Source organism: Ornithodoros turicata, unplaced genomic scaffold (genome assembly GCF_037126465.1).
Source record: "Ornithodoros turicata isolate Travis unplaced genomic scaffold, ASM3712646v1 Chromosome20, whole genome shotgun sequence".
NCBI classification, from domain to species: domain Eukaryota; kingdom Metazoa; phylum Arthropoda; class Arachnida; order Ixodida; family Argasidae; genus Ornithodoros; species Ornithodoros turicata.
This window is the reverse complement of record NW_026999334.1, coordinates 796,714-868,802: the sequence shown is the minus strand read 5'-3', so window position 1 is coordinate 868,802 and position 72,089 is coordinate 796,714. Positions and strand designations below refer to the sequence as shown.

The 72,089-nt window shown below is 43.1% G+C and overlaps 1 protein-coding gene, 4 long non-coding RNA genes and 1 pseudogene across 5 annotated transcripts; 5 read left to right on the top strand and 1 right to left on the bottom strand.

The window, feature by feature from the left end:
- Window positions 1-22,475: 22,475 nt before the first annotated feature.
- Window positions 22,476-23,780, bottom strand: LOC135373049 (uncharacterized). Its single transcript, XM_064606358.1, has one exon. The coding sequence runs from the start codon at window positions 23,778-23,780 to the stop codon at window positions 22,476-22,478; it is 1,305 nt and encodes a 434-aa protein (XP_064462428.1).
- Window positions 23,781-26,686: 2,906 nt separating this feature from the next.
- On the top strand, window positions 26,687-28,688 carry LOC135373040 (uncharacterized). Its single transcript, XR_010416240.1, has 4 exons — window positions 26,687-26,760; window positions 26,895-27,027; window positions 27,540-27,617; window positions 27,725-28,688. It is a non-coding gene; the product is annotated as an uncharacterized LOC135373040 (long non-coding RNA).
- Window positions 28,689-32,130: 3,442 nt separating this feature from the next.
- LOC135373076 (uncharacterized) lies at window positions 32,131-34,063 on the top strand. The gene is made up of 3 exons (XR_010416263.1): window positions 32,131-32,386; window positions 32,488-32,613; window positions 33,030-34,063. It is a non-coding gene; the product is annotated as an uncharacterized LOC135373076 (long non-coding RNA).
- Window positions 34,064-50,875: 16,812 nt separating this feature from the next.
- Window positions 50,876-53,339, top strand: LOC135373060 (uncharacterized; annotated as a pseudogene).
- Window positions 53,340-56,317: 2,978 nt separating this feature from the next.
- Window positions 56,318-57,906, top strand: LOC135373068 (uncharacterized). Its single transcript, XR_010416257.1, has 3 exons — window positions 56,318-56,508; window positions 56,638-56,674; window positions 57,351-57,906. It is a non-coding gene; the product is annotated as an uncharacterized LOC135373068 (long non-coding RNA).
- Window positions 57,907-66,806: 8,900 nt separating this feature from the next.
- Window positions 66,807-68,401, top strand: LOC135373067 (uncharacterized). The gene is made up of 3 exons (XR_010416256.1): window positions 66,807-67,003; window positions 67,133-67,169; window positions 67,851-68,401. It is a non-coding gene; the product is annotated as an uncharacterized LOC135373067 (long non-coding RNA).
- The last annotated feature ends 3,688 nt before the right edge of the window (window positions 68,402-72,089 follow it).

The window sequence follows — 72,089 nt, the reverse complement described above, 5'->3', positions numbered from 1 at the left end:
CCCGAACTCACACTACGCCGTACTCACACCGAGAAAATCTGCCGAGCGCAAGAGTGCAATCCCAAGAAGCATCGCTATTTCCGGAAGCACGGAGGAAGGCGAAAGCGGCAAGTAGCCAGTAGCCGGGCAAGTAGCAGCAGACAGTCATCGTCAGCATGGCATTCGATCGGTGCCGCTCGCCAGGTGCCTCTCGCTACGGTCGCGCAGCCTACGAGCCACAACAAGCACAGATCTCTAGGTAGCGCATGCTAGTATCCATCAGATCCACCAGTGCAGTGCAGTTTCGTGTTCGATAATGCCTCCGCCCAGGGCACTGCCAGTGTAGAGCGCCACGCACCACTGTGGTTTCGGGGCAATTCCGGAGCAAGTTTATCGAGGACGCTATAAGATGGCGGCCGGTTTCTTCACACTCGCGCTCCCTATCCGCGATCCAACCTTTTACAATCGAGATCAGTGGGCTCACCAGTCCTTCTAGCCCACCATAGCTGTGCCTACAGGGCACGTCGCACGTCACAGCAAACGTCAAGGCGCACGTGACCTTAAAGATGGCGGCGCCCGCGATCGGCGGCCAAACCGTTTGTAAACAATGCGGTTGTTGTTTCTGGACGACGTTTTAGATGTTTTTCGATCACGGTAATTATGTTTATCCGATAATCTCGCAATAAAACGCGCAGTTTTACACATAAAGCCTCGTATTGTTGACAACTTCCAAAGATGTGATGACGACCGCGCGTTAAGACTTACCGAGCCGATGCGATGTACTTAAACTAAGGTGAAATGGGCTACCATGTTGCGGAAGAAGCACCACATAGCTTACGCTGGCAAAATACGGTCATCTCTCGGTGTTATGACGGCGAAAATATGTCGGTAAGCGGCAAAACGACATGTAAACAAAGTCACATGACCTCAAAATGACGTTTTCTAAGACGTGCGACCAGGACAAGATGGCAGTTTTGCCAAAAGCACCGGCTGGAGGTTGGTTACAACAATGGCGGGTTTGTGTCACCCCTGTGGGTGACACAAAGCCGCCATTGTTGTAACTAACGGGGAGTGTCACTGGAATAGCAAAGCAGCAAGATTACATAATGTGAATTGGAATGATTTACGGGCTTGGCGCCCCCGGGGAAGAGGTGGTACCTCACAGCACAAGCTCGCCAAGAATTCTTTGGGGCTCTGACTTTCTTTCTTTTTAATGTAATGGCCTGCTTCCTGGAGATGTGGATTACAGTTTTGAAGCCAGTGCAAGGAAGCTTCCCAGGCCGCAGGATCCTGGTGAATATTGTTCTTCAATGTACACCGGCAATACCCACTATTCCCGCTGTTGTTGTCATGTCAGCATTTCTTCATTTGCAATAAGGTGTTTGGTGTTGGCTGGTGGACTTGCGAATCTTGCTGCACTATATCTGGAGTTTTGCTTCCCGAATTGTGTTTGTGCTTCGGGCACAAGTCGAGCCCATATCATGCGCGCTTCCAAGGTGTCACACAAGACATTCTGCCATATCTGGAGTATCTTTCCACAAGTGAGTGTCATTATTCACTAACATTCCCTAACACCTTTATTGGAGACATAGAAATAATTAAATCATTATTTCTATTCATAGGCGATGGGAATTGTTGAGGTGCCATAGGTCGTACTTCTGTCAATATTATAGATTTCCCCACCATGACCCCATACTTTTGCGACAGTGGTTTCAAAATGTATCTGAGCAGTCTTTTCACCCTTCTCAGAATCAAATGATATGTCCCAAACACTTCAAGCTCTCATGCTTTTACTTTAGCCACAATAAGAAATGGCTGAAGCAAGGTGCTATCCCCACTATTTTCTCCTGGAAACAGGACAGCAGCACGGTAGTATATTCATTTCATTTTGTGATGCAGAGAGTTACACACTTTCGGGGTATTGGCAGCGTTTGCAACTGGTCGGGGGTCCATGATGTTCATTCTACACTTGTCCATGAAACATGCAGGAATGACACTCGAACAAGATGTGGTACATTACAATTTATTTCATATGCAAAAAAGTGGTATGGCCTTTGAATAACAGGACAGATGAAAGCAATCTTGGAGCAAGAATGAGGTCGTGTACACACACGATGCCTGTCAAGAAAATAATTACTTACATTTGTTTTCTTACTTACATAATTACATCTTGTCACCTGTGGCAGGAGTAGGAAGTAATAATCAGGGTTTTTATTATAGTACAAGTAAGTAACAGTTCCAGAAAAGTACCAGTGTCAGAGATATGCAATAGCTATGACTCAGGTGTAACTAACGTGCAAGTTCAAAATCAATACCTCAATTTCGAGCATTATACAGTCAATGCTCTTTCAGTCAAACGTCACATTAGCTGAAACTTTTATGGTCAACTCAAACACACCATGGTGCACAGGGATATTCACTCTGTTGTAGAGTGCAGTCCACTAGTCGAATTACTGCATTGCTCAAACAAGGAGTGCTGGATACTGGCTGTTGCAGTTACTAAATGTTTACTGTAGCACACAGTAAAGTGCACCTTAGAAAGACTATCCTTGACTTTGTTGACCAAGAGCGAGTCAGCAGCGAGTCAGCCTCGAGCAAGAGAGAAACTGATGTTCTGAGGCTGAGCTGTTCTGAGGTCTCTGTCAAGAGCGAGGGAGGCTCCGCCTCCAAATGGCGCGCCAATAGGAGGACTCGGGAGGTGGAGCGCTGCGGCTTCTGCTTTTGCCTAATAGATGGCGCATCGGTAACGCTCGGTATACGGCTCTGGCTCGGCTCGTGATATGTGAGCCGCTGTCGTCTGCTTCTTCCGGTAGAGCTAAGACCCTGGCCTGAAGCCTCTGCTCTCGCGTAAGAGATGGCGCAACATTGGCGCTCGGTAAGGGTATGGAGGGCTAGAAGGACTGGTGTGCTGTTCGGTGGTTGCCACTGATCTAGAGGTGTGCGCCGAAGCGCCGCCGCCGGTGGTCGGGACCTCGCCGCATGGAGGAAGGAAACACAGGAGCGGCCCTTCCAACTTTTTGCCATTGGGACGGGCGTGCCAGCTTCGCACTGCATTCTGGGATGCTCCTGTCTACCATGTGACCGCTCACGTGACCCCAAGAGCATGCGCAGGCCAGCTCCCAAAGCAGACGACGGGAGCCGTGATTGTCTTCCAGTTCAGATATCTGCATTGTGACGAACGCCGCGCGTCCAGCTATATTTGTGTGTGTTCGGAGGTTTACTCTTGGTTTACCCTTCTACTACAAGACCGGTCAGGGTATGCAGGACAACGACGCAGGACTAGAAACATCATTCGCGGCAGCGATGTTTGTGTGACGACGAGGCCGCGTTTTGTGTGTTTGCTGCTGAAGTGGTAAAGCATGCCAGTAATCAAATTTGTACAACGATGGAGGAAATCAAATCTGCAGCTGTAGGACAGCGCCAGCTTGCAAAGGAACGATTCAAGATGACTCTCTCACAGACAGGGGTACGAAACAACCGGTCAAGTAAGTGATTACGAAGGAAACGTTATTCCCGTGACAGAGCTGCTTTCTGTTGAACGACAGCCGCAACCGCGGTAAGAACACGTTAACAAAACGTTGTTTCCGCAGTGGTGCCCACATTTTAAGAGTAAGTGACTTTGGAAAGGCATAAAAGCACGAAAAGCAGCGCGAGCAACAAAGCGTTGCCAAACCGAAACTTTAGAGAGGATCACGTGGTGGACAGGAAGTAATGGCGGTTTTGACAGGAGCGACCGCCAGAGGGGTCCCACGGAAATCTGCTCGAAACGGCCGCTCCTGTGTTTCCTTCCTCCATGCCTCGCCGTCGCCGCCGTACCAAAACTGTTGGCGCGCCGCCGCCGCCGATGTTGAAAAATCGGCGCGGCTGTGTAATGTGCCCATTTTGATCCACTTTCTATAAACGAATATCTCCCATACCTAATATTTTGTTTGTTTTTCTTTCATCTTAGGTTCCAAGCTTCATTTGTGATGTTTTTAGCAGTAACAATTTCATCTCCTGATATGCTGTTTATGCTTTAGAGTTTTTGTTTTCCTGGAGGCACAACTCCAGGAAAACTTGTCATTCAATTCTTGCAGGTTGTTTGCCGGTCATCCACCAACACCATAGCACTGGTCATTATCCATATACAGGGAGTTTTGTTTTTTTATTCGTCAAAAATTTTTTGTTTAAAAAATAGCGGAACGAAATAGATGCCGCGTTTGAGTTCATTAATTACCTCAAATTCATTAATTCTTTAATTAAGGGATTTCGCGTAAAAACGGGATAGCAGAACGAAGGTATTTATTGTTGAAAGCACTTCCATGTTTAAGAAATTCTTAAATGCGCACGTGTGTTGAAATGTCCGACGCTGAATGACGCTACGCAAATGAGCAGAAACAAGAAGTACGCAATTTCCGAGCCCAGAAATGACGCGAGCTTCGCCTTATCTGCGTTGGAAAGCGATCTATCTGGCCAAAAGATTAGCACCTACAGCAATCAGCTCGATCGCTCCGAAGCACTTGGTCGTCTCACGTGGATTGCCCTATTACTTTCGCGAGACCTTAATTTTCGCGAATTTTACGAATCGAGAAAATTCGAGGAACTCGAGGAGCGCGCGAAATTTAGTTGTTGCGAATATATCCCTACTGGATTCGCGAAAATATAGGGCTGCGAAATTAAATGATTTTACAGCATTCATCCATGATAACTACAGCCTCTGCAAAAATACTGTTCAATGACGTGATGGGTGCGCCTTATGTCATATTCTTTGCTAACGTTCGCATTCTTCCGTTCGAGCCACTGGATCAGTGGACAGAGCTTTCACGCGTCGCCGTCCTGTGAACGTTCAGCACTCGCTATAACTGTTACGTGTATTTGCCATTAAAGGGATGGCTCGTCGTTCTGATTATCTAGCTATGTCGTTTTCTCCAGCACTTAACGCGCACTTGACGCGTTCCAGTCGAAGTTCTTGGGCGACGACCTTCTTGAAGTGCTTTACTTCTCCTAATGTTCCTTGTGTGTTCGGTTTTCTTTCATAATACAGTCCAGTGCTGACGCACTCGTTTGGTGCAAGGTACAGTAAATACTGACACCGTCGCGGTGTCTATGATGGAGAAAATACCCCCGTTCTGAGGTGCTCGTGCGCCCCCTTTGGAGAAGAGAATATATTGACAGCCCACTGAGCGCACGCCGATATGACAGCATCGGCGTGACGCCGCTGACGTCGCCGCCGCCGGGCCTTCAACGTGCTCTACGCCGCCGCCGAAAAAAAAATGCCCACGGCGTACACCTCTAAAAAGGTTAGCCAGCTGTAGGGCTAGCTGTTTCATCGTTGATTTCTTAGGCAATTTGAGGCTTTGTTTGTATCTGTCCCCTCTATGTTGTTCCAGCCTCAGAACATCAGTTTATCTCTTGCACACCTCTACACTGATCTCTATGTATAAAGACTGGATCGCGCATGGGAGAGGGGCTCGTGGGGGAGAGGCACGCATTCGGGCCGCCATGTTGGGAGGCCCTAAAGCGCTGTGTGTGCCCATAGAAAACAATGGGAGGCAGCAGAGATTGTGAGTATTTATTGCGCTGCAGCCGTTGATCGTTGTTTGTCGTCACACAATTTTGTAAGGTGCCAGTATACTGATGTATCCTAACAGTGTTTCACAGGTGTCCTGCCGTTCGATTCTTAATTAGGTTATGTTTTGCATTCCGAAACCAGCGCTGGGGATTGTACTACAGCACGTTTCCCAGCCAATATTTCAATAAGAAACGATGTGAGATTAACAACGACCATGTAATAATCTCCTGTGCTGCGTTCTGGACAAAAATTGTTCCACAAAGAACGGTCCCAGAAAGGATATACCCGCATGGTAGAAAGAAATCGCCCCGTAGAATCACTGCCGTTGTTTTAGACAGGCGTTTGGGTTAAATGTGGTTTATGTCAAGCAAGAACGGGTCTTTTAGTGAACGACAGTGGTGTGTTCGACGTAATGCCTCGCAAATATGGACACACCGAAGCATCGCAAACAATTACTTCACGCAATTATCACGCTTGGGCCAGTTAATCTAGGTATTGATGTACGTAAACTTAATCAAGTTACTTAGTAAGTGGTAACACCTCCTTGAGACACAAGACTTATCTCCTTTTCAAGTACAGCACTTCTTTTTTTGTTTGTTTCTTCCTTCATTTGCTCTGATTATTTGCAGGTGAAATTGAATGTCCTTAACTCACATGCTTTTGCTGAATAGAACTGCAGCGTGAACAAAGCTGCGTAGGGACGGGGGCCTGCCATCCACTGCTGACTTTGTCATGCTTGTTATGTGGAGCACGTTGCAAAAAAAATGCAGCTGCACATCTGAAACTCCAATCATTATCATCGTCATCTAAAAGGGAGTGTGGTAGCACTGCCGTGAAACCAGACACGATTTCTGAAGATCTTCTCTATGACACTTTCCGCAGTTTGCACACTTTTCTTCAGCGTGAGTCTCTCTCATAGGAGTCCCATCTTACATTTTAATATGCGAGGGCTCTCTTGCACTACGAATACTATACGGTTTCCAAACTGCAACATGACGATTTGGAGCTTGAAACTGGAGCCCTGGTGTACACTGTCTATGAAATGATACCAACTGAATCATGTCAAACGTGATGTTTAGTGGAAGATGGCTTTCTTGGTTGTGCATTCTGCGTGACAAAGATGCAACACGATATGCTTTTGTAAAGAAGATAAGAGATGTTATGCTCTATGAATAAAGAAATATATACATTTTTCAAGTTCAACATTTATTCTTGCATATATGCATTTCAAGATACAATGAATGTGCAGGGAGGTGACAAAACAATACGTTTATTGTTTTGTGACCTCCTTGCAATGACAATGTATATCTCAGGAATGACAATGTACAGGTACACTATGTAAATTTGTTGCACCCAATTTTCATACATGCTGAATTTTAAATTTTTGTTTTGTTGCCTATGTGTTCAGTGTATTACAAATTGCTTAATGCAAACAACACTTTGTTAATTTCAAGAACATAAGTAGAGCAGACAAGCGAGCTGGTGTATACAATTGAACGGAAACATCTCCTTGAGTCTGAGGAACAACGAAGGGGGGAAAAACTATACAGGACGGACATCTCCCTACACGGACGGCTCCCATCTACGATATTCCTACCCTGAAGGAACCGCCACTTCGACACCATAAAATATTCAGTAAGTTTCACTGTGGCAGGCCCTGCCACTGCAAATTTCCTGAATTGAAATCCTTCAAATTGTGTCATAATCTTAAATACGCCAATATTTTTCCAAGTAGTTGACATGCTGGAGGACACTCCTCCTCTAGCTAAGGCACCTACAGAGAGTTCCAAGAGGCCGAAAGTAAACCTACAGCTGCATGAATGTGATCAACAGTAGTGCATTCTCAAGAAATAATTTTCTTCTTATGCCATATATGTGCATGCCTAGTTACTGAAACAATGACCACAGTTCCATAACGAGTTTTAATTCCTGAGGGTGTATACTGTAGAGGTGGGTTAGATCTACAACAGTTAGTACAAGGCATTATATACTATGAATCCCTTTAAAAATCTCATGTGACACATATGCTTTTACTTTTTGGAGGTGCTGCGGTGATCGAAGTTTGTGGGCACTGCTCAGGTTTTGCACCCATTTCTTGAGAATGTCGAGGCAGCTGTGAAGGAGAGAACATTGGTTAGGATGCAACTAGTTAAAAATAAATATGTTGTTTAGTAAAAGCATTGCACAAATGTTTAAAATATCAGTTTAAAACGGGGTTCACAATCCCGATATCTTTTAAAAATTGCAACGTTGAAACGCTGTTTTAAAAATAATTATAGCTTCATCACCAAGACAATGCTGGGTGAAGGGGCCTAAGGTGTATATAAAACTCTCTGAAGTGATGTGTTCCATGATGTGAACATGTAAAGAGAATGTGAAAAATTGAGAGAGGCTCATCACAGTGCGTGCACTGAGGTGATTCCTCCCCGTAAAGTAGGAACCCGTGGATGAGGAACACATATGATACCTATCTGCAAGCTCGATCGCATCACACAGCACAGACGATCCTCTGGGTAGCCCCCGTGAGGAAACCTGTATTGAGAGACCACTTTTGTCTTAAACACTGCTACAAATAACACGAGAAGCTAAAAATTATTATTATCGCAACAAGCTTACAACATAGCTCAGACACAAAGGCGGTATCTATAAGTCACACCACACCACCGTTACGTAGGATTCTTTGTCACAAATCAAACCAAGGCACAAAACAATACCAATACATGAAAAAGATTGACTCTCTTGGTCTCATTACGTCGTAATACTGAACTTGTGCGCGAAAGTGATTCAAAGAAATGACTGTGCACTTGCTTCCGTAGAGAACACCGTGTACCGTGCTAGCAATGCATGCAGAAAAGCGCTCTAGTGCTCGCACATACTGATTACACCACTATCAGTGTAGTGTAACATGTTCTCTCCAGCATATTATGCATTCAAACTGTATTTGCCGCCAGGTAAAATGCAAGTGGGTTCGATTGAACCTCGGAAGAGCGATCAAACAACTTGCACCCAGTGCTGGTTTTGGGGAAAAAAAAACTTCATAATTGTCAAATAAATGTACAAAATGGACGCCTATTTATTCCTTGATAAAGAATGACTCACCTGTAGAAATTTCGGCCCTGTATCCTTGCCGGTACGGTTGGTACGACCGTAATTGCAAGAAGTTGCCATGATCGCTGCAGCGACTGTTGTGGGTACACTAAGATGGCGGCCGGTTGCCGCACGCTCGCGCTCCCTATCCGCGATCCAGCCTTTTACAATCGAGATCAGTGGTCAGCCATGGTCTTTGAGTGTAAACCTTGTCTTTTTCGTTTTCCCCGTTTATTCCTTTATCTTTCCTTCCTTCTCTTTTTCGTTTTCCCAATTTTTTCTTGGAATAGCAAGCCAGCTCATTGCCTGGCTAACCTTTCCTTCTTTTTCTTTTCTTAATAAACATATTACCCCCCCCCCCCCCCTGTAAGGCTTCTTGGACACGAACTTTGTTGTGGACAGTGGCCTTGAAAAAATTTCAGGCCATATTAACATTTCTCGTGATGCTACAGATCCGGTTAAAATTGTACAAGGATCTGCCCAAGGAGTATCGTGGAATATCTGGATTTTAGGTCTGTCATGCTTAAATTTTATATGGTGCATCTCAAGAACCATCTTGTGATCTGAATGTCAACCAAGTACTTGGCAGTCCCATTTCCAGTGAAGAGTGTTAGGCACCAGGAACAGATCACGTATTGAAGCAGAATACTCTTGAATTCTAGTGTACCTCATAGCAAAAGGCAATATCAAGTAGTGCATTTTCATTTATGAAGTCTCAAACTCCGGTTAGGGTTTCCTAATTTACACTCCAACATGGGATCATATACTCAACAATCATGACATTATATCCTTAACCGTATTCAATGTCAATAGGTTTCATTTGTAACTATATGTTACACCCTTTTTAGTATAACCTGATGATGGCTGTGATGAGGTAACAGAAAAAGATGGGGATATGAGTCGCGACAGAGTCGGGGCCACGCCAGGAAGTCTACAAGCGATGAAAATGCAAACAGATGCACATACGGTGAACGGATCAATTGCAAAATGTAGGACAAAGGTCTGAGAACGAGTGAGGGTAGTATGACACAAGTAATATGGCGGGGGGGGGCACACCAAGCCGGCACTTCGCAAGTCATAGGGCACATGTATATTACGCTTTTCAACTTGAATCTTTATAATCTATAATGTAAGCATTAAGGCTGTCGGTTGTGGCCACAAACCCAGGTGGCGAATTTCCCCATTTATCATCATCAGTGTATTTGTTGTTATTGTATAATGTCACGCTAACAGCGCTCTTAGGCCGCTCAATCAGTGGATAAAATGAGTTTAACATGACGTTCTAGGAACCCTTTGAATAACATCAATTCCATTCGAGCATTTTCGGTTAATAATACCAGTGTGGCATTTTTTCTTCTCTCTCTCTCTCTCTCTCTATATATATATATATATATATATATATGACTCGGTCGTCCTTCTGGTCAACAGTAAAACCCTGCGTGCAGAGAGAATACTACTGCAGTGCTACAATTTCGTGTTTTATTGCCGATACCATGTTCCTTTATATAGTTACATAAGGAGCAAAATAATTCCGTAACAACTAAGATGTGCGGCGAGGTACACTGTATAGAAAGCGCCATAGTTTAGCTAAATGACAATTTAGTTTAACAATCCACCGTCAGCCTATGTTCCGTGACAAAATGTTCCAAGCTTCCTGCACAACAGCAACTCGATAATCTAGGCTGAAAAGAAAGAGTGAAGAGAAAGAAACCATCAAGGAGGCGAGCTCTCGGACGCAGTAGCCGCTCTTCGTTTTGCTTTTCGACCCGTCTGTCATCATCCAACGAAGATAAGACATGCGGTCACGTGCTTCGCAACATTCCGACATCTTTCGCTTGCAGGGATCGTCGGCTAGGCAGGCGTGACGATAGCAAATGTCACGTGGTTTAGCTACAAAGAACTGCGGATGCTAGTAAACAGTCAGTGCGGCAAACCAACGTAGTACTGGTCCAAATATATTCGCTATAAAAATAGTCAAGCACACATACACCGTCATACACGGGACATGTTGGACTAGTTCAGGTTCAGGTTCAGGTTCAGGCTCGCTTCATCCCTTTAGCGAGAGACTAGACAAAACAATGTCTAGAAGGGGGGGGGGTTGAACGACGGGGTCGTTCGGGAGATGTCGCTGGTTTTCGGGTTTCCTTTGTTCGTTGATTGATTCTGATGCGCTTGACTTGGCTGCCGGCGAAGGCGTGGGCTTCAGGTCTTCATGCTTTCGCTTTAGTCATGGTTTCGGTTTCGGAATCTGGAGCTGATGTGGGCGCTGTACTAGTTGATGCGGTAACGTTCTTCGAGTTGGTTGATGTAGGGTTACTGTTTCTCGTTTTCTGTTGTGTGGCTTTCTCCCAAGTCAGTAGAAGGCGTTTCGTTTTCAGGATGATCTCCTCGCTGGTTGGGTGGAAGCCGAGGAGGGGCGCGGCCGGTTTCGAAGAGGTGGTCGTATGGAGTGCCGGGCATCTTAGCAAGATATGTTCGATATCCTCTTCTTCTCCTGTATCGCATAGGATGCAAGTAGTACTTTGTGAAAGATACGCAGAACCAAAGATACTGGTGACCATCGGGACCCCACCGCTCTAGATAGGAAGATATTTGGAGCAAGATCGTTCACGCCAAGGAAGAGCACGCACCAAGCCCGCCCCGTGCGTTTCGCGGCCGCGCGTCGTGTAGAGAGGGGTTTCCTTCTCGCGTTTGAACATGCATGAACATGCAAAGTACATCTTATTCCCTTTCCACATCTTTTATTACATCCCCGAGCGGGGAGTTTCAATCGTCATTTACCAACGATCAACTCACCTATCAACTTTCTACACAAAATGCGAGCTGCATGGAAGCTTTTCACTCGATGTTTTGGAAAGGAATATGATGGGAATGAGGAATATGAAGGCGGACGAGAAAAAATGGCGACTTAAACAAGAAATATATGAAGCAAAAGCAGAAGCTGTGAGGAGGTTCCTTGCACATGAGCGTCTTATAGAAATGAAGCATCGTTCCGCAAAAAGTCAAGACGATCAAATCGATTGGTGAGATGTACAATAAATCCATTTCTCACACCATCACTTATTCATTGTCTCGTTTACTTTTGCATCGTGATGTCTGACGCAGGTCAACTTGCTTTTATCCACCCTGCAAGGGTTATTATTTGCGGTCCTTCCATGTCGGGTAAAACCTATCTCGTTCGTAACATTCTAAGAAATCTTACAGTATTCACTGTAGTCCCAGAGCAAATCTTTTACGTTAGCAAATATGATGCGACCTGGCAAAATGAATTCGCAAATGATGTTACATTCCAGAAAGAGCTACCAAAGACATGGGATGAGAGCGTGCCTACTTTGATTATAGTCGACGATCTCATGACTGAGAAGAATGTGATGCAAGAAATAGTTCGTCTCTATACGAGAGCATCACATCATAAGAACGCATCCATTATTTTTCTTTGTCAGTACTTATTTCACAACGACGTCAACTATAGAACATTATCTCACAATAGCACATATATAATATTATTTAATAGTTTAAGGTCACGCACGCAGCTGGAACTTTTAGGACGCCAGATCTTCGGCAAAGCTCAATTACCATACTTTATCAGTGCATTTGAGCAGGCAACAGAGAAACCATTTGGTTATCTAGTGATTGACCTACACCGTCTGACGCAGTCTCAATTTCGACTGCGAACAGGCATTACTGGAAACGTTCGACAGTTTGTTTTCTTGTCAAAATGAAAAGTCTGCGTCATCATTGGACTTTTCTAAAATTCCTTGCAACATGTATTCCTAAAGAGCGCAATGAGATTTTAGAGAAGGTGCCACCTCATAGCATAGAAGCTCTTTCTGAAGTCTGTAAGAATATACTGAACGGTAATATTAAGCTACCGCCCAGATTGTTCAAAGAGCTGGAAAAGTATAAACACACCATTCGATACATTGCATATAAAACGCTGCACAAATCACCAAAAAGACTAAGATCCTTCCTCTGTCGTCAGAGGGGTGGATTAGTGCCACTAATCCCCTTATTACTCACGGGATTAACCAGTGTGCTTGGTGGTGTCACAGGTCGTGCTCTAGCAAAGACGGTAAGTGTCTAAAAAATGGCTACAAAGGTTGAGGTATTGACTCCTATCGAATCAATTCTGGAAACTAACGAAAACGATGATATTAAAGTAAAACGAATGTTAACTGCTATGTACTACATTATAAAAAATCATCAGAAACCATCTAATGAAACAGAGCCAGCACCCACAGTACAGGAAGAAAAAAACGATGAGTCACTTCCAATGGGACGCTCATTTGATTACAATTCGCTTCCTTCTAATGCCAACATTAAAAAAGTAAGACGTGTAGTCTCAGTGCTACCTAGGAGCTTGACTTGGAATGATAAGGGAGAAATCATTCATAACAACCAAACAATCGCTGGTTCTAATATAAAAGAATTGGTGTTGCATCTGTCCGGACACAAGAAAGGGAAGCCTGCCTGGTACCGAAAAGTGGCAAAGTTCTTGCAGCCACACAAAATACGTCAGAAGAGGAAAGCAAGGAAACATATACTCTGGGAAACGTATAAATCACCCCAAAGAACAAAGTTGCTTTCATCATCACCATCAGATGAATATATCACAGAAGAAGAATGAATTATAGGGATCCAAACGCTGGTTTGGGGGGGTTGCCCGATACTGCAGAGGTCGAAACATCTTTAAGAAACAGGCAATCGAAGAACTACAGCGAGATGACGTCTACACACTTTACAAAGAAGGAGGACGTAGATTTAAGAGAAGAAAGACCATCTCACTGCACATCGACGATCTTCATCAAGCAGACCTGATTTCATTTCTGCAGTAAAAGAAACAAAATAAAGGATTTTCCTTCATACTCATTGTGATAGACTGCTTATCAAGACGACTCATGGCTACGCCCATTAAGACCAAGCGTGGTGAAGATGTGAAGAAAGGATTGATCACGTTGTACAGGAGCCATAAATCCTATCCACATCTTTTGCAGGTAGATAGAGGGAGAGAGTTCTACAACAAACACATGAAAGCATGGTGTAAACGTCACTCAATACACATCTATAGCTCTAGATCGATATACAAATGTGCTTTAATCGAGAGGGCAATCAGGACTATTAAAGCTAGACTTTATTGTTATTTCGCCAGTAAAGGTCATCACAAGTACATTGCTGTTCTCCCAAAGATCATCGCCGACTACAATTCGTCATATCACTCGACTATCAAGATGGCCCCGAACGACGTCGATAAAAATAATGAGATTGAACTATTCAATAGACTTCACAGTAAAAATGACAACAAACCAAAAAAGATTACATTGAATATTGGTGATCAGGTGCGTGTACTCACAAATAGATCAATTTTTGACAAGGGGTACATTGGGCACTGGTCCTTAGTTGTCTACACGATCACGCGATACAAGAACTCGGATCCACCAGTGTTTTACATAGCTGGTCCAGACGGGGTCGAAGACGATGCAACTTACTATGCCAATGAATTGCAACGTGTAGTGAAATCGCAAGACGACCCATACCCAATTGAACGCATAGTAAGTCGAAAGAAAATAAGCGGTGTCACACATTATAAAGTGAAATGGCTAGGTTATGATGACTCATTTAATTCCTGGGTTCCAGCCCAAGATGTCGCGAAGTTCTGATTTTTACATGTATCTCCTATCCAATGATTGCATGGATATGCACCCGAACAACAGTCTCAATGACGTTACAATCACTCTGAGTGCACCACTACAAGTGAATGAAGAATATGAAGTCGGCCTGCATGAACTTTCCATCTCTAATGTATTCTACAACGTTCCACGGACTAACGATGCTACTATACATATTACTTCCAGAAGCATTATTGAGCTGCGTAAGGAAGTTGTTGTGACATCGACTTTGGAACACGCGCTGCAAGATTTTTTAAAAGAATTCAACATCGCATTTGGTTATGTTGATGAAAGGTACACATTCCAACTACCTCAAATAATTTGTTCTATTAAGTTTTTGGATGAAGAACTGCAACAAGCCATGGGTGTGTCCACTATACAGGGTTTGAAAGTTGCAGGTGCTAAAGTTCCACGTCAGAACATGTACATGGGAGAGGAAGCTATCTCAAAGATGCTTTTAAAGGAAGAGGTGACCATCATTATACAATATGCTCCAACCATATTCATACCAGGTCGCCCTATCACTGTCACACTAAATCGCTTCTTTAAAAGATACGAAATCGATGGAAAGATACTATTTCAAAACAATACCTATACATTATTGGTCCCACGTCTCTTTGTTATCCCTGAACAACTCAAGAGTCTCCTCAAATTAAACTCCAGTAAACTGTTAGAAAATACAACACAATACATTGGAGATCCATTTACATTCAGTTTTGGTGTTGTTCTAGAAAAAGTAATACTTGCAAGGGAAGAAGTCCAAATTCCACCAAATTATTACGAGACACCACGTTCGCTTCTACAAGCTATCAGAGGTGTGATAGGGGGCAATGCTATACTAACGTACAATGAAGATACACAGCTGTTTACTTTCACTCCAGTTGATGGAGTAACTATAGATCTTTCTGAATATTTGAGTAATATGTTGGGTTTCGCACCAATTTAGTCTATTGCAAACACCACCACCGGAACCACATCACTCAATCTTAAACCATTGTTTCATAATTTCATGATTTATTGTGACATTATCGAATCATCTCATATAGGTGCAAAAAAGTTTCCCATTTTGAAACTCGTCCCATATTTACATAAAGATGATCCCCAGATTCATTACAGCTTCCATAACATGCAATATTTGAAGCTGTTACAGAACGAAATCACGTCAATTTCGATTAAGTTGTATGATGAGACAGGTCGTCCACTTCATTTTAGAGGACCAGGTCGTACAGCTCTAGTTCTACACTTCAAAAATGTATCTTAAAGAAGTGCCAGAGATCCATTATGGATCAGGACTTGGTGATCTAGAGCCATACAAAAGGCCTCTCTTTCAAACAGGGAATGGCTTCTTTAGTTCTTTGCGTAAGCTAGCATTGCCACTATTGCATCGTGCAAAGCCTTACATAGCCCGTACTGCGATGAGTGCAGCGAAAAATTTGGTGAAAAAGTTATCTGAAGGGCAAAACATCAAGCAAGCACTGAGAGCAGCTCAAATGAATTAGGCACACAGATTTTGAAGGACATTGCAAGCAGCGGACATCGAAGGAAAAAGAGGAAGAGAAGAGACATTTTCGATTAATCCTCTGTAACCATGAAATAAAGAAGACACTTTTTTTTCACACATTGATGTTGCTTCTTTATAAAGAAAAAGGTTTTTGTATGGAAAAGGGTCGCACTCCAAAAATGGCGTCCAAGAGGGGTTAGAAGTCGGGACAATGGGTCGCCCCCTTTCACATGTAGAAAGTGTGGCGGACAATGCTTCGAAGCGGTCATCGCATTCCGAAAAAACAGGTGGCCCAGGTAGGGCTGGCTTGTGAGGGCGATGTCAAAAGGTAAAGGGGGATTGGAGGACAATGATTCCAATCGTGAACGGGATCGCATTCAAAAAAAGTGGTCAGCGGGGGGTTAGAGGAGTGGATCGACTGGCGGTTAGCAAAACGGACCATGGTCGCCTTTCACGATGTGGACAATGCTTCGAATCGTGAACGGGATCGCATTCTGAAAACAGTGGGTCAGCGGGGGGGTTAGAGGAGTGGAACGGCTGGTGGTTAGCAAAAACGGACCATGCTCGCCAGCGGACAATGTCAAAGGGTAAGAGGACTGGAGGACAATGATTCCAATCGTGAACAGGATCGCATTCCAAAAAATGTGGTCAGTGGGGGGTTAAAAGTGTGCATCAGCATCCAAGCTGGTTAGAAGTCGAACAATGGGTCGCCTTTCACTTGTAGAAAGTGTGGTGGACAATGCTTCGAATTGGCCATCGCATTCCGAAATACAGGTGGCCCAGGTAGGGTTGGGTTCTGAGGGTGATATCAAAAGGTAAAGGGGGATGGGAAGAAAAAAAAAGAGTCTTTTTGCTCGGGTAAGATGCTAACAAATAAAGCTATGAGGAAAGCATTGTACCTTTTCATTTGCAAAGATGGCGCAGGTCAACGTTGTACACGCACAGTCCCAGCTGGCTTTGAAGGGGGAGTGTGAGTTATTCAACATACCTCCTACCCAAGTTTCAATAGAATCATGCGAGGCGCAAGTTTATTATCCTGTTTCTACAATCAGCGGAGGAGAATCGACGATCGAATGGAACATAACAAATCTCTCAGACTTGTATCTCGATTTATCATCTCTGTATTTTAATATAACTATGCAGATATTGAGGTCGGACGGGAGTGAACCAATTACCCGAAGAGCAGACGGTATCACTGAGGACATTGTATTCCCAGTCAACAACTTGGGTGCCGCTTTATTTAAATATGTAACCATTCACTTGAATCAACGTCTTGCAAGCAGCAACTGTTTGAACTCCTATCGATGTATGATTGATACCCTACTTCATACGAATACTCATCTGCAGAAGACTTTAGATGATTGTGCAATGTATACATATGACACAGGAGAGCATGCAGCAAATGATCCAGTCGCTCGGGATGCAAAGTCGCGCATAGCTAGGACAAGTGGGGGGAAACTATTTGAAATTGTCATGAAAGTTAACACCGACCTCACAAACCAAGGGAGGCTTTTGTTACCCGGTGTGGGGGTTCGAGTGACTGCTCTACATAATACGGATAGCTTTAGATTGCTAACTGGCACCAATGAAACTCATAAGCATCAATTGAAAATCCACAGCGCGGCACTTGTAGCACGCAAAGTCAAAGTTAGCAACTCAAGTTTTATTGCACACCAGAAAGCCCTTAGATCATCCCCGGCATGTTACATCATGCGTGGACTAGAAAGCAAAGTCCGCTCGCATTCGCCGGGCCTTCATGATGCAATCTTTGAAAACTTATTCCCTGATAGAATTCCTGATCAACTTACTGTATGTCTAGTTCGCACCGAGGCTTATCAGGGTGATTACAAGTCGAGCCCCTTTTGTTTCGAGCATTTTAATATTAGTTCTGTAACACTATCAGTTGATGGATACAGGAAGCAACTATCCTATGACTTGGAAAATGATCTGGGTAGAGCAAGCTACTATGAATTCTTGTATCAACTGAATGAAAAACATGTCGAGTTAAGTTATGAAAAATATTAAAAAAATTCCTTTATGATGCATTGGAACTTGAGTGCTGACGAAAGTTTTGGTTCCTACTTTAATCCATTGCGCAAGGGCAATTGCAGGATTGAAATGAAGTTTGCTAAGCCATTACCTTGCGCAGTGTCGGTTATACTTATTAGTGAAGTACCCAAGATTTTATCAGTCGATCGTGATCTTGTTGTTCGAGTGGACTAAGCATGAATGTGTTTGATCTGGAATTACTGTTTTCTCTGAACCATGAAACTTTGAATATGTATCGCGGGACCTTCGCAATTGATATGGTACCAAGTTTAACGAAAGAAGGGTTTATAGTTATAAATACACACCCACACGACGGTCCCGGAGAACACTGGCTATTGTACATGAGAGACAGGAATGATAAGTACATCTATGTGGACAGCTTTGGTCTACCACCGATTGAAGAAGAGCTGCTAGATCTACCTGTAATCAGTATTGCGAGAAATGCATTCAAAGCATTTACAGCTCACACTGTGGACTTTTTGTTTGTTTCTTTGCTTCCCGCCTTTGTACGAATTACCAACTCAAGAGCATTGTTTCCTTATTTGACAATAACCTTGTACACAATGACCTCAAGATAATAAAAATGTCTCATTTTATTTCTTCAATGTACAGACCTCTTTAAGATAGTCCTCCAGACTCGACACCTTGCGACAACCATCTTTCTTGCGACGCACGATGTATTCCGAGTGTTGGATGTAAAAGTTTCAAATTATTGGTCGCTTGAGTCCAGCATTAAGTATGGTTGGAGAGATATTGTCACCCTGACGATACCGTCGCAACAAGTCACACTTGATGGCGACGAAGCGTTGGAGCCTCCGACTAATCTTTCCTCGTTTCGTCCGCATCGGAAACGGGAGAATTTGCATAATGAGACGAAAATCAGCCTCTGGCCCGTTGCAGTTCAGATAGGAGTTTAATTTCATCAAATCCTTGTACATCAGCCATTGTACCGTCAAAGCAAATCGTTCACTGGGCTTCATGGTTGATCCGAGCTTGGATGGCAACCGAGATAAGGTCGGATGTTATTGTCTAGCCAATGAGATGGATGCGATGACCACAATCCACCACAACGACAGCGCCGCAGATGCTCATCATATTGTATAAAGAAAGTTCTGGGTGGTGGCTTCAATGTCTTCACAAGAGGAAGATCCCCCGCAAGGAGACAATCAGAATGTTAACAAATAATCACATTTTTTAGAGAGGGAAAAACGGGAAAACTTTCTATACATACAATCGTCCTCGGAGACTGCATAGCACTTCTGCGCTTCCATCGTCGACTGTGAGGGGGATGTTGAAAATGAATCCGATGGAGAGGATGTGCATACTTTCCCTATTGGTTGCGTTTTTCCTTAGTTTGCAATTGGTTGTTTACTACAAAGACTTTTGCTACATGTGGATTTCTCTAGCCCGCCCCCACATCAACATTTTCACCCTATAAATTCGAGCATGGCGTGCAGTGTTTCTCCAACAAGTTCTGTTGCCCTGGTTGCAGTGCTTGTTTCATTTTGCCTGCCAAATTTTGTTTGGTGTGCTGCCCTCCTGCTCAAGTTCCAGGCCAAATTTTGTTTGGTGTGCTGCCTCCTGCTCAAGTTCGAGACCAAAGCTTGTTTGTTGTGCTGCCTCCTCCCCAAGTTTCCTACTAGACCTGCTGAGAGTGAGTATTTTTCTTGATTTATCTTCAGATATTATAACTTAGACCTTTCCATTTTCTTTTTTTTATTGAGTGCCTCGCTGTGGAATTTGTGGGTATGATGGTATTGAACAATTAATACAACGTATTGAGGAGAGGGAGCAAGCTTTGCAAATTGATGCTGGTGGTGTGGAAGCTAATCATCCGGAGTGGGAATTGAATGTTAATATGTTACTGGATGATGGTCTGTTTGATTCGGATACTCCAATAGATGCCATTCAAAATGACTATTTTGCCGAATTAAACAACCCATTACCACCAGAGCCAAATGTCGATCAGGTACAAGAGCTCTCAGAACATATTAGAGGTGCCCACCCCGGCGTTGAAGTTCCATACCTACCATTCTTTCTAACTCAGAGTGCATTTGGTGGTCATAATAGATGTTTTGTGCTGTTTGCTTCTCCACATGATGACAGTGTGGAAGATCCGATCGATTATGTTCTTTTGTATCAGCATGATATAGTGCGAATGTTGCAGGATCAGTGTATACCTTTCCGATTTTATATGCGACTAATTTTGCATATGGTGAAAGAAGTAGGTGACAATATCACAACTAACATTGCACACACACCAACAACATCACAAGAGATTCATAATCTTTCAGATATAATGGTTGCACTAAATGAGAGCTTTTCTGAACTCTCGCAAAACGTGGAAAACTATCAGCGAGTTGGTAGTGGGTTTGTTTCCAGGGATGTTTTGGAACTTGAGGTAACTATCACTAAATTAAAAAAGAAGCGCATTGGGTGTAGAACGGCTATACCCGATGAGTTGAAAAAAAAGTGCAAGACAATTACCAATGTGGACTCTCCTCCCAACGCCCCTCACGAGTGCTTCAAATATAATACATTGGCTTTGTTGCACCCTCAGAAGAGGCGTATAAATAATTGGCAATCATATACCAAATACTTGAAAAATTGTGAGTCAAATTCTATTGCTCGTGTGAAGTGGTGGCCTGAGGGTCCAGTCTCATATTCTGATATAGATCTCTGGGAAGATCGTAATCAAATTGCTGTGTTTATTTACAAGTATGAGGATGGGACATTACATGCCTCTCGCATACCGAAAAAGGAATGCAATGATAGTATTAAGTTGTTGGAAGTGAATGATCACTTTTTTGGTATCAGAAATTTCAACGCTCTGATGAGTCGTAACGGTCGGGTGTTCTGCGAGAAATGCACTCGTGGATTTTATACAAATGATTCGCTAATCAGGCATCGTCGTGTGTGTAGGAACTTGAAGGAAGTCATCTTACAGTTCCCACCACTAGGCAAAAATATCATAAAATTTAATCAATATTTCAATATGTTCGCCTATCCTTATGTGATAGGACTTGACACTGAGTCCATTCTGGACCCTAATACAGCAGTCAAAAATGCCGTACAACGCCACGTAATGAGTTCATTTTGTGCAGTTCTAGTACGAACTTACGACTCGCAGATCGTTGCAAAAGATGTATATTTGGGACCTGATGCTGGTTCCAAGTGTGTAGAATATCTCATGCTTCTACACGACATCGCAGCAATGTATAACAGCGAACCAGCACCTATAATTTTGTCACCTGGGCAAGAGAGTAAACATAATGCAGCCATTCAGTGCGAATACTGCGGTGTTCTCTTTGATCAAGCTCACCCTAAAACTTGTCACCATGACCAGAGTGGGTATGATGGTCCAAACTTTTTGGCCTCTTTGTGCAATCAATGCAACGTCGGTTGTGCAAATAAGGGTAAGATACCGGTGTTGGTTCACAATTTGGCCTATGATATCAGTTCTCTGCTTCGTGGTTTCCACGACATGAAATGGAAAACACCACCCAAACTTATTGCAACAAGTAGTGAAAAAATACGGAACTTTGAGTATGGTAATTTCATTTTCCGTGACACTACTCAATATTTGAATCAATCACTGTCCTGTCTTGTTGACAGTTTAATGGTTTCTGAGGGTGTTCAAGCATTCAAGTGTCTGAAGCAGGTATACGGCGCAGATTTTCTTCGTCTGACTCGGAAAGGTGTCTTTCCATACTCATACATTAAGAGCTTTGATGTGTACAAAGAAGAAAGCCTTCCACCCAAGGAAGCTTTTTTTAATGATCTAACTAGGACACCTGTGAGCGACGATGACTATGCCTATGCACAGGATATATTTAATCACTTTTCTTGCAGGACCCTCGCCGATTACAACAACCTTTATTTGTTATGTGACACACTGCTGTTGTTGGATGTAATGCAGCATTTTAGGTTTCTATCCTTGAAGACGTATGGGTTGGAAGTGCTTCGCTTTGTGAGTTTCCCAGGTTTCAGCTGGCAAGCTGCTCTGAAGCACACTTCGGCGGAAATGGAGCTCTTCACTGATGAAGAAATGTACCGTACGATTGAGGGCTCCATTCGTGGAGGTATTTGCCAACAATCGAAACGCTATGCTCGAGCTAACAATAAGGATTGCCCTGATTACGATGAGCCCTTCTGTTTTTTGGGAGTGTAGGTACATCCCTTTCTTGGTAGAGTCCAACTCGAAGAGGAGGTCGTTAATGAAAATACTAAATAGTGTTGGGGACAGGGGGCAGCCTTGTCGTAGGCCGACCTCTAGTCTAACTTCTCCCGACTTGAAGTCTCCGATATAGTATTTGCTGGAACATCCTGTATAGATTGCCTGGATCATTTCTGTTGTGTTCGTCGAGATTTCCATGCAGGGCATTTTTGTTATTAGGGCGTGGTGTGGGACGGCGTCGTAGGCTTTCTCCAAGTCTGAAAAGCCCAAGTAGAGGTCTTTGTTTTCGGCTTCTGACAGTTCTATGAGCTGGGTGATGATGAAGATGTTGTCACTAGATTTTCTATTCTTACGAAAACCATTTTGCAGATCAGATAGCTTTGTATCGCATTCAAATTGTAATCTCTTTGCTAGTAGTGCGGCGAAAAGCTTATATATATTACTTTGCAGGGCTATTGGGCGGTACTAGCTGATCTCTTCCTTTGGTTTGCCTTTGCCCTTGTGCAACAGTTGAATGTCTGCTCGTTTCCAGTCATCGGGTATTACTTTAGTATACAGTATCTCATTGAAGCAATGTGTTAATGCCTGGAGTGCCTGCGGTTTCATTGCTTTGATAAATTCGTTGGGCAGGTTGTCCGGGCCCGCTGCCTTTCCCGATGAGAGCCCACGGATCCCCCTTTCCACTTCTGCTACAGTAAAGTATTCCATGGTGTCTGCTCTGTTAGAGATTGGTGCGCTTTCGGTTGGCTTTGGGATGACACTTCTTCTTTGAAGTTCTCCTTGCTGGTTAGTGAAGTACGTAGTTAAGAATCGTTCTATATCTGTGGCTGAAGAAAGCAGTTGTTGGTTCTCGTTATAGAAGGCGTACACTGGTGAGCTGTTTTCGTGTTGTTCAAGGTTCCTGATGTATCTCCAGAGAGCTGCCCCGCCTCTCTTGCCTTTTTCCTTGATGTCACTAGTGATTTTTTCGTGAAAGGCCCGAATTTTGTCGGTTACCATAAGACTTACTATTGCTTTCTGTTCTTGGTACAGTCGATCTTGTTCTGAGTAATCCTCCTTTAACTTTATGGCTTTCCTTTTTGCTCTATTTAGCTGCTTTCGGTGGTCTACTGCGGCTCTCAGCTCATCGTCGAACCAAGGCTGATTCCTTCTTCTAGTCGACCTTTTCTTTGATGTTTTCCCGACCGACTTCATCGCAACATTTTCTATTTGTCGGATGAGCTGATCATAGTCAACAGATGGTGTGTTAGACAGGTTGTTCTCGAGGGTCTCGGCAAAGTCTTGCAGTTTGTTCACGTCCTGTGTTTTCCAACGCTCTCTCTTCTTTTTGTCGCGATGCCGCTGGCGTGATCTGGTTTGTCTTCGAGAGGCCGGGTGAGTTACCGTGACTGATAATTTGAGGAGATTGTGGTCGCTGTCGCAGTTAAGCCTTCCTTCTTCGTCTATAACGAGCTTCAAGTTATCATTGGTCTTGCTGAAGGTCTTGTTTACCAGGAAATAGTCGATAGGGGGTTTTTGCGTTCCTCTGGTCCATGTAGTTTTCCCCTCGCAAGTTGGTTCCAGATTTAATATTCTTAGCCTGTTGTTTTCTGCAAGAGTGCGTAGTTTGTCTGCTGTCTCGCGCCCATCTAATTCCATGCAGTGGCAGTTGAAGTCGCCGGTTATGATTATGCGGAGTTTCTGGTTGTTGAGTTCGTTTAGATCCTGCTGTATGCAGTCGTAGATCGTGTTGTTCCAGTCTGTAGTGTCGCTGCTGGTGCCTGTTGCCATGTACGCAACACATACCGCCACTTCCGTTCCTTTTTGTGTTTCGAATACTGACCACATATGCTCTTCGCATTCTTTTACCAATTTTGTTACATACTGGGATTGATACACGAATCCAACACCGCCTCATTTTTTTATTCCGGTTTTCCGATTTGCACCAATCCATTGCCAGCCTGTATTCAGGAGTGGCTGTTCTTGGTTCTGAAGGTGAGTTTCTGTGAGCGCATACATGTATGTTCTCCTCTATCCCGTTTCTTTGGAGCTCCTCCCATTTAATTTTCGTGCCTCCCTGTAGATTTAAACTGGCGACAATTAGGTCTTCGCAGTTGGCGTATCTTTGCCTTCGTTGGTTTCTTCTTCGGGAATGTCTTCGTTGTACAGGTTGTATGGAGTGTTGTGGTGGGCTATCAACTGCTTGTTGGTAACGTGGAATTGCTCGATGTTCCTCGGTTGATTTGTCGGTTGGATTCCAAGGGGTCGGGTGCTGGTCACTGTAGTGCGGTTGGTTGTGCAGGCTTTCTGTTAGTATCGGGGGCGATAGGGTCGGTGCGGGTTCAGGTCCATCGCAGGGTTCTGTGTGCGGTTCCATTTCACGTATGTCGGGTTGTGAGGGTATGAGTGGCGGGACCAGTGGAAGAACGGTTGTGATCTGGGTCTTTGGAATCTGGGGTAGTACACTCTTAAACCCGTACCTTTTATTGTAACTTTTAGAAACATGTAACTTCTGTATAGACGTAGATTTTGAGATTTCTTATAGGTTACACCACTGTAACGTATATTTAGAGGTTAAAAGCGACCAAGGTCATGTCTTTACAACACGAATAGAAGTTACATCTGGGAAAAAACAAAAACAGCTTGTTGTAACTTATAAATGTACCCTCTACTCCGACACTGTAACTTCTAAGCGAAATCTCCAACGATAATCTCTTTGTTAGTTTCTTATCGTTTGTTTTCCTTTTGTTTTTCAGCATAATGCCGCGTTTCAGCCTGCCATTCGAGACGACAGTTGCGAATCTACGCTGTTATTTTTTATCTGTTTCAGCGTCACCTATACGTCAACTACATGTTATCAATGCTGTATGAACACAGATTATAAGTTCGCAGTCTGAAATACTGATAGTATGTTTCTTTCTAAAGGGTGGAAAACAATTGTCAATGCCGCAACCACCAAGATTTTCGATTTCGCTGCGTAGCCGAGCCTGGTCTAGGTCTATCCACACTGAGATCGGTTTCCTTGAAACGCTTAACGCTAGTCGTCCGTCCGTTAACAAGTGTAATCTGTTTTAATCAGTGGTTTTCCTCGCGTTTATCATAGTATCGTCAGGAACAACGGAAAAGCTTGATGTCGCTAGCAAACAAGAATATTTTCGGTGTTCTCAGGGGAAAGTGTAGTGAGTGCGAAGATTGCAAAGAATATATAACCGAAAACGAACGTCACCACCGCAGCCCTAATTCACACACTTCATACAATGGGTAAGTGTACATTTTGTTCTAGGTACGTGCGTTATTTTGATAGCAAGAGCTCTTAGCGCAGGTTTGTTGTGATTATGGCAAGCGTTTTGCGGTCCTGCATATGAACGCCACTTACGCTTGCTACTTTTCTGCTCTTACTTGGTCGCCAAGTCAATACACCGGCGTGCATTTTGCGAGCTGCGGATATATGCATCGAGATATATAATTCGCAGCTTCCTACTTGTTGTATTCTTACGATATTCTAAGACTCAATCGCGGAGTGAACGCCTTCCCGCATTTATGCTGCTTTGTACCTTGTGCTTTGTACGGATTTGAATGGTTCCGTAAATGTTACTCTCATTGCCCAAACTTTTGCTTCCAGGATCCCACATGCAGGTTCACATACCGTCGCCAGCGCAATGCAGTACCTCACAAACTCGTCCCAGAGCGCCTCCAACACTGATAACGCAGTAATGTAGTGTCTCCTGCGTTACTGTACACTCATATTCCTCAAGGTTGTGTGCGTTTTATGTAATACTGTATTGCCATTTGCGCTCGCCTCTGCAACCCGAATGTGGAATAAATTTTTTTCTGCTGCAGTTCTCCATTTCGTTGGGTGTGTTCAGCTTAGCAAACATAGGTCAGTTGTTTTGACTCGCTAGCTTCCTCGCACTTTTATGCATTGCTTCTCACTTAGAAGATAATTCTTTTTTCCACATACATGGTAAAGCGACCATGGTTTCTCCTCACACCAGAATCGCACTTGTGCACAATGTGTCACCTCTCGACAGACTTCTGTTTTTGTAATATACATATGTTCAAGATCTCATTTTCTGGTGGTTCATTGTGGTACCTTGGTGTGTTCTGTAAATGTCTGTCCATATCCCACGCACAGGGTGTTTGTTTTTATTCGCATCACACCAGCGCTCATTTGACAGGTGGGTTACGTTAATTTTCGCAAATTAACCCATCCGTAGTTACAAACATTTCCGACATTTCCTGACGCATGTGTTTGTAATTACGGATCGACTAATTAGCAAAGATTCACATAACCCATCTGCCAAATGAGCGCTACTCTGTTGCGAATAAAGATGAACATCCTGTATAAAAAGCCGCACGTTGGCGTAACCTTTACGGGCAGGTGCTGCACTCTTAATCTAGTTCCCTCTAACGTTACTCTGATACGCACCTAACTTGTGAAATACAAGTTATTTGTGCTCAATGTAAAGGTTACAGCCCATTCAAAGGTTACATGCGGACGTGCGCTGCCCTCTTACAGGTTACATTGCGAGAGAAACAGTGGCGTTACCCCTAAGGACGGCGTTACGCTTTTTGAGAAGTTACCAGCGTTAGTTATAAAAGCGAAGTGGTCCGCAGTTTCGCGAAAGACGGCAGGTGGAGGTTGCACGTCAAGTGGCGGTTGGCAACAGCGTGTATCAGGAAAAAGCGGGAGGAGCGTTTCGCTTGCTGTGTGGTACCTCGCCGCTTCGACATCCGTTGCATTCGAAACAACGGAATTCAAAGTCACATAGTAAGTAACCTTCTGCATTTGCTATTACATTCCTGCGTAGTTCACTCTCATGTTAGCGCAATGTTGCATGGGCGAAGCTCGCAGGTGGATATATGATGTGACGGACGCACACAGACATTCGAACTTTCACACAGGGACGTTGCCCGGACGCCGGCTGTGATCGTGATGCATTTATTGGAGAAATGGATGAAAATGGACATGCAATGGAAGTAGCATGCTGTTATTGTCACCATGCACGAGCCAAGCATGCAGCACTGAGTGAAACAGGTTAGTAACACGAGGAACGCGCTTTATGCATGCGTTGAGCAAGTGATTGCGTTGCGTGAAACTTCTTGATGCATTCGCGTTTAGTGATCCCAAAGACGCATCATAATTGCGACTGCTTTTTCCTCGTCCTGAACTAGACATTCGTTCTTTTCCTTCACTATTGTTTAAGTCGATTCCTAACCAGTTATTTTAACGGTCGCTTATGGTCTTTTTTTTCTTCTGTCATTGCACTGAAATGTCGGTTATCATCACTTGGTTGCCTGTGACTACATGATAGAATCCCGAAAAGGAGGATAAGCAAGCTGCGCGTTTCCACGTCAGACTTGTGTAACCGTTATCATTTGGCTCTTCGCAGGTTGTTTTGAACTTGAGACGTCATGGGCAAAGCATTTTTAACGTTACAATTGCATTCGGCGCAATAACACAGAAAGTGGTAGGACTAAAAGCACCCGATATATTATGGCCTTGCAATTTGTGCAGAATATTGCAGTAAAAAAGATTGTTCTTCGCAGGTAACCCATAGCGCAGCTCCACTGGTTCCAAATTTGATGGACACAGCCATGAGTTACCTGGCAGTATTGTGGCAGAGGGTGAGTGAATAGTGTGGGTAATGGTTCCTGCACTCGTAAACTGTGGGGATACGTGTAAAAATGAAATAATCAGCGCGCCCCCTTTTGACGTTGCGGTTTATATTTAGGTATCTTGTGCCACAGAAGTACATACGAACAGTCCAGCAGAAATACAGCAGCAGCCCAATCCCAGTCTATAACTCTGCAGAGGCCCAGAAAGATAGCAGCAAACCAGGTCCTTCCCACAACTCTCCGCAAGCTCGGGATTCGTCGCAAACCCAGCCAGCCAGCCATGTACGAACCTATATTTGCCAACATTGTAGATTGTCGACTAGGTATTTCCAGTGCTTTTGTGACCACGTTGTTCAGTGTGTTGGGTGTGGCTTTCTCCCTTCTTGTGATACTTGTGGAACAACGTTTGAAACCATCTAAAGATACATACATCATTTGAATTTTTGTATTTAGTTAAGCACACGAGTACAGGATGACGTAACATGACAGGATGAGCCAGCCAACACAATGTATAGGTGAGCTACTTGAGCAGATGGAAAGAACAGATCAAAGTTCAAAGAATAATCTGAAAAAAAAAGGCTATTTATGCCATAACCCAAAGGGCCACCACATGTGCTCCAAGGTGGTTGTCGATTGCGTTGTAAGCAGCATATAGAGGAATTGTTTCAGGAAATGGGTGTGCAGATTGACACCACTTTGGTAAAATCAGATCAGGTTCGGAAGTTGCATTATGAGGAACCCCTGATTTTTTGTAACGTGCCTTAAGTGCAAAATGTGTTGGGGTTCTTTATCTCATTAAACTTTCATTTATATAATTTTTCTACACGTCATGTGAAGATGACTACGAATTATCTATTTTGCTAAATGTCAAAAAGTGACTTGTCAACTCAGTTCCGTTATATGTACATTCAGTGCAAGGTGTTCTGCAGTTTAGTAATACTCATATTTCATATATGTCTTTTCTCTGCATGATCCTTCGGAGATATTTTGCTCCACTGAAGAAGAGACTTGTGAACTCGATTTTGACTTTCAGTGCAAAGTGTATTGCATCTTGAACATTTAATATTACTCCTATTTAATATGTTACAATTCATTCTTTGAATGGTCTTTCCATGTGTCATATGAAGATGATAAAGAATTTTACAGTATATTTTTCGAGTATTTTGCGTAGAATACTATGTAGTATGAACCGTTGATAATAAAGTAACGCTGTGTTTGCAAAGAAAAGCTTCATATTTTCGTCTAGCATTTCCTGCGTTTTATTGGGCAAGGTGTTCTCTAGAACGTGTCACAACCTTTTAGTTAATGAAGTACTTTACATAGCGGCATGCAGTGAACGATATTTAGTTCCGTGAGGTTTTTGGAAACTCGTGACATGCGTTTAATTTGTTTTCAGTGGTTCCATTCTTACTCTTTTTTTTTTTTTTGCAACTGAGCTCCACAATTTTTTTTAGTATTGTGATTTTTTTTTATTTTTCCAAAAAGATGCGCGTGTCGAGCTTACTCTGCTTCAGGTACAGGCAAATCGGCATCCGCGAGCGCATAGTTATGATTACCCAATACTGTTAGGACACATTTCTCTGTGGTGTGCTTCTTTTATTAGGAGTTCGTGCAATGTTCTCAGGGACGCCTCACCCCGTCTTCCTGTGTAGATGGCTTCACTGAATAACTTTAAGATAAAGGTTACAAACCTAGCAACGCAGTGGGTGGGTATAGGTTATACTTTAACCTCTGTGTAAGAGTTACATGGGCAGCAACGTGGAAAGTGACTACAGGTTATGCTTTAACCTGTGTACAAGGGTTATTCAGAGTATAGGTAACATAGTTACCTCTAGAAATAGAGGTAAAAAGTTTGCAAGTTTTTTACTTCTATTTATGGGTTACGGACTTTAGAGTGTGGATTGAAGGCCGTAACCTCTAATTAGTGGGTTTCCTTGTAACTTTTATAAAAGGTGTCACTCAGAGGGTACCTGGTAGCTTCTGAAATAGAGGGTAAAATATTGCGATTTTTTACCCTTTACTAAAGGGTACGGAGTTAAGAGTGTAGGGAGGCTGGTGTCTCCTTTCGACGACTGGATCGATCGTTAAAAAAGTCCTCATTTTCATGGCAATACGTTCGGCCACTCTATCACTTCCCTCGGGGGAAAAGTGTATGTCTACCATGCCGGAGTCTCTTACCCCGCGTAGAGCATGGTAGCTGTTTAGAAAAGTAACAGATGAAGAACTGTGGCACGCTGCTCTTAGTTGGACGTTGACTTCCCTGATGTTGTCTCGGAGTTCCTGCCCTCTGTGTTTGACGAAGGGAATGGACTTCACTCCTCGAGTCATTGCTCTGTTGGCTAACAAACTCCATTATCGTGGCTACAACATCGCTGGGCTCTTTACCGCTTAGTATATCATTGAGTCCTGCCATTATGATGGTAAGCCGTTCTTCATCTTCACTTGGGGACTTTTTAATCTCGTTGATTATGTCGTGTGCTGTCGCACCTGGGAGGCCGCTAACTGTGACGCGCTTGTCGCCGCCGAGGGTTTGTAGTAGCGGCTTCTTTAATCTGTTCACATTGGAATCTCCGATGAGCCACACTCGCTGTTCATGTCCAAGTTTAGGGTGACGGTTCTCTCCAACATTCTGGCTTTGGTTATCGCTTTTACTTCCTTGTCTGTCTACTCCTCTTTGTTCCCCGGCGTCCTTTATTGGGGAGGCCTCGTACAAGGGAACGCGACCTCGTTCTTTTAGGGGCTTAAGGCTACGGTCTCACGGTAGCCATCTTGAATTCCCTTACAGACTTGCTACGGAGGGGCGCCACCGTCCCGGTTTCCGTGGATGACCCCGTTAGGGAGAATCGCGCGTGGGACAGCTGTCCCACGCGCGATTCTCCCGACTGGACCCTTTGACCTTGAGTCTCTTCTGTATGCCATTGTACCCTGTGTTTATACGTGTGTAGAAGGGAGCATTGTCTTGTAAAAGCCTTCTGAAACTGTCGTGCAAGACGGCGAGTTGATTTTCGTGCTTTCGTGGTTTGAGTAGCACGGGGGTAGCTGCCGCGCGCGTAGCGTGTGACGAAGACTGTGCAAAATATAATATATTGGAGATATATAAAATATATATCTCAAATGCAAAATGGTCAAACACCCGTCATAAAAAAATGGACGCAAATACTAAATAATTGCAGTCAGTTGTGAAGAGTCTGTTCACGTGCCGATCGGTAGCAGTTTTATCTCAATACAGCTTACAGGAACATGATTTCTTGAAATGAATTATGAAACTACCACTTCTGTTGAAACTAGAAGTTCAACTCACTGTACGCACACAAAATGATAAGAATCAAAGGAATGGTATAACCGAAGTAAAATAGGGAAGTCGACAATTATGCGCTATGTAACCTGCCCGTATTCCGCATAGTAGCGGCCGTGACTAGTAGGTGAAGATAACTTTTTTTTGGCTGCGATTCGTGTTATCGCTTTGTGAGATGACGAGAGGTGTGATCTTTCGCCACGAAATGTGGTCATTTCACTAGTTTATTTCAGTCGTCTCCATCGCATTACGCGGCGCTGATTGCCCACAGTTTGCCGTGAGACGATCGTTGTATTTGCGAGTAAACGGAGGATCCGCCTACAGATTTCAGAGTTCAATCCAAGAAATTGCATTTGCATTGCAAGATAGTTATCGTGCGACAAAAATTCTTCGTAGCAAAATGGATGCGACAGCACTCCTTCCCCTTGCCTACACAATAAACATTTACCATGGTGTCCCCTCCTTCCATGCTCCGGTTCTTCGTTCAGTTCCCCCACATGTAGAAAACAAAGAAACTAGTTGGAAAGAAACAGGAACGAGACAAAGACGCGCATGCTCTGGGGGAACCGGAAAAATGTTCCCGGAAAAACTGCCCCCGGAAGAAATGTCCCCTGGAAAATATGTCCCCCGGAAAAAATGTGCCCTCGAGAAACATCCACTTTTGGTACGCGTGGAATTTTTGCGAAATCCCCGGTTGCGATATTGCAGGTCTTGAAGTCCTCCGGCTCAAAATAAATACTAAAATTCCGCACCACTTACTAAGGGTTTTTACTTTTACGCACCGGGCCAACGTTTCGTAAGTCAGGGAGGTCAGAGAACCGCTGCGTGATCACGTGATCAGAACATAGGAACCTGTGCCATCTCTCGGCAACCTCTTGCAACGCGAAGCTGCCGCTGGTTTCAAACGCGTACGGCAGACGGCGCTAGTCACCACATTTTCTGCGTTTCTGTGTATTTAGGTGTGCGATTTTGAACCACGCTAGTTTATTTATTATTCTTTCATTTGCGATAAAACTTTGGACATCACTCCTGCTGATAATTACCCGCCCGCTGACCATATTTTCAGCAGAGAATAAGTACAGAATAGCGTTTTATGGCAAGTGTAAAAGTAGCGTTTTTTTCTTAAATTTGATAGGCAGTAATCAATTAATGACGCTTTACGCGAGTAAAAACGTTCTTGACTTTCCTTTGCATACTGTGCAACGTCAATTTGAAAAAAAAAAAAAGATTGACAGCGCTATCTCTTTTCGTGTTCGCATCATCCTTGACTGAAGAACACCAAAAATGGAAGATATGGTCGTCCTTCTCGCTTTATAACGCCACAGCTGATCATCACGCATGCGCTAGCAGACAGCGGTTTGTTTGCTTGAGCTGCTTGAGCATGGCTTGAGGATGAGATTTGTGGTAGTGGTGAAGCAGCTTTGCCAAATATTCCGTTCAAGTTCCTCGCTGAATGTTCGGCTCGTCCGTCGATGTTCAACAGGTGAGGGAACGTTTCAGCAACGCTTGCGAGTTTCGTAATCGCGGTTCAAAAGGTGAGGGCGTCTGTACAAAATTGTAAAATGGGCCGCTCTGTTACTACAGATGCAACAACTGCCAGTCCACTTTTTCTTAGCTGCACCTTCTCAGTCCAGGCAGCAGCAGCACGAGGTGAATGTAGGTACACAACTTCCAAGTGAATTAAGACGCACCAGTGCAATTCTGAAGCTGGTAAGTACGTTTCATGCTCTGTTACACTAGTACACACATACCATTCGCGTTCAACGCCCTTATTTTGCACGTGTTGTAGCGAATGATTCAGTGGCATAAACGGGCAGACTGGTGCGTAATGTACGCCCATAGTGTCGAGTTGGACTAATTCGGGTGGCGTGTTCGTACAGTCAGTGCAATCTGACTGTCTAATTACCACCTGTTCTATCTGAACACCGAAGTCGGTATATGAGTAAGAAATATCGTGGTTTCGACAATTATCAGTAATCTTTCGTTGTGCTTAATGATTCCTATTATTTTATACTTATGTTTTACTCAGAATTCTAATACTGTATTCTTAACTCGAGCAACAAAATTACGAAACACATGAGGATTGTGTTGAAACTGAGGACATTGCTTATTTTTACTGATTTCAGATTTTCAGGCATGGGGAGAAGAAATGCAGGATGCAGCCATGAGTCATTTTACTAAAGGCACAGGGGTAAAAAGATTGAAAGATGGAGGTTTAAAGTGTTATTATATTTGTAACTGACCGGGTGCTTTTACAGAGAAGAACATCAAAGCAAAAAGATCCATAAAATCATAATTTTCCGTTAGGCGTGGGGTAACCTGCATTGATGATTCGTCTACAACGTTCCAGACTGGCAAGGTCCCAGGACATAACGGGACGTATGCTCCGGGGCCCCCTACCATCTCGCTCATGATCAGAGCCGACAATTAAGGCATAATGGTTTCAAATTTCCAAAGATTGCAGTTCAGAATTTGTATGAGTGCAACACAACAGCGTGGACAGTGTACAGCCCGAGACAAAAGTTCACGGCACTGCGCTTTTCTTCATCGGAGCGGTCCCCTGCCAGCTACCAGCAAAAGATCGAATAAGAAATGGGTCTATCTCTCAGTATGTGCGTCCGCTCTTGTTTGATGCTAGAGTGTCCACTCCAATGGAGAAATGTGACACCATGGTGGTCCGTAAACATTTGTACCAAGCTGTACATTGTACAACCCCCGACAACTGACAAACACTGCTCGGTAAGGTCAGTGTTCCAATTTGAGATTTTGCTGCCTATTTCTTCCCAAAAGGCTGCTCTTGCAAAAATGCTTAAGAAAGTCATTTGGGTGAACTCCAGGATTCAAAGACAAGTGTAGGGCTTGAAAAAATTTATAGTTAGACTTTGAAGGCAGTAGTCAACATAAATAAGTTTTACCTCTAAGCAATGATTGCCCATTCAAGGCAACAACAAACTCATAGGTTCACCACATCATCTAAACGTCCTCGGTCTGTTACAGCTTGTTTCTGTCCACAACGACATCTTCAAGGTGCATATCCTGTGCCACGCAACCAGAGGAAGGGGGGGGGGAATATGTTTAATGCAAAGTAAGAAGGAAAGGGAAAGGTTAGCCACGGTGTGGGCTTGCTATTCCCTAATGCTTTCAAGCAAACAGAAGAAAACAGCTGGGGTACAGAAAATTATCAAAAAATACAGAAGTAACAGCTCCTTCACTAATCGTTGCGCATCAGAGAATTCCCAGGAGTTTAGATTCCCGAAGGAATCGTGACTCAGGAATCGCGTCAGCGCAGACGTGACTTCAGCGTGCTGGGTAGGGCCAAGTAGCACCGCGAGGGAAAGCTCTCGGTAGCCTAGATGAGCAAGGCGGCGCCGGAGACTCGATCGGTGGACTTCGTACCGCTGGCAGGCAATGAGAATGTGTGGAGAATGTGAGGAGTGGTTACATGAACTATCATTCATCGAGCATTTGTGAGGAGATTGTTAAGAGAATCAGTCAGGCAGATGTGCTTCAGATGATTTTTTTTTTCAGTTTTCAGGTTTTTATTGTTATTCCATGACAGTATACACTGATTACTGATAACAAGACTGAGAGGGCAAGCCCTGTTGAACAGTCCAAGACACAGTCAATGCAAATGTCTACACAATTTGAGGGGAACAGAAATACCAAGAATACATGACAAGTATAAGAAACAAATAGCTAAGATATTGCACAGCAGAGAAATGCACATAATCAAAAAGTAATTGCACGTCACCCTACGTATCAGCAGAAAAGTCCTGTTTGATGGTGTTTTTGCAGGATGCCAGATTATTGTTGGAACGAATGTGTAGAGCAGTGTTGCTCAAACTGTGGGTCATGACCCCCAAATGGGTCATGAGCCGTTGAAAGATTCATTGTTTCACGCCCAACCAGAGGCGTAAAGCTCAATTCATGTTCAAAGCATTAATGGACTGTCATGTGTTGTCACATGACAGTGCTGCATTCATCAGTAAATGATGTAGATGTGAAGGTCCTTAAACATGAATTCAACAAATCCTCTGGCTGGGTGTATTTCCTGCTGCTTGGCACACTCTTGGAATCTGGTTGAAAAGCTGCTTCTGAAAACTGCCCTGCTGCTATGGCTTTCTTCACACCATCTGTGCATCAATATTCGAACAGATTGGGACAAAAGTTTATGGGGTGTTGCATTTCTTCATGGGAGTGACACCCTAGCAACAAACAGGAGCAGCCACACACACTGAGAGGTGCACAGAACAGCCAGTCCAGTCACCTGTTTCTTATTCGATATCTTCCTGCTAGCCATCAGGGGGCCGCTCTGACGAGGTGCAAGTCAACAGGCTCATTGATATGGTGTCCAACTGGAATTTGTGGTATTTTGGAACGATGTATTGCTAACGAGACCAGTAAAAATATCCAAAACTGGACTGAGTGTTTGGCTCACTGAGGTTACCGAAGGGCTACGTTTCCTTGAGGTGTGAAACAAAAGCTTGATAAAATGAATCAACCAAGTTGTGTGATCTAGCTGGCCAATACTGAGTAGATTTGTAATATAGATTTGCAATATCTTGAGGACTTTTGCCTCTCTTGTAACAAATGCTAAATAAATGCAATCAAGCATACATTGGAACTCAGTTGCTGAGGCAAGACACATGAACATACAAACATATGTGATTGTGCTAGTTATTTTCACGCATATAGTATGATCTTGTGAATTCCCAGTAGCTGTTCGAACATCAGGTTCCAGAACTGTTGTTCTTATTTGCATTTCTGCAGTGATTGGCTTTCACATAGCTGCACCCATTTTAACTCCTTGCATCTTTGTTGAGACAAAGCGGAGTTGTCTGGCGTTTTTGTTCAGTAGTGTCACAGCAGGTTTAGCGTAGCATAGCCAACAGGGGCATAGTCAGGGGGGTGCAAACCCCCCCCCCCCCAAGATCGTACCTTTGATAGTGCATCTGGGAGGTCCCCATAGAACCCCCCGTAATATTTTCTGGCTACTGCACGGATAGCCAACACTAGCATGAGACAAGATAGAAGCCAACTTGAATATACAAGGCGTACTGATGTTCATGAAAAATTTTAAAATGACTCAGCATTGTATGCGAACTACATTATCAGAATGTTGATGAGAGTCGTGTACCCCGGCCACCATATTTTTGATGATAACGAAAGACTGCAATTGAGCTGGTGTGATGGCAATATATTTTTCCTTTAATCTAATTAAATAATTATGCATTATATATAGTCATGAAGAGTTTGCTGATGGTTGTTGGAAGGGTGTACATTTCCTTAGATAAATCATTCACAAGAATGCACACAGCGGCTTTGAGCGCACCAAGGCTTTATGCGTGCAATGCCAACTGATGTTAGTATTTTCATGGTAAAAAGCATCTGTTGCAGCTGAAGAAAATACCATCAGTCAGTGGCAGTTGTCTCGTTATATTGCAAGAGAGTACTCAGTACTGGAGAGATATAAACACACGGAATAAAACAAACTGCCTAGTGCAGTGAGTGGAAAGTTTATTCCACTTCTTATTGGCAGAATATTAACACAATTTTTTCTACAAGATTTCTCAGGTCAGAGCACTTTATAGGATATACAAATTGCCAATTATGTTATGTGTATGTATGTACACTTAAATGTATTTACCTGCTGTAATATACCCTAGACCAAGCTCAAAATGGGGCATATTGTCTTCAGTTGAAAAGTCAATGCAGGAGAGCATGCATTGCTGTAAAGTGTTTCCTCCTTGTAAATGGTTCACCTGAACCATTATCCAAAATGTATGAAGTGGCAGTACACAACTATCACATAGAATGACCCATCTGTGGTGCTATGTGTAGAATCTATGCACACTTTCCTTTTGATGTTAACATTGCCTTGAGTGTGAGGGAAAACACAGGAAGAGACGAACACATAGACACACGAACCAGCAATGAAGATTTAATGCACGAAGTGCAAGAGAGACAGGGTAAAAAGAAAGTGTACACTTTGGCATTAACATCAAGTCAACACCAGCTAGCTTTCCTGCTCCTCCTATATTCATCACACTTTTGTTGGTGCCCAAATGCCTTAACAGCTGTTTTTGCCATGCCTGTCATGAGAACTAGCAAGAAATCCTCATCTTGCAACAAGTCGGTATTTCCTCGTTTAAAGACAGTAGGATCATCCTTCTTGCCTTTGTGTGTGAGGGAAAGCACTGAACTGTTTGTTTGGGCTCTGATAGAACTGACCAACAGGGCAACACTGCTTTGATTGTCGTCGTGTTTCCTCTCACCGTAACATATATTATCAGAGTTCGAGGTAACTCATTACTGTAACTAAGGTCCTTGTTTTGGTAACTTGCAACTTAACTCGGTACTTTTGCGCCTTGGTAACTTTCAGAGGAACTCGTTCCTTTTTAGAGGTAACTTTGCCAAATTAACTTAAGTTCCAAGTTACCTTTAACTCGCTTTTCACTCACGTCCACATATTTTCTTGCTTTCTCTCAGGTTCCTTCATGGCATTTTTTTGCCATAAAACGTGATATTCAATCAATGACAGTATTTTATTGAAGAAGTAAGAACCGCTGCCACTGAAACGAAGCTCAACTATTGTGCGCCCACAGGGGGTAAGATGCAAAGCGTTCGAATAGACCTCTACCAAAGAAACGTCATCATGACAACGGTAGACAGACTGAAACCGAAACAAATCGGAAGGAGGGCTGGGTTCCACGAACGGGCACTTGTTCGCTGTCTCCCATTGAAAGAAAAGTAGGACCAAGGGTCGCGTCCCTTGTCGTAATCCCCTCAAGACCGTGGCTTTCGGGCGCGACCTTGTTCACCTCTAGCTTCGAGCTTAGTTCAATTCTACCAAATTTTGGTGCTGTCGAACACTATGACGTCATTTGTTTACAAACAGGGAGAGGTCTATTGTTGGACATAAACGAAAACGATCTAAGCGTGTTGCACTCCTCCGCAGACAACTCAAGGTCTAACTCAACTGCTCACGCGCGCTGCACCTGCGTAATGCTATTTTGTGTCCGAAGTAACTTGGAAGTAACTCGTTCTTTTTTTAAAGTAACTCAGTAACTGCGAGTTACATGTCATGCTGAAGAACTTCGTTATTAACTTAGTTATATTTTGCACACGGTAACTTAACTTGTAACAAGTTCTTTTTGACGGGTAACTTCTCCCTCGTGGTGGTGTACAAGTACTGCCTTGTAGTGAGGTGAATTGGATCCTTTGAAACGTGCCATCCAGCATACCCCGAATACTGAGCTGCATAGTACGCTGAGTCCAATGCCGTCACGTAGTTTCCCTAACATAAACAAATAGTTTCTTGAAGGTAAAAAAAGGACATTCCAGTACAACATAGTGTTTTACAAGTGCCTGCACGGGCCGCCTCTATTGCATCTTCCTCTGTTTTTGTCAGTGGGGTGTGGGACAGCCCCAAAATCATGTGCATAATAGGAAGATTGGAAGACCTTGCCAGTTTGGAACATTGCAGACATATCAGCAAGGCAGGTGTCCCCATGCCTGACGGAACCTTGTGATTAGATGGACCTTTTCCTTTGATGTGTCCTCTCTATAAAAGCACCTGATCAGGTACAAATATAATAACACTTTAAACATCCATCTTTCAATCTTTTTACCCCTGTGCCTTTAGTAAAATGACTCTTGGCTGCGTCCTGTATTTCTTCTCTCCATGCCTGAAACTCTGAAATCAGTAAAAATAAGCAATGTCCTCAGTTTCAACACAATCCACATGTGTTTCGTAATTTTGTTGCTCCAGTTAAGAATACAGTATGATAATTCTGAATAAAAACACAAATACAAAATAATAGGAATCATTAAGCACAACGAAAGATTACTGATAATTTCCGAAACCACGATATTTCTTACTCATATACCGACTTCGGTGTTGAGATACAACAGGTGACAATTAGACAGTCCGATTGCACAGGGGGGGGGGGGGATATATATTTATTCGATGGAAAGGTCTGCCAGACCAAGGTCGGCATGCTATCTGTGCGATTGCACAGATTTCATGAACACGTCACCAGAATTCGTCAAACTTGGCACTATGGGCGTACATTACGCAACAGTCTGCCGGTTTGTGCCACTGAATCATTTGCTACAACACATGCAGAATAAGGGCGTTGAACGCGAATGGTGTGTAGCATGAGACGTACTCACCAGCTTCAGAATTGCACTCGTGCGTCTTAATTCACTTGGAAGTTATGTACATACACCTGGTACTGCTGCTGCCTGAAATGAGAGGGTGCAGCTGAGACAAAGTGGACTGGCATTTGTTGCATCTGGAGTAACAGAGCGGCCCATTGAACAATTTTGTACAGACGCCCTCACCTTTTGAACTGACCATGAAACTCGCAGGCGTTGTTGAAACGTCCCCTCACCTGTTGAACATCGACGGATGAGCGGGACATCTAGCGAGGAACTTGAACGGAATATTTGACAAAGTTGCTTCACCGCTACCACAACCCCCAAATCTCATCCTCAAGCAAACAAACCGCTCTCTGCTTGCGCATGCGCACGCGAAGCGAGCAGACGGCACGGCGGCGGCAAAGAGAGACACGTGACATCACTTTTAGCCTTTTAGCGCATGCGCAGCGCAACTGATTTTCCTCTCCCGAGGCCAAGCAGGCCAAGTTAACTTGGCCTTCGGGAGAGGAAAATCAGTTGCGCTGCGCATGCGCTAGAAGTGATGTCACGTGTCTCTCTTTGCCGCCACCGTGCCGTCTACTCGCTTGGCGTGCGCATGCGCTAGCACTAGCAGACAGCGGTTTGTTTGCTTGAGGATGAGATTTGTGGTTTGTGGTAGCGGTGAAGCAACTTTGTCAACTATTCCGTTCAAGTTCCTCGCTGGATGTCCCGTTCGTCCGTCGATGTTCAACAGGTGAGGGGACGTTTCAGCAACGCCTGCGAGTTTCATGGTCGGTTCAAAAGGTGAGGGCATCTGTACAAAATTGTTCAATGGGCCGCTCTGTTACTACAGATGCAACAAGTGCCAGTCCACTTTTTCTCAGCTGCACCCTCTCAGTTCAGGCAGCAGCAGTACCAGGTGTATGTACATAACTTCCACGAGTGCAATTCTGAAGCTGGTAAGTACGTCTCATGCTACACACCATTCGCGTTCAACGCTCTTATTTTGCATGTGCTGTAGCAAATGATTCAGTGGCACAAACCGGTAGACTGGTGACGTGTTCGTGAAATCTGTGTAATCGGACTGTCTAATTGTCACCTGTTGTATCTTAACACCGAAGTCGGTATATGAGTAAGAAATATCGTGGTTTCGGCAATTATCAGTAATCTTTCGTTGTGCTTAATGATTCCTATTATTTTGTATTTGTGTTTTTATTCAGAATTATCATACTGTATTCTTAACTGGAGCAACAAAATTACGAAACAAATGAGGATTGTGTTGAAACTGAGGACATTGCTTATTTTTACTGATTTCATATTTTCAGTCATGGAGAGAAGAAATTTCAGGATGCAGCCAAGAGTCATTTTACTAAAGGCACAGGGGTAAAAAGATTGAATGATGGAGGTTTAAAGTGTTATTATATTTGTAACTGATCAGGTGCTTTTATAGAGAGGACACATCAAAGGAAAAGGTCCATCAAATCACAAGGTTCCGTCAGGCTTGGGGACACCTGCCTTGCTGATATGTCTGCAGTGTTCCAAACTGGCAAGGTCTCGTTTGTCTTCCAAGCTTCCTATTATGCACATGATTTTGGGGCTGTCCTACACCCCACTTACAAAAACAGAGGAAGATGTAATAGAGGCAGCCCATGCAGGGGGGTATATGTTTATTCACACAAAAGGAGATGTCAGCCAGGCAAGTGCCAGCTTGCTACTCCTTAAAAAAAGAAAAAAAAAACAGGTACGGGAGAAGCCGCGATGGCAACGATGTGCTGCGGGCGTACAGGCACTTGTAAAACACTATGTTGTACTGGAATGTCCTTTTTTTACCTTCAAGAAACTATTTGTTTATGTTAGGGAAACTACGTGACGGCATTGCACTCAGCGTACTATGCAGCTCAGTATTCGGGGTGTGCTGGATGGCACGTTTCAAAGGATCCAATTCACCTCACTACAAGGCAGTACTTGTACACCACCATGAGGGACTATAATATATGTTACGGTGAGAGGAAACACGACGACAATCAAAACAGTGTTGCCTTGTTGGTCAGTTCTATCAGAGCCCAAACCAACAGTCCAGTGCTTTCCCTCACACACAAAGGCAAGAAGGATGATCCTACTGTCTTTCAACGAGGAAATACTGACTTGTTGCAAGATGAGGATTTCTTGCTAGTTCTCATGACAGGCATGCAAAAACAGCTGTTAAGGCATTTGGGCACCAACAAAAGTGTGATGAACACAGGAGGAGCAGGAAAGCTAGCTGGTGTTGACTTGATGTTAATGCCGAAGTGTACACTTTCTTTTTACCCGTCTCTCCTTCACTTCGTGTATTAAAGCTTCATTGCTGGTTCGTGTGTTTGTGTTCGTCTCGTCCCGTGTTCGTCCTGTGCTTTCCCTCAAACTCAAGGCAATGTTAACATCAAAAGAAAAGTGTGCATAGATTCTACACATAGCACCACAGATGGGTCATTCTATGTGATAGTTGTGTACTGCCACTTCATACATTTTGGGTAATGGTTCAGGTGAAACACTTTACAGCCATGCATGCTCTCCTGCATTGACTTTTCAACTGAAGACAATATGCCCCATTTTTAGCTTGGTGTGGGGTATATTACAGCAGGTAAATACATTTAAGTGTGGTGATATACATACACATAACACACATAATTGGCAATTTGTATATCCTATAAAGTGCTCTGACCTGCGAAATCTTGTAGAAAAAATTGTGTTAATATTCTGCCAGTAAGAAGTGGAATAAACTTTCCACTCACTGCACTAGGCAGTTTGTTTTATTCCGTGTGTTTATATCTCTCCAGTACTGAGTACTCGCTTGCAATATAACGAGACAACTGCCCCTGACTGATGGTATTGTTTTCTTCAGCTGCAACAGATGCTTTTTACCATGAAAATACAGTCGACCCCCGTTTATCCGGACGGTGCCGTTCCCGGCGAAATCGTCCGGATACCGGGGCATCCGGATAAATGAAACGACCGAATAGAAACGTCCTACAGAGCAAGGTTTAATTAAAGCACAGAAATCTCGTCAATGACAGCTGTTACATAGTAATGTAGGCACTCGATTCCTGCAAACTTTTGCTAATTGCATAGAGTTGAGCCACGCTGTTGCGCTGCTCGAAGAATGCCGTTGCGGACGCAAAGTGTCAATATCGGAGCCTTGTTTCTCACTGGCGTCATCGGCACCGTCTTGCTGCACGTCATCGGAGGCAATAGCAGCAATCACACCGTCATCAGTCATAGCTGCACACGCGTCATCATCCTTATCAACGTCAACGTAGTCAGAAACCGCAGCATTATCTACGGCAGTCGCAGTGAGCCTCTGCATCAGGGATCGCAGCTCAGCTAGAGGAATGTCTTCATCGGCCAACGGGCCGTAAGCAGCAGGTCCTCGGGTTGTAGTTTTCCCCTCTAGAACCGGACAGTTGCTCGAAATATTTCTAAATGACTCGACTGGTCAACGTGACCCAACGCACACAATTAGAGAAGGGGGTTATCGTGCACGGTTGTCTCCCCTACGGAGGAATGTAGGTCCCTGACGTGTGACGGGAATAACCCCAACACAGCGAAAAGGGTGACGAAGCGGGGTCAGCGTCTCCTCTTGCTCACGGTAGTCCGGATAACTGAAGCTGGATTACAAGAATTTTCGACTTTCGTTCCCTGGAATTCTCGTCCGAGTCCGGAAGCTGAAGTCCGGATAAACGAGAACGAAATACACGGAGGAAAATCCGTTCCCGTGCTTTTTGTCTGGATACCGCGGGATCCGGATAAATGAAGTCCGGATAAACGGGGGTCGACTGTACTAACATCAGTTGGCATTGCATAAAACCTTGGTGTGCTCAAAGCCGCTGTGTGTATTCTTGTGAATGATTTATCTAAGGAAATGTACACCCTTCCAACATCCATCAGCAAACTCTTCATGACTATGTATAATGCATAATTATTTCATTAGATTAAAGGAAAAATATATTGGCATCACACCAGCTCAATTGCCGTCTTTCGTTATCATCAAAAATATGGTGGCCGGGGTACATGACTCTCATCAACATTTTGATAATGTAATTCGCATACAATGCTCAATCATTTTAAAATTCTTCATGCACGTCATTACGCTTTGTATATTCAAGTTGGCTTCTACTTTGTCTCATGCTAGTGTTGGCTATCCGTGCGGTAGCCAGAAAATATTATGGGGGTTCTATGGGGACCTCCCAGATGCACTAGTAAAGGTACGATCTTGGCTATGCAATGCTAAACCTGCTGTGATACTGCGGAACAAAAATGCCAAACAACTCCGCTTTGTCTCAACAAAGATGCAAGGAGTAAAAACGGGTGCAGCTATGTGAAAGCAGCTATGTGTTCGAACAGCTACTGGGAATTCAGAAGATCATACTATGTGCGTGAAAATAACTAGCACAATCACATATGTTTGTATGTTCACGTGTCTTGCCTCAGCAAATGAGTTCCAATGTATGCTTGATTGCATTCATTTAGCATTTGTTACAAGAGAGCAAAAGTTCTCAAGATATTGCAAATCTATATTGTAAATCTACTCAGTATTTGCCAGTTAGATCACACAACTTGGTTGATTCATTTTATCAAGCTTTGTTTCACACCTCAAGGAAACGTAGCTCTTCGGTAACCTCAGTGAGCCAAACACGCAGTCCAGGTCCAGTTTTGGATATTTTTACTGGTCTCGTTAGCAATACATCGTTCCAAAATACCACAAATTCCAGCTGGACACTATATCAATGAGCCTGTTGCCTTGCACCTCATCGGAGCGGCCCCCTGCTGGCTAGCAGGAAGATATCGAATAAGAAACAGGTGACTGGCTGTTCTGTCCACCTCTCAGTGTGTGTGGCCACTCCTGTTTGCTGCTAGAGTGTCACTCCCATGAAGAAATGCAACACCCTGGTCTTCCATAAACTTTTGTCCCAATCTGTTCGAATATTGATGCACAGATGGTGTGAAGAAAGCCATAGTAGCAGGGCAGTTTTCAACCAGATTCCAAGAGTGTGCCAAGCAGCAGGAAATACACCCAGCCAGAGGATTTCTGTTGAATTCATGTTTAAGGACCTTCACATCTACATCATTTACTCATGAATGCAACACTGTCATTTGACAACACATGACAGTCCATTAATGCTTTGAACATAAATTGAGCTTTACCCTCTGGTTGGGCATGAAACACTGAATCTTTCAACAGCTCATGACCCACAGTTTGAAAAACACTGGTGTACGCATTCGTCCCAACAATAATCTGGCATCCTTCAAAAACACCATCAAACAGGACTTTTCTGCTGATACGTAGGGTGACATGCAATTACTTTTTGATGATTTGCATTTCTCTTTGTTCATTTGCTATTTGTTTCTAATACTTGTCATGTGTTCTTGGTATTTCTGTTCCCCTCAAATTGCGTAGACATTTGCACTGACTGTGTCTTGGACTGTTCAACAGGGCTTGCCCACTATCAGTATCAGTGTATACTGTCATGGAATAACAATAAAAACCTGAAAACTGAAAAAAAAAACAAAACAAAAACATCTGAAGCACATCTGTCTGACTGATTCCTCTAACAACCTCCTGACAAATGAATAAATGCTCGATGAATGATAGTTCATGTCACCACTCCTTGTGGACAGAAACAAGCTGTAACAGGCCGAGGAAGTTTAGATGATGTGGTGAACCTACGAGTTTGTTGTTGCCTTGAATGGGCAATCATCTCAGAGGTAAAACTTATTTATGTTGACTACTGCCTTCAAAGTCTAACTATAAATTCTTTGTTCTGAACTTGTCTTGGTACACCGGAGTTCACAAGCAAGAGCAGCCTTTTGGGAAGAAATAGGCAGCAAAATCTCAAATTGGAACACTGACCTTACCGAGCAGTGTTTGTTAGTTGTCGGGGTTGTACGATGTGCAGCTTGGTACAAATCTTTACGGACCACCATGGTGTCACATTTCTCCATTGGAGTGACACCCTAGCATCAAACAAGAGCGGACGCACATGCTGAGAGATAGACCAGTTTCTTATTCGATCTTTTGCTGGTAGCTGGCAGGGGACCGCTCCGATGAAGAAAGGCGTAGTGCCGTGAACTTTTGTCTCGGGCTGTACACGCTGTTGTGTTGTACTCATACAAATTCTGAAATGCATGCCACTTCTTAGAGAATCTTTGGAAATTTGAAACCATTATGCCTTAATTGTCAGCTCTGATCATGAGCGAGATGGTAGGGGGCCCCTGAGGAATGTCCCGTTGTGTCCTGGAACCTTGCCAGTCTGGAACAATGCAGACGAATCATCAATGCAGGTTGCCCCATGCCTGACGGAACCTTATGATTTTATGGACCTTTTTCCTTTGACGTTCTTCGCTGTAAAAGCACCCGATCAGTTACAAATATAACAACACTTTAAACCTCCATCTTTCAATCTTTTTACCCCTGTGCCTTTAGTAAAATGACTCTTTGCTGCAGCCTGCATTTCTTCTCTCCATGCCTGAAAATCTGAAATCAGTAAAAATAAGCAATGTCCTCAGTTTCAACACAATCCTCATGTGTTTGGTAATTTTGTTGCTCCAGTTAAGAATACAGTATGATAACTCTCAGTAGAAACACAAATACAAAGTAATAGGAACCATTAAGCACAACGAAAGATTACTGATAACTGCCGAAACCACGATATTTCGTACTCATATACCGCGACCAGGTGACAATTAGACAGTCCGATTACACAGATTTTACGAACACGTCACCAGAATTAGTGCAACTTGGCACTATGGGTGTACATTACGCACCAGTCTGCCGGTTTATGCCACTGAATTACTTGCTACAACACATGCAAAATAAGAGCGCTGAACGCGAATGGTGTGTAGCATGAGACGTACTTACCAGCTTCAGAATTGCACTCGTGCGTCTTTCACTTGGAAGTTGTGTACCTACATTCACCTGGTGCTGTTGCTGCCTGGACTGAGAAGGTGCAGCTGAGAAAAAGTGGACTGGCACTTGCTGCATCTGTAGTAACAGAGCGGCCCATTTTACAATTTTGTACAGACGCCCTCACCTTTTGAACCGCGAGCATGAAACTCGCAGGCGTTGCTGAAACGTTCCCTCACCTGTTGAACATCGACGGACGAGCGGGACGTCCAGCGAGGAACTTGAACGGAATATTTGGCAAAGTTGCTTCACCGCTACCACAAACACAAATCTCATCCTCAAGCAAATAAACCGCTGTGTGCTAGCGCATGCGCACGCGAAGCGAGCAGACGGCACGGCGGCAGCAAAGAGAGACACGTGACATCCCTTCTAGCGCATGCGCAGCGCAACTGATTTTCCTCTCCCGAAGGCCAAGTGCCAAGTTACCAGTGTTGCGGATTTGAATCCACGGATTTGATTTAAATCCGGATTTAAATCCACCGGAGGGGTGGCGGATTTGATTTGCGATTTGATTTGGGCAAAAAAAATATGGGCAGGATTTGGATTTGGATTGAATCGCATTTTCCACTAATGATTTGGATTTGGATTCAATCGCATTTTCCACGAATGATTTGGATTTGGATTCAATCGCATTTTCCACGAATGATTTGGATTTGGATTCAATCGCATTTTCCACGAATGATTTGGATTTGGATTCAATCGCATTTTCCACGAATGATTTGGATTTGGATTCAATCGCCCCTTTTTCAGCGGATTTGCGCGTGGATTTCGCCAAGCTCCCTCACAAGATGCATCGATTTGAAATTGAGCGAAGCGCCGTTTCGCATTCTACACAAATTGATGTGACCTTGTCTGAAATATGCACACGCACAAGCGGCGTCCTCTGGACCTTTCCCATGGACCTCTAGCTGAGTCTTCAAGCACGACCCGTTTCAAGCTTGCCAAATCATGTCGCGAAATTCTTGGTCTTCGCCATCATATTGAACGCATATAGGTACACGCATTCACGTCAAAACAAAGTAAAAACGAATAATAAATATATCACACCCTATCATTTCGTGATTTCGGGAATTAAAGCCTTTCCTACTCCCACGGACAATCATGGCAAGATGTGCCACTCTTCCTCGCCATACCTTTTTTTTTCCCCCCTTGATTACAACAGTCTGTACTGCGCGAGGAAAATTTTTACACAGCCCCGAAACGTCAGCATTAAAATAGACCCATGGGCTCAGGGGCGGATTTAAGGGTCTGTGATGGGGGGGGGGGGGCGGTCTTAAGGAAATTTCGTGCTTTGCGGCGTAGCATCGTCCAGGAGATAGGGTTTTTACATAGGGAACACGACCGTATGGGATGCGGTTCCCCCCCCCCCCCCCCCCCCACGCGGCCGGTGTTAGCTTCCAGCTAATCGTACGGCTGCTGGTCGCGCGTGAAATACATTCAACGATCCCAGCGATCCGAAATGGCTGCGCGTCTTCAACCTTTAAGAAGGAGCACGATCGGCATGCCCGTTGCCCGCACAGGGGGTGCGAACGCTAGAGGTGACACGGTCAGGTCGCCTTCTGTCCACTCTTGGGTAGTTCCATTTTAAATCGACAAGCGTGGGAAATTGACAATTTTTAATTTCCATGAAAAATATATATGTTAGATAGCATCTCGATTGATGTCAAATGCAACAATTTCGAGCTCCATCCGATGAACCGTTTCCGATATGGGGAGGCGGAAGGTTGCGGTGGCGTTTGTTGGTTCGAATTTTTTCCCAACTTTGACCTCATAGCAACGCGCTTCTTGTTTTACCACATCCTTCAAATTTGGCTGATAAAAACTATGGGTTCAAGACAGCACGCGGAAAAAGTCCCGTGACTCCTACTTTAAAGGGGCGCTACGAAAAAATTCACGAACACAGCACCTCCGGAAAAAAATGTACGATTCGGAACTTTTATTGTTCATGAGCGGGTACACGCATTCCCTTGAAGGTAGATTCATTAGAACCGGTAACTCATTCTCTATCGAGTGGTATAGGTATCATTTATATAGCTCCTATGGCAGAGCGAGCAAACGGCTGTAAGTAGAAGCAACTCGCCAAATTGCTCCCCCCAATCGCCCCCCAAAACGTGAGTTTACACATTGAATTTCCCTCTCCCCCTCCCCCACTATGCGCTCAGACAAAGAAACCGCCCCTCCCCAAACCGAGTGTCTGGATCCGCGCCTGACACAGGCTGATACGTGGTGACTGATAGTCTGGTACACGCCGAGCAGGCGTAACCGAAAATGTCTTTCTAAACTCAAAAAGTTATGTCCTAAAATATGAATAAAATTTCGGCCACCGGATTGATTGGTTGGCCCTTTATATCCTCGTCAATCAGACGAAATTTATTGCTCTTTGTGCCACGTCACGCTGTTATTTAAGCGTTGTTTAGTGAATACGTGCAGTATTTGTAATTTGTAGACACGGTTATAGGTCTAGTAATGCTACTGCACGAATTTTGGCTCCCGGATTTGTCAAAAGATTCGATAAATCCGGACTTAAAAGCGGATTTGATTTAGGTACGGAAAAACAAATCCGGATTTAAAAGGATTTGATTTAACGTGTCAAAATTAAATCCGGACTTGATTTGGATTTGATTTACTACCTTCAGAAAAAATGCGGATTTGATTTAAATCCGATTTGAGCGGCCAAATCCGCAACACTGTATACGACGGCTCCTCGGGCGGCGTCGGTTATGTTCGGCGGCTTGGCCTTCGGAACGTTCGGAACCCCTTGCGGAGTTTTCAGCCACGAAAGTTAACAAGAAGAACGTAGGCGACGGAGAACTAAGGTTTTAGGTGTAGAATGTAGCACAATACTTGATACACATAGCTTGGCAACAAAAGCCAATGAACACGAAACTTGATCCAATGTATCGCTTGCATTTCCGCTTCCGTTCTCTTGTCCACTGCCGCTATCACCGCGATGGATGAACACCGAAAGTGCTTCTTCTTAAGAAGAAGGAGCTTTTGCGCAAGAAGAACTGGTGGGTTCGACCTGTTTGGGAAGATAGGAAGACTGAAAGTGAATTCCACACAGCAGTGAGTACCATTTGATATTCTTCGATGCCAGAATACGCTCACGCGAGCGTACACTTTGCACTTGCAGTCACTATATAAGCTACGTTAAGCGTAATATATGGTGATTGTATAGGCGCAGTGACACCGTGTTACGTTCACAACGTTACTTTTGCAGATGCGAAAACTGAGAGGGAGCGGGCTACTTTCATAAGTACTTTCGCATGGGTCCCGAAGTTTTCGACATGCTGCACAAGTTGGTCGAAGATGATCTGCGAAAAGCCCACCTCTGCAGGGAACCGATTTCGTCAGCTGAGCGACTTCCATTTACGCTGAGGTAACAGGAAGGGGCGATCGTACCCTTCGAACTGCGCATAACAGAAGCATAACTGCATCCACTCGTGCCCTCAAATAACTTTGTAATCAACGCTGTCTTTCTCTCGTAAAACAACATTGTCTCTTATGACTACAGTTCCAGCACAAATGTCATCTCGCATGCTATAATTTGGACCCTCACCGAAGCTGTCCAAACAAAAGTGATTCATATTTTGCACTATCTACCCGTCACACCTAGGACTCCAGTTGTACAATTATGAATAACTGCTCCACCACGTTGGCCTCATTCCCCTTTCAACTCAGAGCAACATTACCGATGCCACTTTCTTATACAAGTCCATACATTCACAAATTGACTGCACCACAGTTGCTAGGACCTCTGCATTTTGCTATTTCATGCGTATCGCTATGGAAGCGTCCAACTTTTTTTTCTCCCGGACATTCTGCAGATTTTCTTATTGCGTATAATTTCTACAATCATTTATTTATAATTTATTAATTTATTCCTAGCTTCACATATCTGTAATGTGCAATGTATTATATAAGATATGCCTGTAATTTTAGATATAAGCAATCTATTCACCAACATTATTGCATATATGTTCTGTGAACTGTGTGTGCTACGTAAGCTGTGTGTGTATTGTCCATTTCCTCGGCATGTGTCGTCTTTAGGCATTATGTAATACTTTGTGAGCGTACACCAACACCAAAGCCCTCGAGGCTGTTCTTGGGCACACAATAAAAAAGCGTTATTATTTTTTATTATTAATTCGCTCAGCAGTGGTTCACTATACTCTCAAAGAATGAGCAAACAAAGCTTAGTGAACTGGCATCTCACGACTGCTTTGTCTCTCACAGGTACCTGTCATCCGGCTTAGATGTTAAGGATGTTGAGTCAGGGAAATGACTGCAACGGAAGGTTCTTTATTGCCGGCTGCGTGCCAACTGAACTCGATCAGGGTGTTCGAGTAGAAAGGTCAAAGGCTGGCGCGTAACACGAGGGGCGTGCAAAACTCGATGTGCCTGCGCACGGCGCACGCCATCTGTGTCGTCTGCTACAAGGATGTAGCAATGGCCTTCAGAGTGGGACTTGAAACTGCACGAGAGGCTATTCACTTAACTTGCAATGTTCTCTGGGAAAGACTGAGGGACCTGTCCATGAAGGTATAGATTGGCAGCTAGTCATAATCACGTGCACATGCACACAGAATGCAAATATAACTTCTGTATTTTGCTCAACAGCCACCAGGTCCTGCAGAATGGGCAGACATTGCGAGAGGCTTTGATGAACGGTGGCAGTTTCCAAACTGTCTAGGGGCAGTTGACGGCAAACACGTCAGAATTGTTGTGCCGAAAAAAACTGGGTCCCAGTACTACAACTGCAAGGAAACAGCGTTTTTTATTCATACTTAAATGTTACAATATTCAGCATATGCAGCATTAGCCTATTGGCTTGTTGGCCATACGAGTCAGCCACAAGATATTGGGGCAATAATTGCTACAAACTTGTATCTTGCATTATGGAGTAGACCAGTGGTTCTCAACAATCCTTTCTTTGGACTCCTAGAACATAGAACTTGTATCAAAAGGTTAACAAATATTTTGTATGATTCTACCATTTCATGGCTCCTGTTATGTTGAATGTGCGATGCAGTATCTCGATAATTATTTCTGTCAACGATGACAACTTTGTCATCCGCATACTGGAAAATTGTGCTTTGTACACCTTATTTACATATACATTAAAACAGATGGTCATGTACATCTCTTTGCGACGCAGTTGATGTAACCCAAATGTTTTTGTTCTCTGAATATCACGTACAGAATGTCATAGCTGTGTCACATAGCTCTGTTGCTACTTGTGTGCATATTTATTAAGGTATTGTTGTCCTCTAGGGGACATTTTCGATAGTCCTGATGGCTGTCGTAGACAGCTGCTATAGGTTTGTCCTGATTGATGTTGGCGCTGAGGGACGACAAAGTGATTCTGGAGTGTTCAAGGCATCTCCAATTGGCCACCACCTTGAAAGCGGCACCTTGGACACCCCAGGCCCACGTGTTTATTGGGGGTGAGGCGTTCCAGCTGCGACCTGATTTTCTGAGGCCCTACCCAGGCCTCGGCCTGCCTACAGAAAAGAGGGTTTTCAACTTACGGTTGAGCAGTGCCAGGTAATGCATATAGTTTGCAAAGTTCTAGATATACAATTACTTTTACATGTTGCTTGTTAGCACTTTTACGGCGGCATAACAGTACCTCAGTTGTATGGTTTTGTACTGTTTCATGTAGAATACTTATGCATATTTGTGTAGCATTTTGCAAGCCACACAGTTACTAGGACTAACACGAAAATGTGGGTAAATGTTAAGGGCATCTTCATTAATTTAGAAGAAGTGTTTTATGCATGAAACTGCATGTTATGGAAATGTTACACTAAAGTGTAACATGCCATGACAGACACGTGTGGGGTAATATAATTGTGGCCTACAAGTTGAACTGAGCAAGGAGCCAAAAAGTTCACAAAGTAAGAAACGAAACAGAAAATAGCATAAGAACATGCAGACAAAACCACATGGTCATTTTTGTAACTTGAAGAGGTGCTGCATCCACAGAAGTCTCGTTTTAAGTGTGTGCAGAACCTCCTAACAATATAATTGTCTTTCATTTCCTTATGTTAATGTTTTCTGCTCTGTTCTGTTTTTTTTTTCCTAGTTGTCTTTCTACACACTTTTATGAGCTCAATATTCTTATACATGCCATTTACATCGCATGTAGGAACTGCGTTGAAAACGCAATCTGCATTCTCTGTGCATGGTGGAGGATCCTGTTGAGGACCATCAACTTAATACCAGAAAATGCAGATGGTGTTGTAAAGGCAGCTTGTGTGCTTCACAATTTCCTGCGCACTCACAACAATGACGCTGTGGGCTATGGTGACAATCAGGATGTCTACAGCAACATTACTGAAGAAAGATGGCACCAGGAGCTGGAGGGTTGTTCAATGTTGCCTTCTCTGCATCGCACCCATGCAAGAAACTTCAGCAGGGATGCCGCTGCAAGCAGGGAAGCATTTACTAAATACTTCTGTAGTCCAGCTGGGGAGTTGTCATGGCAGTGGGCAAGGGTACAACCACAATGAAGGGCAGTTTCTTCATGAAAGATGTACATTAGGATTGTCACCTCTCCGGATTTCACCCGAACAGTTATGGAATTGAAGCCTTGCTTTTTGTGTCTGGGTGAAGGTGAAATGCGTACAGTGGACAGGTGCAGCTCCCCATAGAGTGCATAGTTTGAGATAGCTCACACAGAACTGGGCACAATGTAAATGAAATTGACAGGACCAGTAAAAATGCAACGTTATGCATTCCAGCTGGCCAAAAAGGGGTTGTGACAGGTCATCCAGGTTATCCCAGATAAACATAAAAAATGGTTATTTGCACTGATGTGAACCTGCACTGAAAGTTTCACAGCCGGGAGGTAATAGAAGCAAAGAAAATAGGCATCGCGGATACCAAGGCATATGTGCCTCTCTCATCACAGACCTCACTGCCGCCAGGGAGGTAGCGCACAAGAAGTCACGTGCTTACAGCTGCCCATAAAAATCCACGCAACTCTGAGGTCTGCGACGTCTGCGCTCGGGGGTGCGCTCGGGGGTGTGCTTGAGGGCTTGTATCTCACTAAGTACGGCACATAGAAGAATAACCTTTTCCCCTCTGTATTTAGCTGCAGTGCAATGTGTCCACGATGTAATGAACCACATCTATGGAAGTGTCTCAACCCCTTGAATGCTTATCTAGGCTTTCGGCGTGACCAGGCTGTCCTGGTTTTCTGTAGTCTGAGGTAACTAAAACAACGTTTGGGTACAGAAAAAAAAACTTTTGATACATCGTGTTAATTCAAATGCAAAGCCCACTGCGTTGTCCCCCCCCCCCCCCCCATGTCATTGGCGGATGGAGAAGGTGGCAACCCTAATGTACATATGAATATATATATAGTGACTGCTTTTGTTACCTGAAAACAAATGTGAATGGTTATAGGCTGTGAATATAGTTGTGTTGGACTATATGTTTTGTATAGTACTATTGTAAATTTTGTGTGTTGTGGGGGTTGTTCTACAAACGTCGCTTGATGAATTATTCGTGAATAGCCGCTGCTGTTGAAATCCTTTTCCATAGAAAGCTCTCAGTTTAAACTGTTGCTAATCTCCCTTTTTGTCGTGTGTCATCAACTGCATCTTTCAAAGTACCCAGTCTACTGTATATGAAGCTCATCAGTAATGATAGCATGGTTATTCATTATTGTCAAATGGTAAAACAAGATATTGTTGTATAATTATAATATTATTATTATTATTGATACAATTATTGATATATATTGTTGTACAACATTGAGAAATGTTTATTGCAAAGTTATTTCTTCATGGAGAAACTCGAGCAGTTAGCATGTTAAGCTATATAATGTTATCGCCAGCAGCAACGCATGGCCTCTGCAATCAATTTCCCGAAACTGTCATATTAGTCTGGCTTGTCCTGAAGCTGTGCATCGATTATCTTAAGCTCATAATCAATCCTTTCATTTGCAAATGATTTCTTGCTTTGTTTCCGTTTTGGTGCCCTAGCACATAGAAGCCTGATGGACATCCTATTCGAAAGCATAACTTGAAAAGTAATTACCTAAAATTTATGAATTAGCTTATGTTTTTGGGGAATTACAACATAGTACAGTCTTAGGTGAACCCAGTAATTGCATCTGCTTTCCCACAGGATTTCCACCTGCAAAAATAGCATCAGTGCTGCCACGTACAGCTTTTTTCTACCTGTACAGGAGGAAAATTACAGTATATATGTACATATTCCTATACCATATACATACAAAGTGCTCTAGATATGTTGCATAGGTGACCAGCAGCTCGAACCTTTTTTTTTTTTTTTTTGAACACGTAGCGGTAATACTCTCCACCTATCATCATGCATCATTGCATATGCATCATTGACTGTGTATTTGGAATACACCCACTATGCTTTATACATTGTTGATACTGTATCATGTTGTACATTTTTGTCTACTTGTGAAATAACATGCGGTTGCACAGCACATGCTACTATTTATTGCCTGCTCATTTCTTCATACCTGTGGAGAACGTCCAACAATTCAACTCTCAAACCATGCAAATACTCGCGTCGGCAGCGTCGCGCACCTTCTGCAATTATGTTTCCGAGGCTGTCATGTTCGTCGGGCCTTTGCTGCAGCTGCTGATCAATGAGACGCAGTTCAGCATCAAGCCTTTCATGGTTGTTTGAGTTCCTGGTACGTTTTCTTCTTGGTTGGGAGGATAAAGGTTGGCGAAGTGGAGTGACAGGTTGGGTCTCACAGGGTCCTGTCGCATCATCTTCACATGGTATATGAGTAGAAGCAACTGGGGAAGGTGGGGCATGTGGTAACAAATGGGATATTGTAGGTGGTGATGTGCAGCTAGGGGTCAATCCCGAGAGGCAGACAGAACCTGTGTGTCCTGAACCTGTCACCATACTCTCAAGTAATGACTGTGCTGTCTCACTGCTATTAGATGCAGGCAGGGGACACATCTGTAAATTTCCAGATGTCCTGGATAGAAAGCATGATGTCAGCAGTCGAATAGCATCGATGTTATAGGTTTCGCAAACCAACACTGTCTGATCAAACAGGAGCTGCATGGATGACAGAATCAATTAAATCACCATGATGCAGGAATGCTGTTTCTAACAATCCTTGAATACCAATACCAACAGTTACTCAGTCCGCATTGATCGTTTGCTCATTCGATGCATTTATGAAAGTATTTACACATATGTCAGCACAGTTCCCTTAGAAGTCTGCCCACGATGCACATCCCCTAAGAACGTTAGTCATGATATTGCCCAGAGGCCATTCAACATCTGCAAAGTTCTCGGCCCATGGAGTAACCATGGACATCAGTGCCGCGTACTTGGCGCTTTTCTTTCCTTTCTGAGGGCCACCGCGGCCTCCTTCACGAACTGTAGGGATTTCCTTCCCTCGTCATCCTTTCATGTGAACCTTTTTTCGAATGGGGTAGGGTCCTGCACTCAACGCAGGGAGACATCCCACATCATCCATTCTTCTATGTTGTTATTGTGGTGGTAACGGCTTGATAGGTATGACAAGAGTAATGAAAATGCAGGACCCCGGATACCGTACTGTGATAGTTTGAGTAATAATATTATCTGCGATATAGTATCAAACACCTCGCTGAAATCAATGAACACGGCCAGGATCAGCAGCCCATTTTCTGAGTTTCTGAGTAATGACCTCTTTTTGTACAAGGAAAGCTAGCTCAATAGAACTGTCTTTCAGAGAGAAGGTCATACTTATTAAAATAAGCTGCAAGTCGTTGTTCAGTCAGAGTTCAGTTCAAGAAATTAAATTTGCATCAATTGAAATGAAATGAAAATTTCATCAATATGTGGCGAATCATCCTGGCAGAAAAAATCCCTTGTACCGCATGTTCTCTCCGTTGCCTAAGTTATTTACTACGAATTTCTATCATGGTTCGTGGATCACCCTGTTTACGTAGAGGTGTTAATATTTGTCACTGACCCAACTAAAGCTTACACACAAAAAAAAAAAAAGAGAGAGAGAAGGAAATTAAGAAACCAGAGCGGTACCGAAAATCGAAATGGAAACGAAAACAACAATGCGGGTAATGGAAAGAGAAACAAAGGGTGAGTAATGGAGGTGTGCAACGGAAACGAAAAAGATTCACGAGAAGACTCAGAGCCTGTGGGTTGGCACATTGAAATATGATAAGGCAACACGTCACTCTGTGGCGTTGCCTCGTCATGTATCAACGAAAAAGATTACGTTATATTTTCCTAGAATATAGGCACTACAACACAATACCGTTCAACCATATCAGTGCTCCAACTTTCTCTCTGGCGTGCCAAAATTATCTTTCATTATCTTTCGAGTGACGCGCACATGAGTGTGCGGTCCTTGTATGATACGGACTCAATAGACACAGACCTGGGCAGATATTGTATAAATTCAAGCTAAAAAGAGACGATTCCCTTGTGTCATGTGTGATGTTAAAATGGTATTCAAGGTGTTGGCGATCGTCCTTTCGGCAGCCATTTGTAATGCTGCAAGAAATGTGAGTATATTGTTGTTCGAAGTTGAAATTCAAACGTGTCCCCACTTGAGAATATGGGGGAATATCTGAGAGCTGTCTGTTCTAACACGGGTGCATGATGCAGAAATTGTACGCCATTATTAATTTCAGGAAAGAGAAATTGGAGGAGATCCTGACAATATATCCGGTAAGTCTTTTACGCATGACTATATCAACTTTCGCAGTATCGCGCGAATCTAGTTAGAGCTTAAAGAACAAGACGCATTTCAACTCATTTTCATATTTACTGTTGTATTTAGATTCTGTGTAGTCGTAAAGATTCTCAGCAAGCCTTACCACAGCAAGATGTACGTTAGGTGTAACATAGGCAATCGTCGCAAGAGGTGACTAGCGGTGTATGATTACAGTACATAAAATTGCGTCCCCTCCGTGATTTGGCAAAATATGCCACTGTTTACTTTAAACTAACCTACAACACTTTTCCACTAAGAGCAATAGTTCGAGAGTAGGGAGAAAATGACGCGTTCCGTAGTCTCTTGGTGACAGACAGGCACCAGATGCACGCATCTCTCAAACGTCACAAAGTGATCCATAAGCCTAGAAGCAACAACTTTATTTTATGGGGGGTTTCACAGCCAGGTGTGATGCATTGCTAGCGGTAATGCGGTGACATGCGTCGCCTCGAGGCGAGGACCAAAGTTCTACTGTGTCCAAAAACACCCCCTCACCGTACAAGAAAGTAGATGACAGACATAGCACTTGAGGTTTCTCTGGCTTGTACTCTGTAAATGTACATACATGTAATGATCAATACAAATGTTAATTGGGGTGCTGTATCTCTATCTCTGACATATGTCATCTAGCTAGACGTAGCAACATCCCCGTGGCACTAACGGGATCGCCAACTCATCCCTCGGTAAAGAGCACAACATCGATGTCAGAGGCAACGACGCCAAGGGGACACACGACGCCAGAGGGACATTCGGCGTCAGGGGCCTACCTGACGACAAATACGACTTCACCAACAGGCCTCCCACCTGAAATTCGAGAGACACTAGTATCGGCTGTCTCGCGCATACGCCAAGCTGTCGAAGACCTCTCCTCCCATCTGAAGCCCAGCAGTGGAGTCCCTGCTTGCAGCTCAAACGGTGGGCTGTGTCTCTTTGGTATTTTGTTGTCTTCAACTGCAAGTTATATCTGGAATCAGCTGCTTTGTCCATCGCACCTTCGGAAACTTCCGTAACGCAGCACCAAAACACAAAACAAGTGTGATTATGCTCTTTTTCTTACTGCTTCCAAAGCTATGCCGATGGAGGAAGAAAGTATAGTGTCGAAGACATCAAACATGTACGCTGTCGTCACCTCATTCGCTGTGGTTGCCGTTACAAGTTAATAAAAAAAACAATAGAGCTAGAGTTACGTTATGAGGGTAAAACTTTCAATCGAAATTTGTTGTTCTGGTGGGGCTGTGACATCTCGACAAATGAACAACAGACACGGCATCTTATCACCAAAAAGCCTGGTGACATGCGGCTGACCAAACAGACTGTGACATTTTTTGGTGGTAATTTCCCTTCGTCCCTCCCTCCATCTCCCTCTCTGTTTCTATTCGTTTTTTTTTGCCTTTTCTCGTTTTTGACAACAACTCCCTTGCTGCTCCACGTCTGCCTAACACAAGTACACCCATACCCGATCGCGTTTTCTGTGTAGACAACCGCTGGCTCGTGTAGAGGCATAAAACACACGACTGCTCCGGAGCATCTTTACTTGGCGACTGCTGCTCCTCGTTCCAGGATGTACCTGGTGCCTCTTGAACCATTGTAACTGGACATTGTAACATTCAACATCATCTTGTAATGGTACGGTGTAAATGGTACAGTTCTGTTGTCTCTTCTGAGTTACGCGGTGGATTGTCTTTTCCTGTGCGGGCTATAAAGTGCGCGAGTACAACGTTATGAGTACTTGTGTGTCAAAACTAAAAGCGATCTAAAATTGGTTAGCAAATATGTTCTGAAGCTATACTAGTAGTAATAGGTCTGGTCCAGTACGTTCCTAGCAACGTTCCCCCAGGCCCCTAGCAACGGCCAAGCGCATCTGCGCCGACTTTTTTCGCGATTTTTTCCCGTGCGCCACAGGCGGCGCCCGGGTGGAGGGTTGTCCGAACGCTTACCGGCGGCGGGAGGGCTGCGCGTGCGCTTATCATAGCGTATTTTTCAGCCTGGGCCGACTTCTTTCGCCATTTTTCCACCTGGGCCGACTTCCCTCACAATTTTCTTCCCCTACAACAGGTGGGCGGTGGGCGGTTTACATGCAAGTATAGGCATGCAAAGGATAGCCATACACAAAAGTACAAGTGAAAATATATTTATATGCAGTTAATTGTGGACAACAGAGAACCTGGAAGACCATGGGACACGAATGATAAGAACGACACGAACACAAGAGGAAATAAAATCTATAACACCACATTTAATCAAAGAAGATATTCTTAACCAAAATAACAGCGGGGAATAATCTATCATTCTAACTATCATAAAATCATCCTCGTGACTTAATCTAGTCGAACACCATACAATTTTCATTCTAAGAGACACTACAAACTTTAATTTGTTTTATAAATCCAACACAGAAAATAGATATGTTAAAACTGAACTGCGCCACATAGCACGCTCCTAGCCAACAACCAGCTCTAATGATATCTACCCTGATTTGTTGAAGACGGGTGCCGATAGATGTGTGTAATTAATTCTGAACAGCAGAGACCCTGGAAGACCACGGAACACGAACGATAAGAACGACACGAACACAAGAGGAAATAAAATCTATACCACTACAAAGCAGATATTCTTAATCCATATGATTACAATCTAAATTACAAGTTGTATTATAAAAAGTCTAATATTCCTAGACATGAGAACCATCATTGCAATAGCGGGAAGTTCTGATAGTTGTATGTAATTAGTTGTGAACAGCAGAGACCCTGGAAGACCATGCGACACGAACGACAAGATCGATACGAACACAAAAGGAAATAAAATCTATAACACCACATTTAATCAAAGAAGATATTCTTAATCAAAACAACAGAGGAGGAGAATAATCTATCATTTAACTATCATAAAATCATCCTCGTGACTTAATCTACTCGAACACCATACAATTTTCATTCTAAGAGACACTACAAACCTTACTTTGTTTTATGAATCCAACACAGAAATAGATATATTAAAAAATGAACTTCACCGCATAGCACGCTCCTAGCCAACAACCAGCTCTAATAATATCTGCCCTGATTTGTTGAAGATGGGAGGCGTACGCCTGTTTTGTGATAGTTATGAACGTTTCGAGCGCAATAGGGAAGATAAGTTGATTATTTCAACATTACACAACTTTTAGTTAATCAATTTCTTATTAAGTGAATAGCCACCCCAGGCCATAGTCATGATTTAGTAGTAGTAGTAGTAACTGAATAGCATAGACATAAGGAAATAATGAGAAACAACACAATCAACAGCTAGCATTAATAGAGAGCCAAACCTGCAGCTCCTAGCCAACACGTAAACATCAGATACATGCAATAGCGAAACAAACTATCAAAACAAGAAACATTGCAATCTAATACTGTGAATAGCACAGACTTAACGCTGAAGAACAGAGGAACACTCTAAGCGGCGCCACGTAAACAACAACAGAGGAAAATAATCTATCATTGAACCATCAGAAAATCATCTTCGTGACTTGATCTAATCGAACACAATACAATTTTCATTCTAACGAACGCTACAGACCTTGATGGAGGTATCCAAGACATAGAAAATATGCACTGTTTTCATCTCGATTTTCACTCTTTTTGCTCAAAGCCGGGAGACTTTGTGTCTCTATCTATATGACCAAAACGAAGCAACTCCCATGCTTTATCACTCAAAGGGTTGGGGGCTATATTCCTTCCTCCAGCAAACAGGGCGCTCTCGAAGTCAGATAAGGTAGTACAAAGGCGATATATTTTATTGTGCATCGCAAATAGTTGCCGATATTATTCGTGGGGATCACTACCTTTTCGCATCCTCTCCTTGAAACGGAAGTCTTTCGTCCAAGAGGATGACAAGTCGACTAAGTTTGTACAGATGTGATATTGTTATTGAACATGTAGAGAAAGTCCAAATTATTAAATAATAGCAACAATACTCAATAAAAAAAAACGAGAAACAAATTTAATTACATAAATTTTTGTAATATCTTGCAACAGAAAGTTCTATATAGATGAACCACACAGAAATGTCAAATGTGAACTGCAACTCAGAGATATGAGGCATTCCCATCTTAGAGATTATTTTCACTTATGTCAATCGAGTGAACAATTGAGCCTCTGTATGCAATAAGGGGATAAGTTGACTTATCCCCTTTTTACTATTTTTGCTGCAATGACATCTACATACCGGTATGTACCTGCCAAAGAAAATTTAGGACCGTATTGCAATTTATTGGCCCGCTACACGAGAGTAAGAAACGGGAAATGCATGTGTGTCAATGGGGCGGACAAACAGATCAGGCCCCTTTTCTCGGTTTGAGATTTTTCGACTTATCCCCTTATTGCATACAGAGGTTCAATTGAAACAAATACAAGACAATAATTATTTCAGGTAGTAACATCACAACTCATAGAATATCAGTCGAGTGAATAGTTGAAAGAAAGTCAAAACAATAATTAATTCAGACAAATCATTTCTAAGCAAGCAGCGTGAATACAGAATCATTGAAAGCACACGTTTTTTCTTGCTCATCATGTCGTTTTGTAAATCAATTTCCTTAATTCTCACGACAGGTGGATATTATAGCATTCTAAACCAGATACTAAAATTTTAATCAATAAAATGAGCATAGATATGCTTTTAATTAAGTGTAGACGCGCACTTGAAAACAGAAGCGACAATTGCTCTACATTGAAGAGATGGACAGATTTTGTACTCGCTACCATAAGTCATGGGGAGATGTGATAAAAAACTGCTTCGAAAAGGAAGAGCAACGAAATGATTCCATTATCGCTGCATTTCAATACGTCCTAAACATGGTCGTATTCGGAGATATGGTACAAACTACAGAACTGAAGGTGCAAGAATTTATATGCCGAATCTACAATACTTATAAAAATATCTGCACATGAACGTCGGAAGGGCCACTGGGATTGATGGCGGAGTTTTTGGCATTGCAATGGGCATTGCGTTCATCAAGAAAGCAGTCAGATTATCATATACAAGGGGTCTATATCGCACGATTCATTACGGATTTGTTGAAATTACACCTAACTATTCAGATGGAAAATACACGTAGAAATCGTATCACATGGTATGTTCCACTACCACGGCAACGCAATTATTTTCTTCTACCAGTTCTTGCAACGATGTCGAATGAACAGAAGTTCAATATTGTTATACAAGGTCTGATGTATCATCACTTATTGAAACTCAACGAACATATCAACTGCGGTGGACCACCGGACGATTTTCATCTAATACTGTCTTGTACGCTATTCAAGAACCTTCATACAAAGAAAGGAAACATCAATAAGAGATTGTGCAAGTTCGTCGCAACAAAGTGTAAGTTACTGAAGCGATGCAAATACGGCGACAACGTATCGATTGCATTGATCAACGCTGGGTTCAAGCGACCGATAATTAGGCATCCTTATGTAATACATTCCGAATTCATCAATCAAGACAACAACCGAAAACTTCAGAATTTGGAATAGGACAATTGTAATTTATAGAAATAAATAAGTGTAAATTGAAATAACAAATGAAATCTTTGTCATCAATATAATGAATTCTACGCATCGCAACGAAAAGAGCTTATATTTGGTATGGCTAGATTGAACACAATGATTGCTGAGGAAACGAATATTCCACACTATGTGCAAGAATTCTAATATGGAATCAGAGCTAACCATCAAATAGGTTTTACCCGACTACACTCTGTACAACTTCAACACCCGAAGGATAGAATTGCCGGAGAAGGATCGGTCATTGAAATTTGAGGGATGATACATCAATCTTTGATTACAAAAAAAGGATCATCAATCTTTTTTGAAAACTTATCACATTTCATGAATTAAATTCTGCAGTGCATGTATATTTCTCAAACAGTTGGACTAGCCCAGACGTAGGAAAAGAAGAAGAAAAGGCGTCTTTGACAGGCAACCCGATTAGAGTGCGGAATAAATATTTTCCTCAACACAGTTGTCCTTTTGTATGACTGGATTGGAAAAAGAAGCCGTCCAAGATAGGCCAAAACGGGATATAAGGCAAGATAAGTGATTGCGGCGGGATAAGTCAAAGCGTTCGCGACACAGTGTCATCAACTTTTACAATTGCATTCGGGTTCAGTGCCTGCGAGATAATACGAAGTCATCGCGAAAAGCGAATCTATTATCAGATGCGACGATGCAAACGAAGGATTTTACAAGCATGACGTGCAGGCGAAATCTACATTTCTAATCACATAATATTCGTAACACACGGCACACAAACGTATATGAGATAAATTCTAAGCGACAATCAGATTTTGGGAGAAGCGAATCACACAACTGTCAGCAGAATTGTTTAACCAATATACATTGAGGATGAACACTTTGCATAAACACAATGGAAGATACGTAATCTTAATTATAAGCAGATCAGCACAGCACATACAGAAACATAGATCCGTGCCGTGTGATGAGCTTTCATCGCACGTTAAAGAACCCTCAAGTGGGCAAAAGCAATGCACAGACCGACCGCTGTGGCGTCGCTCATGATCTCAGTTGTCTCGCGACGTAAACTCCCAATTATTCCCCCAACTACTCCCCAACTCCCAACTATCCAATTCACAAAATGTACTCGAGGTTTCCCGTAGCCATACTGAAAAACTATCACCTTATCCTTAGTGTCCGGAAACTACAAATGGAAAGGCCATACTTTAATTTTACAAGTTTTTAGCTCATAATGAGACAAAACGCAAACTCCACACTAAACATAATTTTCTTGCTTAAATTTTCAAAGTAAAAACTGTACACTATTTCTTGCATTTTTTAAAGATATAGATTAAAAAGTTGTGCATATAGTCACACATACTATACAAGATATTTGATTGTGGCTTAAATGCTAAACTTTATCGATTCACTTTCAGGAGAAGTGGAGACTACTACACATCACTGAGTAAGAGTTTAATTAAAATTTGAGCAGGTGTTGCGATTTACGACCTCTGCTGTAGAATGTGTAATTTCAGAATACGTAATCTTTAGCTCGCTCACTTTGACGAGCACTCTTTCATGATGACACAGAATTTCAGTCGAAGAGTTTGATACTTTCTATATACACCACAACGCAATGTGGATTCTCTGTGCCACGAAGATAACTACGAATATTTTTCGAACGAAATTTACTTACAACTCGAAGAAAGGGTCACCCGCGTCCTCGAAGACGTTTCGGCAACACGCCGGGCCACGTTTCCTCAACGCCGCACCCGAAACCGAACGCGATTCTGCGCCCACCGAATGCGATTCTGCGTCCAATGCGTTAACGCGGTATCGCACGCGAGCGTGTTGCTTTTTCCGGAAACGGGTTCGTCGACGCGGTTGACCCTTTCTTCGGGTAACATCTCATTACGGCCGAAGTCTCATTACGGCCGAAAATCCTTTAATCCCCAAGCGTCTCGTTACGGCCGAAGATGTCTCATAACGGCCAAAAAGAAAAAAGAAGCATCCACCATATTAGCTGTGTATACTGTGTTTTATGCTTCCCAAAATGTGTCCGAGGCGGTGTGCCCCCACGGCTTGTGTCACACACAATGGTTCATGCACACAATATTGCGACAGTGTTTCATGCATCCCTCGTGAAAAATGTTTTTATTGTCATATGTGTCACACGATATTTGTATGCGTTACGCCATTTTCTCTCAGTATTCAAGCAACATCCTACTCGTTGGTTCTGTGAGCAAACTGTGTGTGTGTTCTGAAAAGTACTCCACAAGGGAGCCCACTGGGAGCTCCAGGAGCCACATGACCTATGACCATGATCTTCTCCCCCACTAGCTGCCTTCTACAATTTACGTCCACCTGTTACAACATAGTACAGTCTTAGGTGAACCCAGTAATTGCATGCGCTTTCCCACAGGATTTCCACCTGCAAAAATAGCATCAGTGCTGCCACATACAGCTTTTTTCTATCTGTACAAGAGGAAAATTACAGTGTATATGTACATATTCCTATACCATATACATACACAGTGCTCTAGATATGTTGCATAGGTGACCAGCAGCTCGAACCTTTTTTTTTTTTTTGAACACATAGCGGTAATACTCTCCACTTATCATCATGCATCATTGCATATGCATCATTGACTGTGTATTTGGAATACACCCACTATGCTGTATACATTGTTGATACTGTATCATGTTGTACATTTTTGTCTACTTGTGAAATAACATGCGGTTGCACAGCACATGCTACTATTTATTGCCTGCTCATTTCTTCATACCTGTGGAGAACGTCCAACAATTCAACTCTCAAACCATGCAAATACTCGCGTCGGCAGCGTCGCGCACCTTCTGCAATTATGTTTCCGAGGCTGTCATGTTCGTCGGGCCTTTGCTGCAGCTGCTGATCAATGAGACGCAGTTCAGCATCAAGCCTTTCATGGTTGTTTCAGTTCCTGGTACGTTTTCTTCTTGGTTGGGAGGATAAAGGTTGGCGAAGTGGAGTGACAGGCTGGGTCTCACAGGGTCGTGTCGCATCATCTTCACATGGTATATGAGGAGAAGCAACTGGGGAAGGTGGGGCATGTGGTAACAAATGGGATATTGTAGGTGGTGATGTGCAGCTAGGGGTCAATCCCGAGGAGCAAACAGAACCTGTGTGCGATTCTGTCACCATACTCTCAAGTATTGTCTGTGCTGTCTCACTGCTATTAGATGCAGGCAGGGGACACATCTGTAAATTTCCAGATGTCCTGGATAGAAAGCATGATGTCAGCAGTCGAATAGCATCGATGTTATAGGGTTCGCAAACCGACACTGTCTGATCAAACAGGAGCTGCATGGATGACAGAATCATTTAAATCACCATGATGCAGGAATGCTGTTTCTAACGATCCTTGAATACCAATACTAACAGTTACTGAGTCCGCATTGATCTTTTGCTCATTCGATGCATTTATGAAAGTATTTACACATATGTCAGCACAGTTCCCTTAGAAGTCTGCAACGATGCACATCCCCTAAGAACGTTAGTCATGATATTGCCCAGAGGCCATTCAACATCTGCAAAGTTCTCGGCCCATGGAGTAACCATGGACATCAGTGCCGTGCACTTGGCGCTTTTCTTTCCTTTCTGAGGGCCACCGCGGCCTCCTTCACGAACTGTAGGGATTTCCTTCCCTCGCCATCCTTTCATGTGAACCTTTTTTCGAATGGGGTAGGGTCCTGCACTCAACGCAGGGAAACATCCCACATCATCCATTCATCTATGTTGTTGTTGTTGTTGTTGTGGTAACGGCTTGGGTATGACAAGAGTAATGAAAATGCAGGACCCCGGATCCCGTACTGTGATAGTTTGAGTAATAATATTATCTGCGATATAGTATCAAACACCTCGCTGAAATCAATTAACACGGCCAGGATCAGCAGCCCATTTTCTGAGTTTCTGAGTAATGACCTCTTTTTGTATAAGGAAAGCTAGCTCAGTAGAACTGTCTTTCAGAGAGAAGGTCATACTTTTTAAAATAAGCTGCAAGTCGTTGTTCAGTCGGAGTTCAGTTCAAGAAATTAAATTTGCATCAATTGAAATGAAATAAAAATTGCATCAATATGTGGCGAATGATCCTGGCAGAAAAAATCCCTTGTACAGCATATTCTCTCCGTTGCCTAAGTTATTTACTACGAATTTCTATCATGGTTCGTGGATCACCCTGTTTACGTAGAGGTGGTAATATTTGTCACTGACCCAACTAAAGCTTACACACAAAAAAAAAAGAGAGAGAGAGAGAAACCAGGGCGGTACCGCAAATCGAAATGGAAACGAAAACAACAATGCCGGTAACGGAAAGAGAAACAAAGGTTGAGTAATGGAGGTGTGCAACGGAAACGAAAAAGATTCACGAGAAGACTCAGAGCCTGTGGGTTGGCACATTGAAATATGATAAGGCAACACGTCACTCTGTGGCGTTGCCTCGTCATGTATCAACGAAAAAGATTACGTTATATTTTCCTAGGATATAGGCACTACAACACAATGCCGTTCAACCATATCAGTGCTCCAACTTTCTCTCTGGCGTGCCAAGATTATCTTTCATTATCTTTCGAGTGACGCGCACATGAGTGTGCGGTCCTTGTATGATACGGACTCAATAGACACAGACCTGGGCAGATATTGTATAAATTCAAGCTAAAAAGAGACGATTCCCTTGTGTCGTGTGTGATGTTAAAATGGTATTCAAGGTGTTGGCGATCGTCCTTTCGGCAGCCATTTGTAATGCTGCAAGAAATGTGAGTATATTGTTGTTCGAAGTTGAAATTCAAACGTGTCCCCACTTGAGAATATGGGGGAATATCTGAGAGCAGTCTGTTCTTACACGGGTGCATGATGCAGAAATTGTACGCCATTATTAATTTCAGGACAGAGAAATTGGACAAGATCCTGGCAATATATCCGGTAAGTCTTTTACGCATGACTATATCAACTTTCGCAGTATCGCGCGAATCTAGTTAGAGCTTAAAGAACAAGACGCATTTTAACTCATTTTCATATTTACTGTTGTATTTAGATTCTGTGTAGTCGCAAAGATTCTCAGCAAGCCTTACCACAGCAAGATGTACGTTAGGTGTAACATAGGCAAGCGTCGCAAGAGGTGGCTAGCGGTGTATGATTACAGTACATACAATTGCGTCCCCTCCGTGATTTGGCAAAATATGCCACTGTTTACTTTAAACTAACCTACAACACTTTTCCACTAAGAGCAATAGTTCGAGAGTAGGGAGAAAATGACGCGTGCCGTAGTCTCTTGGTGACAGACAGGCACCAGATGCACGCATCTCTCAAACGTCACAAAGTGATCCATAAGCCTAGAAGCAACAACTTTATTTTATGAGGGGTTTCACAGCCAGGTGTGATGCATTGCTAGCGGTAATGCGGTGACATGCGTCGCCTCGAGGCGAGGACCATAGTTCTACTGTGTCCAAAAGCACCCCCTCACCGTACAAGAAAGTAGATGACAGACATAGCACTTGAGGTTTCTCTGGCTTGTACTCTGTAAATGTACATACATGTAATGATCAATACAAATGTTAATTGGGGTGCAATACTGTATCTCTATCTCTCACATATGTCATCTAGCTAGACGTAGCAACATCCCCGTGGCACTAACGGGATCGCCAACTCATCCCTCGGTAAAGAGCACAACATCGACGTCAGAGGCAACGACGCCAAGGGGACACACGACGCCAGAGGGACATTCGACGTCAGGGGCCTACCTGACGACAAATACGACTTCATCAACAGGCCTCCCACCTGAAATTCGAGAGACACTAGTATCGGCTGTCTCGCGCATACGCCAAGCTGTCGAAGACCTCTCCTCCCATCTGGAGCACAGCAGTGGAGTCCCTGCTTGCAGCTCAAACGGTGGGCTGTGTCTCTTTGGTATTTTGTTGTCTTCAACTACAAGTTATATCTGGAATCAGCTGCTTTGTCCATCGCACCTTCGGAAACTTCCGTAACGCAGCACCAAAACACAAAACAAGTGTGATTATGCTATTTTTCTTTCTGCTTCCAAAGCTATGCCGATGGAGGAAGAAAGTATAGTGTCGAAGACATCAAACATGTACGCTGTCGTCACCTCATTCGCTGTGGTTGCCGTTACAAGTTAATAAAAAAACAATAGAGCTAGAGTTACGTTATGAGGGTAAAACTTTCAATCGAAATTTGTTGTTCTGGTCGGGCTGTGACATCTCGACAAATGAACAACAGACACGGCATCTTATCACCAAAAAGCATGGTGACATGCGGCTGACCAAACAGACTGACATTTTTTGGTGGTAATTTCCCTTCGTACCCTCCCTCCATCTCCCTCTCTGTTTCTATTCGTTTTTTTTTTTTGCCTTTTCTCGTTTTTGACAACAACAACTCCCTTGCTGCTCTACGTCTGCCTAACACAACTACACCCATACCCGATCGCGTTTTCTGTGTGGCTCGTGTAGAGGCATAAAACACACGACTGCTCCGGAGCATCTTTACTTGGCGACTGCTGCTCCTCGTTCCAGGATGTACCTGGTGCCTCTTGAACCATTGTAACTGAACATGGTAACATTCAACATCATCTTGTAATGGTACGGTGTAAATGGTACAGTTCTGTTGTCTCTTCTGAGTTACGCGGTGGACTGTCTTTTCCTGTGCGGGCTATAAAGTGCGCGAGTACAACGTTATGAGTACTTGTGTGTCAAAACTAAAAGCGATCTAAAATTGGTTAGCAAATATGTTCTGAAGCTATACTAGTAGGTCTGGTCCAGTACGTTCCTAGCAACGTTTCCCCAGGCCCCTAGCAACGGCCAAGCGCATCTGCGCCGACTTTTTTCGCGATTTTTTCCCGTGCGCCACAGGCGGCGCCCGGGTGGAGGGTTGTCCGATCGCTTACCGGCGGCGGGAGGGCTACGCGTGCGCTTATCATAGCGTATTTTTCAGCCTGGGCCGACTTCTTTCGCCATTTTTCCACCTGGGCCGACTTCCCTCACAATTTTCTTCCCCTACAACAGGTGTGCGGTGGGCGGTTTACATGCAAGCATAGGCATGCAAAGGATAGCCATACACAAAAGTACAAGTGAAAATATATTTATATGTAGTTAATTGTGGACAACAGAGAACCTGGAAGACCATGGGACACGAATGATAAGAACGACACGAACACAAGAGGAAATAAAATCTATAACACCACATTTAATCAAAGAAGATATTCTTAACCAAAATAACAGAGGGGAATAATCTATCATTCTAACTATCATAAAATCATCCTCGTGACTTAATCTAGTCGAACACCATACAATTTTCATTCTAAGAGACACTACAAACTTTACTTTGTTTTATAAATCCAACACAGAAAATATATATGTTAAAACTGAACTTCGCCACATAGCACGCTCCTAGCCAACAACCAGCTCTAATGATATCTACCCTGATTTGTTGAAGACGGGTGCCGATAGATGTGTGTAATTAATTCTGAATAGCAGAGACCCTGGAAGACCACGGAACACGAACGATAAGAACGACACGAACACAAGAGGAAATAAAATCTATACCACTACAAAGCAGATATTCTTAATCCATATGATTACAATCTAAATTACAAGTTGTATAATAAAAAGTCTAATATTCCTAGACATGAGAACCATCATTGCAATAGCGGGAAGTTCTGATAGTTGTATGTAATTAGTTGTGAACAGCAGAGACCCTGGAAGACCATGCGACACGAACGACAAGATCGATACGAACACAAAAGGAAATAAAATCTATAACACCACATTTAATCAAAGAAGATATTCTTAATCAAAACAACAGAGGAGGAGAATAATCTATCATTTAACTATCATAAAATCATCCTCGTGACTTAATCTACTCGAACACCATACAATTTTCATTCTAAGAGACACTACAAACCTTACTTTGTTTTATGAATCCAACACAGAAATAGATATATTAAAAAATGAACTTCACCGCATAGCACGCTCCTAGCCAACAACCAGCTCTAATAATATCTGCCCTGATTTGTTGAAGACGGGAGGCGTACGCCTGTTTTGTGATAGTTATGAACGTTTCGAGCGCAATAGGGAAGATAAGTTGATTATTTCAACATTACACAACTTTTAGTTAATCAATTTCTTATTAAGTGAATAGCCACCCCAGGCCATAGTCATGATTTAGTAGTAGTAGTAGTAAGTGAATAGCATAGACATAAGGAAATAATGAGAAACAACACAATCAACAGCTAGCATTAATAGAGAGCCAAACCTGCAGCTCCTAGCCAACATGTAAACATCAGATACATGTAATAGCGAAACAAACTATCAAAACAAGAAACATTGCAATCTAATACTGTGAATAGCACAGACTTAACGCTGAAGAACAGAGGAACACTCTAAGCGGCGCCACGTAAACAACAACAGAGGAAAATAATCTATCATTGAACCATCATAAAATCATCTTCGTGACTTGATCTAACCGAACACAATACAATTTTCATTCTAACGAACGCTACAGACCTTGATGGAGGTATCCAAGACATAGAAAATATGCACTGTTTTCATCTCGATTTTCACTCTTTTTGCTCAAAGCCGGGAGACTTTGTGTCTCTACCTATATGACCAAAACGAAGCAACTCCCATGCTTTATCACTCAAAGGGTCGGGGGCTATATTCCTTCATCCAGCAAACAGGGCGCTCTCGAAGTCAGATAAGGTAGTACAAAGGCGATATATTTTATTGTGCATCGCAAATAGTTGCCGATATTATTCGTGGGGATCACTATCTTTTCGCATCCTCTCCTTGAAACGGAAGTCTTTCGTCCAAGAGGATGACAAGTCGACTAAGTTTGTACAGATGTGATATTGTTATTGAACATGTAGAGAAAGTCCAAATTATTAAATGGTAACAACAATACTCAATCAAAAAAAACGAGAAACAAATTTAATTACATAAATTTTTGTAATATCTTGCAACAGAAAGTTCTATATAGATGAACCACACAGAAATGTCAAATGTGAACTGCAACTCAGAGATATGAGGCATTCCCATCTTAGAGATTATTTTCACTTATGTCAATCGAGTGAACAATTGAGCCTCTGTATGCAATAAGGGGATAAGTTGACTTATCCCCTTTTTACTATTTTTGCTGCAATGACATCTACATACCGGTATGTACCTGCCAAAGAAAATTTAGGACCGTATTGCAATTTATTGGCCCGCTACACGAGAGTAAGAAACGGGAAATGCATGTGTGTCAATGAGGCGGACAAACAGATCAGGCCCCTTTTCTCGGTTTGAGATTTTTCGACTTATCCCCTTATTGCATACAGAGGTTCAATTGAAACAAATACAAGACAATAATTATTTCAGGTAGTAACATCACAACTCATAGAATATCAGTCGAGTGAATAGTTGAAAGAAAGTCAAAACAATAATTAATTCAGACAAATCATTTCTAAGCAAGCAGCGTGAATACAGAATCATTGAAAGCACACGTTTTTTCTTGCTCATCATGTCGTTTTGTAAATCAATTTCCTTAATTCTCACGACAGGTGGATATTATAGCATTCTAAACCAGATACTAAAATTTTAATCAATAAAATGAGCATAGATATGCTTTTAATTAAGTGTAGACGCGCACTTGAAAACAGAAGAGACAATTGCTCTACATTGAAGAGATGCATAGTGGCAGCAACCTGAAAACGATACATTTTCTTGTTATATATGAGTAATCCAAAATATACATTCCGACATGTTTCGTTTTGTCGTTTGTAGGAAGCGCTAGTAAGGGAACAGCACTTGGTTGGTCACATGCAAGCCACAATGCGAGAGGTACCCATATTTC

Coding starts and splice junctions, on each gene's coding strand:
- LOC135373049 (XM_064606358.1), bottom strand. CDS start 23,780: ATGGCAACAGGCACCAGCAGCGACACTACAGACTGGAACAACACGATC.